At 40.1% G+C, this 72,089-nt stretch overlaps 1 protein-coding gene across 1 annotated transcript; it reads right to left on the bottom strand.

Moving 5' to 3' along the window:
- Positions 1 to 30,441: 30,441 nt before the first annotated feature.
- On the bottom strand, positions 30,442 to 57,482 carry LOC100770581 (zinc finger protein 431). Its single transcript, XM_027406841.2, has 4 exons — positions 57,349 to 57,482; positions 36,490 to 36,616; positions 36,229 to 36,292; positions 30,442 to 35,137 (listed from the first exon to the last, which is right to left on the bottom strand). The coding sequence occupies exons 1-4, from the start codon at positions 57,373 to 57,375 to the stop codon at positions 33,157 to 33,159; spliced, it is 2,199 nt and encodes a 732-aa protein (XP_027262642.2). The 5' UTR covers positions 57,376 to 57,482; the 3' UTR covers positions 30,442 to 33,156.
- Between the last annotated feature and the right edge of the window lie 14,607 nt (positions 57,483 to 72,089).

Genomic DNA, 72,089 nt, shown 5'->3' with positions numbered 1-72,089 from the left:
CTTCCCTCTGAGGAAGAGATTTTGTCTTATGCAAAATTGAGTTTATGGAGAATTGCAGGGACTTTGCTTACCTCAATCAAACGAAAGTGTCTCCTAAAACCTGTCCATTTGTTAAACATTGGCCTTTAATGGCGCCAAGCTTAATCAACAACCCAAAACTTGCTTTAATTGCAAACAACCTGGTCACTTCTTTAGAGAATGCTCCCTGAACTCCTGCAATTAAGCTTCAGGGCAGCTGCCTTCCCTCTACTGTATGTCTGCATTGCCAATGAGACAGACATTGGGCTACACAAAGCAGATCTAAAAAACTAAGGCTCGGGGCTAACCCTTACCACCCAGGACAGGAGGGAAACTTCTTATGGGGCCATCCCTGGGCCCCAAGATCTTAAAGACTGCTTTTCCACCATTCCCCTACACCCTGAGGCCTCATGTTGCCTTTATTGTTTCCCCAGGTTAATTTCCACAGTCCTAAGCCTCACTACCAATGGAAGGTTTTGCTTTCAGGGTATGGCCAAAAGCCCCACCTTGTGCTAAAAAGTTTGTTGCTCTTGCTGTTAATCCTATTAGAAAAAAGTGGCCTTTTGTTTACATTCTTTGGCTGCTGCCCAGCAGAAGCAGCTTTTCCCTGTGCTTGCAAGATTTAACTTCCAGCCTAACTCAAAAAGAGCTCCAAATAATACCTGATAAAATTCAAACTGCTAAACCATATATGTATCTGGGGTATAAACTACACCATCAACAGGTACTAAACCCACAGAATTAACCTATGCACCTCCCTCATTTTTAAGGGGGAATACAGAGAGACAATGAGCTAGTGATGGAGGGCCAGGAGGCTTATAGGATTTAGCCAAATTGCTCTCACAGGAGATTAAAAATAAATTACAGCCACCGCAGGTCAGGCCAGGGCCAAAATCAAAACACTTATGGCCTTAGAATCTACTCCCTTCTCTGTCTCACTGACACCCAGTTAAATGTATAAAATATACTACTAATACAACCAATTAAAAACTGTTTTAAGACCTTATATAAAAAGAAAAATAGCCTAGGAAATTTAGATCTATTCAAATTTTGGATGCTCATAATTCAAGAATTGGCTATAACTGCTATGTTACAAGAAATTTCAATTAGGGATTTTTCATTTCAACAGACTGGTCATAACCTGGGCAAAAGGAGAAGTGAAAAATGTGTGCTTGTTCTATACGTACAGTGTGGCCACACATGAATGCATGATATTGAAAGACTTAAAAATTAGCAAAGAAATATAGTCCAGATAAGGAAACTCTCCAAACTGAATGTAGGGCAGCCTAACCCAGAAACTAAGGCCACTAATATGACTTAGGACCTGGAATTTACCAGCTTACAAGGCCATAAGATAACTGGGTACCAAGAATTCCCAGATAGCCACACTCCCCAAGGAGCTCATGGAGGAAACAGATTGCCCCACTGGCCAATGTGTCAATAATTGACAGTTAAGGGTCCCTATGAAACAAAGAGATAGCTACCATTTGCTCAAGCAAGATAAGCATATCCTGAGGTCTGCAGGTTTTACAACTGGTGGGTCAGGAGGCCATCTGATTCCCAGCCCTCTCCTCAAGACAAAGGGCCTCCTAAGAACCCATGACTGTGGTCACATTCCTCCCTAAGTTTGTGGTTTTTGCCTTTAAAAACGCCTGTGTCTGGGGGACCAGGCTGCTCTCTAGCCTGCATGCTGAGACAGCCTGTTTGTACAAATGTCCACCTTTCGTTAAAGCCTCTTGCTGTTTGCATCAAGTTTCTGCTTCCTCATGGTGATTGGGGTGGTCGCAGTCCTGGGAAAAGATTCTGGAGGCCTGAGCTTCCAGGTGTTCTTACAATATATGATTGTGAATGCTTGAATGCTGAGAAAAGAAACTGCTTGAATTGCCTTGGATATGATTTACAAATGTGTATATATATATATATATATATATATATATATATTTGAATTACTTCGGATATAGTTAAAAAATCTACCTAAATTGCCTTAAGTATAAGTAAAAAGAGCATCCAATCATCCCCATTGTCTTAGGGGCAAAAGGGGTTCTATACGGACAATTCAATGAAATTTGACAGAGGAGAGGATACAAAAATCTTCCTAAATTTTTAATGTCAGCTAGTGAAAAGTTTAATAGGATGGATTAGAAAAGGCTGCTCAAAAACCTTTAAATAAATTTTCAAAAATTGTTTGGGACATATGCTAAATTCTAAAAAATTTAAGGCTTAAACGTAAAAATTATATTACTTATGTTAAACAACAAGTTGATTGGTTATTTCTAAATAATGATTCATTGGGTAATTGTTTTTTGAAAAGATTTTATGTATTTTTTATGTATACAACATTCTGCTTCCATGTATATCTGCACGCCAGAAGAGGGCACCAGATCTCATAACGGATGGTTGTGAACCACCATTGGTTGCTGGGAACTGAACTCAAGACCTTTGGAAGAGCAGTTGGTGCTCTTAACCTCCGAGCCATCTCTCTAGCCCCCTCATTGGGCAATTGTTGTTGCTAAATTTTCAGGGAACATTGACAATCAATTACAGCTCATAGGCTGTTACAGTTTATACTAACACATTTTCCCCCCAAAATAGCAAGAAACAATCTCACAAAATACTATGTCAATTTTTACTGACAGTTCTTCTAATATGAGAACAGCTAATATTAGAAATAGTAAAAAAATATACAGAACAGACTGTTCCAACCACAACTCAGCTCATCAAGTTATGAGCTATTACAATGGTCTTTCTATGTCTAATAAAATTATTCATTTAATTTTTATAATAATAATCATTTTTTTGTAGGTAATTATTTTTTATTTGAATTAGAAACAAGATTGCTTTACATGTCAATCCCAGTTCTCTCTCCCTCCCCTCCTCCCCTCCACCCTTCCCAACTAAAACCCTACCTATCATATATCCTTTCTGCTCCCCCTGGAGGGTGAGGCCTTCCATAGGGCATCATCAGAGTCTATTGTGTCCTTTGGGATAGGGCCTAGGCCCACACCCATGTGTCTTGGCTCAGGGAGTATTCCTCTATGTGGAATGGGCTCCCAAAGTCTACACCTATACTAGGGATAAGTACTGAACTACTACAGGAGGTCTTGAAACCCATGTTCCTGGGGTCTGGATCAGTCCCATGCTGGTATCCCAGCTATCAGTCTGGGGACCAAGAGCTCCCCGATGTTCAGGTCAGCTGTTTCTGAGGATTTCACCAGCCTGGTCTGGACCCCTTTGCTCATCACTCAACCTTCTCTGCAACTGGATTCCAGTTTAGTTCAGTGAGTAGTTGTGGGTGTCTGCTTCTACTTCCACCAGCTGCTGGATGAGGGCTATCCGGTGGCATATAAGTCAGTCATCAATCTCATTATCAGGGTAGGGCATTTAAGGTAGCCTCTCCTTTGTTGCTTAGATTGTTAGCTGGTGTCATCTTTATAGATCTCCAGACATTTCCCTAGTGCCTGATAATCATGTTTTTAAGGCTCTTTAGGTAATAGAGACAATTCTATACATAAAAACTATAATGATCAGGTTAAAAATGTAATTTAAACAAATTAAAAATACTATTCACCTAAAAAATTGCCACGTTTCGTGGGGCACATTAAGGAGCCCATTCAGGCCTTTCCCTACCTACTGGCTAAAGGGAATGAATCAACAGATCGTTTAATAAAATTGGGCTATTTGTCTTAGAGAGAACTCTACAGTCTCATAACTTTCATCATTAAAATAACAAAAGCTCTAAGAAAACAATTTGGTTTAACTAGAGAGACTGCTCATCAAAATTGCCAAACAAATTGCCCACAATGTTTACTTGTAACTAATTAAGGAATAAACCCTAGAGGTTCACTTCCTAATTATCCATGGCAAATGGATGTTACTCATATTACCAAATTTGACAAATTAATATATATACACATGACAATTGATACATATTTAAATTTTAAACATGTGACAAATTACTATTTTATAATGTTTTCCTTACATGGGAGTTCCAAAAATAATAAAAACAATGTATACACTAAACAGTAAAAAAGGCCCAGTTTGAAGTGGAGGAAATATTTGTGCTTTCTTACAGAAAACCAATAAAACAAGATGGCGACTGGACCGTTTGGAGATCTGCATAGAAAAGAGGAAAACTGGCATGCTGAGATAAAATAGCCACCCTTCTCCTCCTCCTGAAACCCCAGCCCCAAACTCACCCTTAGCCAGCTCCTGGGTTCTGGACTCTGTGTGGCACCCCCCCACTTTCAATTCCCTTAACCCATTCTCGTCTCTGCAACCTTACTCTGGCCCCCGTTGATTCCTCCTAACAATGCCTGGTGGACCCGCCTCGATGGCCTCACTCCCTGCCTTTCCACCCAGGCCTTTGAAGACGAGGGACTCTGCGTTCTTGTGCAGGTTGTTCCCCGTCTCCATTATTAGCAGCCTGACAAATTCTTTTTCTTCTGGGATCAATCCCAAGGGACCTCCGCCCTTTCCCATCCTCGCAGCCACAGGGAGCCTATATCAGCAGTTACAATTGCAGTCCTCTTCTGCTTGGGAGCTGTAGGAGCAGATACTGAGATCTCTTCTGACACCAAAATATAGTGGGGCGCAATTAATGCATACCGCAAAGGAGTCAGAGCAAGTTTGATGAACAGATGTTTAATAGGAGAGTACTCATGCGAAGGAGTCAGCACCCTGCAACCAGGCGAACCATGGAACAGAGAGGGCCACATGTGTACGACCCTCATATTTAAAGTCTTACTATGTCAGTATGACCACGCCCCAGTGTGTGTGGTCTGCATCACCTGCGCCTGCCCCTACGAGGGCATGGCTAACATTTCCCATACAGTCCTGGAACTGGCTCTTGTAGAACAGGCTGGTCTCAAACTCACAGAAATCCACCTGCCTCTGCCTCCCGAGTACTGGGATTAAAGTTGTGTGCCACCACCACTGGGTTTCTGCCTTAAAATTTTTTAGTTCTAAATTTTTTGAGTTGTTTGTACAACAAAATCATGGCTCAAATTTAATTAATTTACAGAGAGATTTACAATCATGTATGGTTTTTACCATCTCATCTATAGCCTATTTGTTGCCATTTTGTTTATGGAAGTAAATATCAGCGGCTTTTCCAATAATTATTGGTATTTTGGTTTGTGATTTCCATTTCCATGCCATGAATAGAATGGGAACAGTTGTTGTGTTAGTAGTTACCAGAAGCCTAATAAAGGATTATTTCTTCCTTCAATGAAGTCTGGTTCCATTCTATATAATACATCATCTTTTATTTGTCTAAATCCTAAGGATTTTAATGTAGCATTATCTAATTTATTATCTAACGGGCCTCCATTTAGTTTCATTATCACACTTTCTGTAGTATTCCAATTAGTTTTAGTTTGTACTTCCTTATAGTACTTTAGTTTGTACTTCCTTAACACCTTGATATAGCAATCTAGGCACTTTTTCTTTTCTGGTAGTGTTTGCTGTTAAATAGCATTAATATGTTCTTGTATTATGGGTGCAATATGGTTTCTGTAGGTAGGTATATCTTAATACTTGCCAGGGTGTGGCAATGGGCCAGTTAGTACAGTGGGGAATCTCCAATGTTCTACTCCTAATTGTAATATCTTTTTCCATTCTGATCATTTGCATTCTCCTACCTACTCTTGGGTTATTATTACTTTCTGGTACTGTTGTTAGATTACCATAAAATGGTAAATTAGGAAAGTCTGATATACATAGCCAGTTTGCTGTGTCATTTCCCGCTACTCGTTGATCTCCTAATTTCAGGTCCTTTATATAATTCCATAAATTTTGTGGACATCTATTACCCCAAGGTTTTGGTAGTGGGTACATTCCAGCTGTAATCAGGATTTTTTTTATATGTTCCCCCTTATTACATTTTGTACAGTTCATTGGGTTACATGGGTTTATAGTTGTGTTTTGTTTTGTGCTATCATACTTATCACCATAATTCTGTTCTTCATATCTCTGACTTGTGTGATTATACCATATACCTATATCCTGAATTTTCTGTGCTATGAGGGGTGCAAACTATTGTCTAAAAAAAGATGCATTTATGCCTAATTCACAATCAAATTCTGGTTCTTCCTCCAGATCTATGGTATTAATTACATACTTATTGTTACCCGTAAGTATGTTTGTTCTTATGTTTGAGCTTTTTTGCTCAATAAGTTGAGATGGCCATATTATCTGTAATATTTGTCCACAATTCCATTAGATGGCGTTTCAATGGATTCTGGTCATGAATGATGGTATTTTCTACACCATCGAATTGTAACATGTATTCCATATTAGGATGGTCAGATCTTAGTGTCTTCTGGAATTGATAGCATCCTGTATACCATTAATACTCTATACACTATGCATATTTTTGCCAAAAACTATAGGATTTGGCAATATATTCACTCCATCTTCGTTCAGAGGACCAATATAGAGGTAATTTTCCTTCTAATGATGCATATGGTGAATGTGGCATGGTGACCAGCTGTGCTGTCATGCTATTGCTGCCCTGTGTTTGACATGGACACAGTAATAGTAATAGCAATAGCAAAAGGCAATGTCAGGATATACATGCTTTATGAGTGCTGTGATAAATCGAAGTACAGGTATCAGACATACAGCTAAAAGTGCCTTCCTTCTTAACTTTTTCCTCATTTTGTACCTTTATGTAAGTTTGTGATTCAGCAGGTATAGCCAGCAGATTGTATAGTTAACTGGCTAACTGTAGGGGAAGCTGTAGGCATGCCTACTTAGGGGCTGGCTACAAGTCTGCCTGACCACGCCTTTGAGGGCGTGGTCAGGGTGACGTAGAGTAAGAGTTTGAGTTGGCTAAGTTTTGCTTTCAGTTTTTCACCCCCTTTCTGCTTGCGTACAGACTGCTGCTGCACCGGCTGGCTAAGTGGCTCTGTAAGTAAGTCTTTTCCCTATTAAATACCCTTATAGTTCTACTTGGCTCCGTATTGGTAATTTCCCACTATAACTGGTGTCAGGAGTGGGATGTTGGAAACCTACACCCCATTTGGGACAGCCTGTGGGTTCAACCCAGCCTGCAGCCTAGGCGGGGAAGGCTCCCTCTCTCCATAGGTGCTCCCGGCTCCCAGCCGACCTGCTGAGGCTGAGCTGCTCAGAACCGTCTGCCCGTCTTGGAGACTCACACAGACCTCCTATGGTTTTACCACCATGTGCTCAGGACCAGCTTGGACTGTGGCCTTCCTGTGCCCATAGGCCTGCAGCCCTTGAACTGAGTAGGCCTCGGGAGTAGGTCTCAGCTTTCAGCAGGGTCCATGCAGTGGCCTTAAAGCTGTGCCTCATTCAGTGGTTGCGCCGCAAGGCCGTATACTCTCTAAGATAAGTGCAGCTGCTTTTGTGACCTCTCTGCACAGCTGCCACCAACCACTGCCAAACGCGGCAGATTAACTGAACACCTGTGCTACCTGCTGGTCAAAGATAGTTACTGCATCTGGAGTAGAAATCAGGTAAAATTATGGCGGAATATTTATCATTTGCTAAAATTGGTAATATTTTTGCTTATTATCTGAATTCAATGTTTGAGGAAGATGCCCTATATACTGTAATGACAGTTAGCTTGCTGGTACAAATAATATTACTAGCCAGAGGTCCCAGGAATAGGGACAGAGATAACCTCACCACCTACTTGCAGGAAATAACAGCGTTATGCAATGAGGTTTTTGAGAACAGATTAGGTCAGATAACAATTGTGCAGCAAATGGAACAGAAATTGGATGATATTTATGATAAAATAAACACAGAGAGAACCTCCATGTCTGAGGCCTTAGGGGCTAGGCTGTCAGAAGACCGTGATGGGCTAAAGAATATCTGTAGCCAGCTAGAAACTCAGATAGGCAATGTTACCCAGCTACTAGATGCAAAGGTGCAAAATACCCAGGATAGGGTTGAAGAATTGGACAATGCCATTCAACAATTATTGAAGCATCCAAGGTAGCAGATCACAAATTTGAGTCTAGATTTGAATGTTTGGAAGATAATTTACAGTACAGGGCTGACAGATTACATAGGTCCATACGGTCGATTGCTGAGGACTCAAAATCAGCAAATCATGACCTCGAATCTAGACTCCAATACCTAGAAGGCAGTTTCCATGCCATCCAGATGCTGCCTAAGGATGATTGAATTAAAGTCCTAGAAAAACATGTAGATGAGCAGTTAGAGCAATTTACAGATTCACTAACATGCTTGGAATCTTTTATGATTAAGGAGATTGAAACTTTTCATAAAGATATCATTACTAGGCTTAAAGATCATTGGGATGCCTCAGAGGCAGAATCACTCCACTCCAAGGAACCTACTCCACCCAGGTATCATGAGTAGAAATCTATTCTTCTAAGGTTTTTACTCGTACACCATTAGTATACCCAGCTACCATGGTAGAAAAGCCAGCTTCTAAGAAACACCCTCATGGATGGATGGCTTATGAACAGGGAGAAGGCCTCTGGCGTATTAACTTTTGCATTTCTGAAAACATTTTAAAGGTAGAAGTTTGAGGCTGAATTGTAGGTACCATTTCTAATATTTGTAAGGCCCCTACTACATAGCGGCTGACAGAATATAAATTGAGTGGATAATGGGCAAATTTCTTTAATACCATTAAAGCGGCATAAAGCTCAACCAATTGTGCTGAGGTAAAGGGTGTACTAAAAACAACTTCACTACACTCAAATACATAGGCAGCTCATCCATTTTTTGAACCGTCTATGAAAACCGTATGGACATCTGGAATAGGTTCTAATTTTGTATTCCGGAGGAAAACAAAGGGGGTGCAGGAAAAGAATTGGAGCAACTTATTGCTTGGTAACTGGGTATCAAATTTCCCCATATAGGAGCAAGCAAGGATGGCCCAGTCAGGGTGATGATAGGCCAGCCAGTCTAAATTATTTCTATCATAGGGCTGTACAACTATTTCAGGTTCCTTTCCAAAATATTTGGTAGAAGGTTTTAGTCCCAATACTATCAATTGACAAACCAAAAGGGGATAAGTAGGGAGCACTTTTCTCTTAGCAACCAGGAGATGTATCCAGAGCAGGGGAACAGGGTCCTGCCAGAGCAAGGCTGTGGGAGAGAACTCTGTGGAGAACACTATTAGATATAAAGGCTGGGTGGGAGAGAAATATCCAATATGTTGGGACATAATAGCTGCTTCCACCTTCTCGAGGGCTTGTAATGCTTCTGGGGTAAGTATTGTAGGGGAGAGGGGGTCGGCGTCCCCCTTTAACACATCTTCAAGAGGGCGAATGTCTCCTTTAGTTAACTGTAAATAAGGTCGCAGCCACTGAATATCTCCCAAAAGTTTTTGGAAGACATTGAGGGTGCGCAATGAGCCCTTTTTTAGTTGGAGCTTTTGTGTATAAAGAAGTTCTGGGCAAAGCTCAAACCCCCAAAACAAAAAGGGGAATCTTGTTTGAATCTTATCAGGGGAAATACAAAACCCTCTCTCCTGTAAAGCCTGAGCCATAAACATGGCCACCCTATGTGTTTCCTCAATGGTTTTGGCAGCTATTAAAATATCATCCATATAATGAATTATATAGTCCCCAGGAAACCTGATTCTGAAAGGATCAATTGTCTGAGCAACATACTTTTGGCAAAGGGTGGGTGAATTAGCCATACCTTGAGGCAAAACTTTGCATTGAAATCTGGGATTGGGGCCAACCTGATTAACAATAGGGATAGAAAAGGCAAATCTCTTGCAATCATCTTTATGAAGGGGAATGGAAAAGAAACAGTCTTTAATATCTATAGTAATTTTGGCATATCCCTTAGGGATAGCCACAGGTGTGGGCATTCCTGGTTGTAGGGCTCCCATTGGCATCATGGTTTTATTGATCTCTCTAAGGTCTTGGAGGAACCTCCATTTTCCTGATTTCTTTTTAATTACAAATATGGGCGTGTTCCAGGGGGAGGTAGATGGCTCAAGATGCCCTTGATCTACCTGTTCCTGCACCAACAGGAGGGCTGCCTGGACTTTCTCCCCAGATAAGGACCACTGGTCTATCCACACTGGATCATCCGATTTCCAGGTAATCTTATCAGCGTGGAGTGCAGGAGGGGCAGTGGTCCTCATGAAAAAAGGTGATCAGGGCCTGCACCAAGTCCTTTTCTATCTAATTTCTGTTTGGTTGAGATGGGCTGTGTTTGTCCTTGTTACTCCTTCCCAGGCCCTTTCCCGGCAGGAACCCTGTCTTTAACATCATTCTGGTGACTGTATCATTGGGACTCATCATGATGACTCCCATCTGAGTCATTATATCTCGTCCCCAGAGATTGACTGGAAGACCCTCTACCACGAAGGGCTTTACTGTTCCCACATTGCCTTCCTGATCCTTCCACTGTAATAATTTGGAGCTCTGGAGAGTATTTTGAGTCTGTCCTATTCCCTGTAAATGAGTGGCAGTCACATCTGATGGCCAATTCTGGGGCCAGTGTGCTTTGGAGAGGACCGTGGAGTCAGCCCCCATATCCAATAAGCCAAGGAAAGGCTTCCCATTCCAGCCATAGCTGTAAGGTGGGTCTTTTTTCAGTTAATTGTTGTGTCCAATATACATCAGAAGAGCCAGGACGAGACTGTCCACGAGGCTGATCCTTAGATGGAAAATTTCCCATTAGGGGAAGAGGGAGGGCCTGTGCTATACGCTGACCCTGTAGGATGGCAACTGGGCCGTCTGGAGCAGAGGCCAAAATTTTTATTTCCCCTGGATAATCTCCATCTACTAGGGTGGGAAGTATGGAGAGCCCTCGTAACGAGCTTGATGCCCATCCAATGTTCATAAAAACATACCCATAGGGGGAGGGCCATAGACACCAGTCTCTAGGATAACTGTTCCTTCCTCAGTAGTTACAATCCTGGTGGTGGAGGAACAGAGGTCCAATCCTGCGCTGCCTAGGGTTGCTCTATACAATCCTGAGCAGGTTGAATCAGATTTCCTGACATTGTCTGGGCGTTGGCAAACGGGTTGTTGGATCCCATCTGTGCCTGGTAAGGTCACTGGGAAGGAGTGCCCCGCACTGGGGGCCCCTGCCCGTTTCCCTGGACTGCAGGCAGCTGTTGGCCCATGACATCAAATTTGGAGCGGCAATCCTTGGCCCAATGGTGTCCCCTCCTACTACGTGGGCAAAAGCCGGGAGCAGGGGGCTTGGTTTCAGTGGTTACTGGTTCAGAACTGTTTGGTTTTATGCCAGCCGGGCAATTACGGACAAAATGACCCAGCTCACCACATTTAAAACAGGTTTTTGAGGTATTTGACTTGGCAGCTACTGGGTGGAGCGCTGCGCCTATGGCTAGATTGATGGTTCTGGAGAGTTTGTATTCAAAGGGATCAACATCATTATAGATTCTAATCATGCCATGGAGGTCTGTGGTTTTTATTTTCCCTCTCAAGGCAGCCTTGCAGGCAGAGTTAGCATTTTCAAAGGCAAGCTGTTTAACTAGGACATCATCAATGCTATTCTCCCCGAGAATTCTTTCGGCAGCCTCCAAAAGTCTGGCCACAAATTGGGCATAGGGTTCATTTGCACCCTGAACGATCTTAGAAAGGGAGGCACTGGCGGGACCCGTGGGGGGATAGCCCGCCAGGCTGTTAGGGCAGCCTGGGTGGCCTGACGCAACAGCCCAGTGGGGAAGGTCTGGGTGCCCTCGGCAGCGTACTTTCCCCGACCTGCCAATTTATCTAAGGTCCAAGAGGCTGTAGCAGCATTTTGTTTGTTTACCGCTGCTTGTGTCTCTAGTTCCTCCAGGAGCTCTGCCTTCCAGGTTAGGAATTGGCTGCGTGACAACACTGACTGAGCAACCTTTACCCACTCAGTAGGGAGAAGGTATCCCCCTTGGCCCAAACTCTCCAAAATAGAGATGGTAAACGGGGCTGCAGGACCATAATTTTTTACTGCCGAATGTAATTCTTTTAAATGTTTTATCTTAAGGGTCTTGACTATGCGTGACCCTGAAGCCTCAGGCATGCTCTGTTCTGCTTCTTCAGTTTCCTCATCAGACCCAGGTGGGCTATCATCATCAGGTGTCTCAGTATCTGGGGCAGATGAGTCAGCCTGATCGGCAGGATCCTGTCTTTGGCCCCCTGACCTAGTTATGACAGGGAAGGAGAAAGAGGAAGTAGGTCGCCGCCCTTCCTTGAGGGTCTTCCTGAGGGGCGAGCTGCTGACGCCGGTCCTTTAAGCCAGCTCTCAATGTTGGAACTTGGTCAGAAAGTTCTTTTAACTCTTTTTGGAGAACTTGGTCAGAAAGGTCTTTTAAGTCTTTTTGGAGAACTTGATCAGAAAGGTCTTTTAAGTCTTTTTGGAGAGTGATTACACCCTTTAAATGTGAAATCTGGGTGGATAGGGAGCGTTTAGTGGCAAGGAAATTCTCCATCGAGGGAGGAGACAGTGCCTGAGCCCCAGGGTGAGTGGCAAGAGGAGGGACTGTGGGGATCTCAGGAGGGACATATGGGGGCGGCTGATACCAATTGAGTCTCCTGATCCTATTTCTTTTGGGAGCCTTTCGACAAGAGCCACAACGGGGGTCCTGCCTCTCTCTCTCATATCTGGCCATCTCCTCCTCTAATTCAGCTTCCTCCTCGGGGTCTAGCCAATCGTCCTCATTGTTTTTGTGGACAACAGGGTATAATGTTTTCATGGAAGGAGTTTTTCTCGGAGGGGATTTAATTAATGGCGGAGGAGACTTAATCAATGGGGGACTTAAATTTTTTTTCCTGAATATCCTCATCTATGAGAGAAGGTGTGCGTAACTCCGAGGGAGGGTCTTTAGCTTTTGTTTTTGTGCCGTCAGTCTGACTCTCTTTTGTCTCATAGTTCTCAGAAAAGTCATTCAAGCAATCTTCTGCTAGAGCAAGCAGGTGAGAAACCTTTCCTTCTGTCTCAGATTCCTTAAGAATGTCTCTAATAACTCCATCAAAACTAAAGAAGGAATCTGGGATCTCCTCTCCCTTTTTGAGGTGACCATTAATATCCTTTCCCACTTTATTCCAACTTAGTGGATGAATGCCAGGCCCATGAATCACCAGCCAAGGACATTTCTCCTCCACAAAACAAAAGAAATTAAAGAGGTCCTTTTTCTTAACTCTTATTCCTCTCTCCCTTAAACTACTCTTTACTTCTCTGATAAAGAGGGCCTCCTTAGAGGCTGTCTTGTCCATGACTATAATCGGACAACAGTACTTACCTCAAGACGGACCGGTGCATGAGCGATGCAGGGTGTCTCTACCTCGGGTAGACTAGTCTCTTCTTTTCTTGGTGCTGTCCGGTGACCACCTTACCTCGAGCCCCACGTTGGGCGCCACTTGACTCGTCCAGCAGGCCAGGTTATTTGTGGGTCTTGAGGGGGTATCACCTAGTAGTCAATGGGGGCGAGAGAGGAGGGAGACCAAGCGGGTAATGAAAGACAAAGTCAGTCTGAGTTGCGTCAAGGTCTCGTTTATTGAAAGGTAAAGCTTGCTTATATGCAGGGGATTTTTGCTCAGGGTGGGGAAAGGGAGCAGGAGGAATGGAAAATTTTCAAGCGGAAATAGAGGCAAGGTAAATCTTAGCCCATGGTCCCATGGTTATCGAACCAAAGCTATTTCTGAGAAAAGAGAGAACATTTTGCAACATGTATTGTGCAGCTTATCCGGAAGAACATCTTGTGGTCGCAGCGGATCTGGTCAGGACATCTAACAATGATTAACTCTTGACTCAGTATGAGGCCCCTTTTGGCCCTCGACACTTGTGAAGTGTGTGCCTTGATCAGACTGTATTATATTGGATGCTCCATATTTTGCTGCCCATGTCCATAAAGTTAGTATGGTAGTTACTTGATCTGGAGATGTGGAGGACCTGGCTAATCCCAGTCCTGTATGTATATCCACCATAGTGCATGCATATTGATTCTTATGTGTTGTTAGTGGTCTTATGAAATCTATTTGTACTCAGTGGTTGAAATGTAATCTGTGTCCTTTCTGTCCTTTGTAATTGTGTCTGAATCTAAGCTGCTGACTTGGGCAACTGTTACAATTTCTTATGCTGTCTTTTATATCCTTCCAGGTTACCTTTATAGTCCTTTCCTCAAACCACTGTTTCATTGCATGTGTCCATATATGCCCTAGGGCTTCATGTAGTTTCAGAATCTCCTCTTTGGTGATGGCCATCTTTTTGTAGGTTCTATTTTTGTCCACTCTTTTTTTCAATTTTATCTTATTATCTCCTGCCAGTACTGTTTTCCATTCTCCTTTTAATTTAAGTGCTGCTGTGGCTGATACAGGAGAATTCCAAGGACTTGTAGATTCTTCAATATGCTCAGCATTTATCTGTTCCTGAACCAGCTTTTCTAGAGCCTCTAGTTTCTCAGAAGTCATAGGCCATTGCCCAACCCAGACAGGTTCATCAGTTAGCCACTTTAAGGGTAAGGCTTTGGTTCCTCTGTTAGTTTGACCCTTGTTGTATTCTGCTTTTGTACAGCATGGATTGTTGGTGTCTGCTTTATATAGTGCCTTATAATATTTTTTCCATAAACATGAGTTTGATTATGGTTCATTTCTGATACTGAAGGAATGTTAATCTGGTATTCCATTGCTACAACAGATCACCATCCCATAGATTTATTGCTATATTAGCCACATATGGCCTCAGCCTTCCTCTTTGTCCTTCTGGTCCTATACATTCAACCCATGTCTTGCTTTGTTTTACCTGAGATAGGATTCCAATCACTAAGAATCGAACATCTACCTCCTGAAGAGGCCAACTTGGACGCCAAGATTCTTGAGTTATAATGGTGATATCTGCGCCTCTGTCCAGTAATTCTTCAAGTATAATGTTATTTATCTGTACTCTAGTTTTGGTCTTTGGTCATTTATAGAAGTCTGACAAAATATACATTTTTTTATTTCCTCCATGAATTTTTGATTCTTCCTACGAAGCTATTCTACAATCCAGAGCAGTATGATCTTTTACAATAGGCATGGATTTCCTATTTATTCTTGGGGAGGATTGTCCTCCACAGTGACTAGGAATGACTGGACCACATTCAACATGGGGTCCTTGGAGAGGCCCCCAAGGAGTTTTCCAGGAAACTTTATTTATCAAACATGTATTTTTTCCTTACCTAAAAATTTCTAGAACCATGATATTGAACATAATTAGCAAAGATATAGGTGATTAGACATACATCTCTAAGTCAGTTTCTGTTAAACTGAGTAGACCTTTATAGCCTTAGACGTTTATAAACCCTAAACAAATATACCTTATTCATCAAACATACATTGATCTAAAGTCCTATTTTCCATAAAACTTCTCTCATCTGTTATTTTCACTCTCAGGACAAAAATTATCATACAAATCCTAATCCAAAGTATTTTGGAGACCTGTTCTCCTCAAATCCTTAGTTTAAAAAGGAGATACAATGATAAGCAGAGGGCTATATACTACTAGGAAGTTTTGTGGGTGCTGCCTTAATTTGTTTATACCACATGGTCACCTTAATCAAGATGGTGGTGAAATCACATTGAATATACATATGCTGTCTTTAACCTTAATAAAGATGGCTGACAGCCATATGGTCGTTTCTATCCTCATGGGGCCATCAACCATGATCATGGCAAACCTTATGGTTGCTATTTATTCCAAAATGAGCTCATTAGGCAAAATATCCCTTTGAAATAATCTATGTATATATTTTTAACTATTGACCCTTTTGTTGCAAGTTCTAAGTTACCTTTGTTATAGCTTTTACAGATTTGTTACCATTCCAATAAGCTTACAGATATCAAGGCACAGAAAGCTTGCACAATAGTCTTGCACATATTGAGATAAAGTTTATACTTTAGCAAAAGTTTTAGAGCATTAAATGAAACCAAGAGTATGTGATGACTATCAGTAATCTCTGTTAGAAATAGTCTTCAATTTTTAGTTGTTATAAAGCATATAGTATCTTTTTCTGGGCTGTTTAGTTTTTCTCTACTTTCCCTCTCAATGTCAAGTAGCACGTCTGATTAGAAAACATTTTAAAAAGCATGCTTGTATCGAGAGAATTTGGTCCGTAACCCAACTCCTAAGATAGATTTTTAGTAAAGTAGAAGAGCATTAAACAACACTTAAATATTATCCATACCTAAAGGACACCTGAATCCCTGCAAAACTTGAATCTGATGAGCAAGGGGAAGGACTAGGGCAAGCATAGAACAAAGAAAGCTCAGGGACAAGAGATTCAAGACACAGGCCAGAAAGAGTAGTGAGCAGCAGGCTGCAGATCAGGGACCTGAGAGATAGAGCAGACATCTCCAAAGGGAGGATGAGGAGAAAAAAGTGGTTAGCCATGTATAGAGACAGTGTAAGTTACAGGAGGGAGCTAAGAGCCAAGGCAGCTAACTAGTGAGGGGGCAGATAGGAGCAGAGCCAGGGAGTGTGCAGCCACATCCCAGCTCTGATCCTGGACTGGGGAACTTTTATAGTGTGTCCAGCTTTTTCAACAAGTCCCAGGATTGTTGTCCCCAGCCAGACCAGAAACCTGAAATCTAGGTTTATCTTATCTCTGGGGATTCCAAATATAGATCCACAAGTAGTTGGTGAGATGTAGTCAATTCCTGGGGCTGAGGAATGTCATCTTGGTGGCCTCCCCTGATATTGTCAACTCTTACAATTGCCTAGGAGGAGCCCCACCTCAGGGATCAGGGGTCTTTTCCTCAGTGATCCCACTGGGGCCTCCAAATGTTATGGGTTACCTGAAGAGAAAAACTCCCGAGTTGCCTGAACAAGTCTAATGGAGTCTTTATTTACCACCAGTGGGAGTGATCCAAGCAGCCTTGATCTCTATTTTGTTTGAGTTTTAAAGGCAAAAATGCAATTGTGAAGTATACAGAGACGCAGCTCTGTACTTTAGCAAGAGTTGTTCACAGAAGCAGAGAGATAACAGTTAAATGGTCAGACGATTAACCTTTAGCTCAGGGTCACTTTGTATAGAATTTATGACTGCTTGAGAAGCCAGTTCACCACAGATATTTATGTCCAGTCTAAGTGACCAGAGCTGAATTGTTATACAAGGTAGTTTTAGCAACTACAGTATTCTTAGGAATGCTTTCACAAGATGGTGTAACTATAGTTCAGTAGACCCTATACTTTTTTTCAACAAGCTTCACTTTTTGACCCTTTGTATTATTGAGCCTTTCTCATATCTTAAAGAAAATTGAGATATACTTTCTACCATTTTTTTAGGAGCCAGTGTACTTAATTACACCTAATTCTGTCATATGTGTGTATGATGGTTGTTTTTGTATGTTTTTGGTTGTGACTTATGTTGTTTGTGTCAAAAAATTAAATTCCGTTTTGTTATGTGCTTAATAAAGTTTTGGTATGCCCAATTAAAATATACATGCATATTCACAAATTTAAATATTGTGATCATATATAAATACCTGACAAATACATTTTACTTCATTAATTTCAGGACTTTAAGGACCCTAACACCTATTACAATCTTATCTTTGGGTATATTAGATGTTTCATAAAACTTAAATGCTAATTATTTTTATAAAACAATATTTCATAGACTCATAAGATTTAATTAAGCTATAAAATTTATGTTATACACACAGATTTTTGTTAAGGGGTTTCTTACAAAACAGATTCCAAATATATATACTTCTATAAATTTTTATCTCATTATATAATGGATAACATTAAAGTCATATGATTCCAAATATTCTTAGTATAAAATTGTTACATGTAAGGTTTCTATATTTCTAAAGATCTTATGTTGTTTTCTTTTTTAAGATTTTATTTATTTATTATGTATACAACAATCTACTTCCATATATATCTGCACACCAGAATAGCGCACCAGATCTCATAACAGATGGTTGTGAGCCACCATGTGGTTGCTGGGAATTGAACTCAGGACCTCTGGAAGATCAGTCAGTGCTCTTAACCTCTGAGCCATCTCTCCAGCCCATGTTGTTTTCTTATAATTCCAAATGGCTTCAGAATAATTATTGTCCTTAAGATGAGGACTGTGGCTTTTGCACTGGCAGAACTAACATCCTGTGAGTAATAGATAAAAACTATTGGAACCTATTAATTTAGTAGACTACTAGCTTCCACCATTCCAAAAGTTGAGAATGTCATCAGATGGCACCTTGAGCCTGTAGAAAAGCTTCCCCTATCTTGCTGTAACTGAGTCTCTGATGAACCCATCAGTGTGATTTAATTTTGCCTTGATTTCAAAGCCTTTCTTCTGTAGAAGTGTAAACCTTCATGAAACTGCTTCTGTATTGGAATGCAGAATTTAAGCTAATCTATATCTTTATTCTCAGACCATGACCACTTAAAACATCTCTAGAATAAACTATCTCTTATCTCTTTAAGATGAGAGCTGTGGTTCTGTGTCAATAATACCAACCCTTGTTACGATGAATCTTTCCACCAAAAGCCGCTGAGCCCCACCGCCATATGTGAGCTTTACGCTAGCTGCCTGCCCGAGTTAGGCCCAAATAAATACACAGAAACTTGTATTAAGTTCAAAGCTGCTTGGCCAATGAATAGGATTCTCATCTGTTAGCTCAGTCCCAATTATCATACATCTATATATTTTATAAGACTTAGCGTATCAGATGCCTTATTGGCGTCCCTCCTTGCCAGTGGCTCACATCCTGCCGCTGGAGGAGGTGAACGGGAAAAAGGGACCCTTCCTGTTTCTCCTTTGCTTAAATATGAGTCTCCTTGCTATGTCGCTATGTCACTTCCTGCCTGGATCAGCACGTCTCTACTACATTTCCCAGAATCCTCTTTGACTCCTAGTCCCATCTACTTGCTGTCTCATTGGCCAAACAGTATTTTATTTAACAATCAATAAGATAAACATACACAGTACATTCCCCATCAAACACTCCATAGCCTTAATAACTGGGAAAACCACAAATTCCATGTGAATTTGTGTTACTGTGTTTTGTTTGGAATAACAGGTATTTTTTCTTACAATTATTTACTTAGCTTAGATCATGCACAAAGAAAGGCCAAAAAAGTCCTGCTGACTTCTTTGTCTGTTGTGTTTATTTTTTTAATAATAATTATTTTGAATTCTTGGAATTTTAATTCAACAAAAAATAGTTATAAAATCCACTATTATAATAAACTAATGAATCTTATGTCAAGGTTTAAATTTTGGATCTGAGGTTTAGGACATCCAATTTTACTTTTTTTTAAAAAAAAGATTTATTTATTTATTATGCATACAGCTTTTGCCTACATGCATTCCTGCACACCAGAAGAGGGCACCAGCTCTCAGGACAGATGGTTGTAAACCACCATGTGGTTGCTGGGAATTGAACTCAGGACCTCTGGAAGAACCACCAGTGCTCTTAACCGCTGAGCCATCTCTCCAGCCCGACATCTAATTTTAATGTCAAATATTTTGAGTTCTATTTGGATCTGAATTTCATGTCAAACAACATTAATTCTCGTGTTTTTTCTATCAAATTTAGCTCTTAACCTTTTGAGGACTCAGCGAGGATTTTAGCAATTTCATTACAACCCATCCTGTTTCTTGTAAACACAATCTGGAGTGGTGGTTGGGCCAGAGTTTCATTGTCAACTTGGTTTAATAGTAGTGTAATGTCAAAAGGAGGGCATTCATGGTAAATCGTGTAACCTCATAAGCACCTGAAGGGCATTAATTGACTTTTTGGGATTTACACTCCCAATGCTACAGCCAAGGAAATCAGTTCTTTTTTATTTCTATAATCTCCATTTGGTATCAGATAAGACCTCTTCCTGGATATACTGAAAACTCAGACTTTCACCTTCTGGCTACAAACAAGTACTTCACTGCCCCAGAGCTCTCTCTTCTGCAGCAAAATCAGGTATAGGCACTGTTAGAGCTCTCAAGAACACCAATACCAGGCAGCAGGCCAGCCACACAGGTGAGGAACTGAGAGGTAAGACAACAATGAGCATGTGAATAGACTCAAGATGTCAGTAAATAAGCTTCAGGCATTACTTGAGCACTAGATAATGTTCTAAAACAGTTAGTAGGCTCAGAATAGGAAAACTCTAGTCAGTGTTGGTGGTGGGGAAGAGTCACTACTTTTTCCTTTACAACACAGACTCTAAACTTAAAAGGAAGAACCGACCCACAGAACAAAAAGTAATTTCATTCCCTTCTACTCCAATATGAAGAAATTAAGCCAGAAGTTTGTACTTTTCTTATTTTCATCTGGTGTTTGCCCTTTTTCTTAGATTTGTTGCTTAACCTATCCTTATAAGAATTTATTAAATAGATAATGATAGCTCACAGCTAATAGTTTGTTCATTTTAGTTAAGGTATTCAGCCATGGAGGCTGTTGACACAAAAATCATAGATGTCATATTGAAGCAATTAAGAGATAATTTGCTCTGGATCCATTTTGAATGATCATGGCCTGGTAACAGACTTAGGTTACTCAAATTCCATGTTTCAAAGTGGAAACAGTTTCATGACGTTTTATAATTTTAAAGAAAAAAGAAAGCTTTTAAATCAAGGCAATTAAAATACATTGGAGGGTACATCAGAGATGTAGATTATAATAAGATGGGGGAAACTTTTTTGTAGGCCCAAGATGCTATTTTATGGTGTTCTTAGCTTTTGGTTTGGTGGTAGATAGTGTTTTCAAAGACTTCTATTAGTCATAAGATGCTAGTTCAGAATCAGAGATGGGTAATATATGGCTGTTCTAGAGGGCTAGGAGTAGCCTAAGATAAGGTAACTAGACTCTGGACCTGCAACATTCCAATCTCCCCACAGTTCTCCAATTCTAATTAGTCAGTTAGCCTTTGCAAGCAAGGCTTCTTTGGGGGAACTTTTGTCCAAAAGCCTATTTGTGTATCAGAGGAATTAATTACAGCAATTGTGCCCAAATTTTCCATGATGTGTTTCCAATCTAAAGAAAGTTTTAAAAAATCTTTTAGGAGATTTCCATCTTTAATCAAATGGCAGTAATCTCAAAATTTGGACTATTTAACAATTTACTGTTATATTAATTCTTTTTAATTCAGCCACAGTTGTTAAGGAAATTCTTTTTAAATAATGTGTGGACTTGTTTCCCTGGACCAAACTCTCAGGAAAATAGGATGGTTTCCTTTAGTCACTTTGCCATAAATTAGGATTAGGATTAGCTGAGAAGCCCTGGAGACAAGCTGACTTCTCCAAATTTTCCTGATGAATCTTATTTCTACCCCAATTTCTTTCTACAAGAGTTGCACTTGCAGAACATGAGCTATTGAGATCCAAAATCTTGTAACTACAGATGATTGTATTCATTTTTTTTGCCACAGTTTATATATTTTTTAAACTTCATAGAGTCTCTCAGATGACTGTGGCTGTCTTAGATTTTTACTCTCTCCAGTTTTACCCATCATGGGAACATGAATTCCATCATTCATGTCCTGTCTTAGGTTGAAAGAAGGCAAAGAGAACTTACTTGTATTTGGCTACCAGCCTCTGGTATCAGGTTAAAACAATGTGTAGAGTTTTACTTCAGAAAGTTCCAAGCCCACTTTCTACAATGAGTTCATAATTAACTTGCAAACTATAGACAAACAGATTTGTACCCAATAGGACACATGCTCCGATAACTGCAATACTATTAAGAAGTGAAGTAAATGGTGACTATGATGGAACAGCCTTTTTAAATTGTTCCAAAGTATCTTTGGCTGCTATTGCTGCATTAAAATCTAATTCAGCCTTTTATATATTTATAATTGCTTGATGTATTTTTGGTAAGTCTAAGGATTCATAAAAATCATGTCAAATTCATTTCAAGATGTGCCTTCCAATAGCAGTCTCATTATACAAAGAAGATGTAACACAAATCCATTAATAATTAGCATGACATTTGAAATAAACTCTGGTTTTTAGGTTGTTGAGCTCATCACCTAAAAATTGTATCACATCACACAAGGGCATTCAATTTATGCTCCATTTTTACATGTATATCTTCTGTGTCTCTAATGTTAAAGAGACATACATTCTTAGATAATTTATTAACAAACTCTGAAAACTGACTGGATTGAGAAAAAGTCACTGAAGCAACCACAGTAGTATTAAGCATAATAACAAGGGCTGTAATTCCTGCTATGATGAATCTAACAAGACATTTCTCTCTACTTAAAACTTTCTCAAGTTCTTCAAATACTTGTAACACTTTGTCATCAAACCATGGATCATGTACATATATTGGCAACATTACAAAAGAAGGTTGTTTAAACACTAACACATGAGTATGATCATCTACTAAAGAAATACAATTAGCCAATATGCAATTAGGGCATGATACATCAAACATGAACATTCATAGAAATATTTACCTCTCCCACTAAAAGAATATAGGGCACTTTTACAGAAGCTAAAACAGTTCCTTTTAGAGGACAAAAAGAACTGGATTGCCCTGCCATTGTTTCCATACTGGCCACAAGTTTCCTAACATAAGTTTGTGAAATATCATGCTGGAATTTCAAATTACAGCTGACAGATCCTCACCCCAAGATTCTGTTGTACACATAGGCTAAAAGTGATTATGATCATCCAGACCAGTCAAGAATGTATTGTGATGTCCCTGTGATGTTGTACTTTAATGGGATAATGCCAGTACACACCATTTTCATAACAAAGTTCCATGAGATTCTCAAAATTCTTTCATGCATTAAGGAAATCATTGAGGGGCTGAAGTATCATTTACCCAATTACCTTGAGGAAGCAATAACTTGCTATAATAACTATATTGTTTATCATGTCCCATTATTAGTTTTGGAAACACTCCAAGACATCCTTCTAAAGTAATATCTTTACAAAACATACAAAAACATTCCTTTACCAAAGCTGAAATAAGAAAATTTCAAGCAATCTGAACCTCTTGAGTGGCAGATCAATTTAAAAGTCATGTATTGTTGATTATGAACATTTTTTAGACTGTAGGATATAAAATTGGTTTTATTTTAGCCTTTTTGGATTATCATCAACAACTCCAGGATCAGTATATCTTTGTTTCATACATTGTACCAGTTGTTTTAGTAATCGTGGAGTCTCATTTTTTATCCTGTGACAAAAACAAACATGGTTTCTAGGCCTGTGTGGAATTACACAAAAAAGTTAGAGACACGGGTGTTGGAACTTTGATTGTAAAACAGCTAGCTTATGAGAATGCTGGTACTGCATGCCACTAAGGCCTCACAGGAAGTGGACTGACATAGGCGAGTTCATTAAGATTTTTTTTCAGATCTGGACCTAGCTTACACTCAGGAATTAGCAATTGTGGCTGCCTTACAGGAACTTCAGTTAATAATATGTTATTCCTACAGAGAAAGCAAGGCATAGGGAGGAAGAAATGCACAGAGCCTTCTAGAGGTTGCTTTGGACATGTCCAGGAAGGGCACCAGATCAGACAGAGTCCCAACATAAGAGAGAATAGGGGATCAGGCTTGTGCCCAAAATACAACCGCAAATTTTTCAGCGGCCCAGAGGGCATAGTAGAGCTAAGACCAAGGTCAGCCATGGCAGCGGCCGCGGTCTGCCAGCCCTCAGCCATCTGCTAGGTGCTGGCGTCTGTGGCAGGCTGAACAAAATGGCTGACAGGGTGGCAGACAGCCTGAAGCTCCTCGGGGTAACTTACAGCCTTGGGAGTGTAAGACCTTCAGAAAGTTCAGGCTTTCAACATCTTAGCCCAGGACGGTGGCCACCCCAATCACCAGGCTGAGTCAAAAGCTTGATGCAAACTGCATGAGGCTTTATTGTTGTTGTTTAATGAGCTAACCCCATGTTAGCTTAGGTATTTCATTCACCCGCCATGGCGGATGGCTAGCAAAGATGGTTCGAAGTGGCTGCATAGAGATCTTGTAGGGCAGTGTAAGGGGAGTGTCTAGGGGTACGCACAGGCTCAGGATTGGTGTGCCTCCAGGCTTGGAGGGCTTGCCCTGTGTTGATTGGTCAACTGGTTGTTATGGTCCATAGGCCCTCCTAGGGTGGTTGCTATGCTCTGAGAGCAATTGCTGTGCACTTGTCCGTAAAGCACACTGAGAGCCGTAAAGCATAGCACCACTAGCTAACTTCTGATTGGTTCCTTGCCACGAGGCAGGCACCTAACCTCTAGTGACCAAGGCAAGGTCAGACAAGCATGTGTCCGGCCGTTATGGCTGCCAAAATGGGGAGCTGGTCCCTTTTGGATATGCCACTATGGCTGATGCTAGTCAATGTATATAAATGCTATTGATACAGCCAGACAGAAACTGTTTTTGAGACTTATAGAGAAGAAAGGGCAACATATTTAAGCTTAGATTTGTTCAAATTTTGGATGCTCATATTTCAAAGATTGACTATAGCTACTATGTTAGGAGAAATTTCAATTAGGGATTTTTCCTTTTCAACAAACTGATCATAATCTAGTCAAAAGGAGAAATATGAGATGTATGCAAGTTATGAATGAACGGTGTGGCCACACCCGAATGTGTGATGTGAGTGTGAATTTATGAATTTGGATGAATGGAAATGCCTAAATTGCCTTGGATATGATTAGAGAGATATTTACATTGCCTTGGATATAGTTTAAAAAAATATCAAAATCACTTTAATATGGTCATAAAGAGCATCTAGTCAGTCAGTCAATGCCTTAACAGGAAAAATTATGTTTTGAACCCTAGGAGATAGTCAATAAAAAAGTTAGCAAAAGCCTATAGCGTTAGCTTAGAGACATGAGGAATCTATGGATGATTCTGTAAAATTTGGCAGATGAAAGGATACAGGTCTTCCTAAATTTGTATGGTTAAAAAAGAAAATCTAGAAAATAAAAGTTGATACATGATTTTAAAAAAGGGTTTGTGAAAAGCCTCAGAAGAGAGCCATCCTGTTAGATAGATTCACAGCTTGAATGTGTCTTTGTAAATGCAAATTAGGCCAGGTCAGCTATGCAAATGAGGTCTTATCAGCTTGTCAGCTTTGAAGGTTAGATTAGAAAAGGCTACTCAGAAACTTTAAATAAATCTTAAAAATGGTTTGGGACATATGCTTAATTTCTAAAGAAATTAAGGCTTAATAGCAATTGAAAAAGATAGTTTAAAATCTTTAAATGAGTTTTTTAGAAGTTGTTATAAAATATTCAATGGTTAAGTACCTTTTGGGGGGCATCTAATGATGATTTAAGTCCTTTAAATAAGATTCTATAAGGAGATAATGATCCAAATGTACCCAGACTGCTAACTAAGAAGGTAAACAAGTTCTATAATTAGAGGAGGCGATTCAGCATCATCAGATATATTGACTATACAAAACCATAGGAAGCTTATGTGCTCCACACAAAGCATAGGCCGACTTCTGTTCTGTGGCAGAAAGAACCATTACGATGGTTATGCCTACCTGTCTTGCCAGCCTAAGTATTAAACCCTTATTTTAAAACAATAGCCTACATGGTACAGAAATGCCATATGGATTCTAGGAAGTATTTTAGGAAAGAACCAAATATGATACATGTCCCTACGCCAAGCAAAAGTTTAATTGGTTGTTTCAGAACAATGATTCATGGGCGATTGCCTTTGCTCAGTTTTCAGGAAGAATCGATAATCAGTTTCTAGCTCATGGAGTATTGCAATTTACACTAATGCATCCTTTTGTATTTCCAAAATTGTAAAAAACAGTCCTGTAAAAATATGCCATGTTTTTACTGATGTTTCTAATAAGAGAGTTGCTAACATATGTTATTGATAAAAAGAAATAGGTAGAGCAGACAGCTCTGGCTTCAGCTCAGATAGTCAAATTTCAAGCTGTTACAATGGTGTTTCAGATCCTAATAAATAATTCATTTAATTTGTACACTGACAGTCACTATGTCTTTAAGGCTTATAAGGTAAATATAGTTCCATACATAGGATCCAATAATAGTCAGGTTAGAAAATTATTTGAGCAAATCCAAAATATTATTCACCTAAGAGAATTACCATGATTTATGGGTCACACTGGGAACCTATTAAATAGGCCTTTCCCTGATTACTAGCCAAATGGAATGAGTTAACTGATTAACAAAATTGGTTGATTTGCCTTAAATAGAGAAAGCTCGACAGTCTTGTAACTTTCTTCATCAAAATAGCAAAAGTCTAAGAAAGCAATTTGGGTTAACCAGAGAGACTGCTGGTCAAATCATCAAACAATATGGAATATGTCCACAATATGGCTAATTTAAGGGTGAATCCGCAAGGCCTGCTCCCCAACCATTTATGGCGAATGGATGTGACTCACATCACAGAGTTTGGCAAGTTAAAAATGTGCACGTGGCAATTGACACATACTCAGGTTTCTTAATGGCCACTTCACAAACAGGAAAAGCCACCAGACATGTTATAAGTCACTGTTTAAGATGTTTTGCTTACATGGGAATGCCAAAAGTTATAAAAACAAATAATGGATCTGGATATACTAGCAAAGATTTCCAGCAATTTTGTGCTCAATGGAAAATTGATTAAAAAACATGTATTCCTTATATATCCCCAAGGACAAGGAATAACAGAGCAGGCCCATAGTGCCCTAAAAACACAGCTTCTAAGATCAAAGGGGGAGCTGTGTCCCCAGTCTCCACATGGTTCATTAAAGAACACACTGTTTATCTTAAACTTTTAAAATGTGGATGCCAGTAAGCAATCTGTTGCAGACAGATTCCGGCATGACAGAACTCGAGTGAATTTCGCTCAGGTCAAATGGAGAGATGAATAGAGGGGACCAGACCCCATAATTATTTGGGGTCGAGGGCATGTCTGTGTTTTCTCGAAGGTGGAGAATGAGGTACGCTGGCTGCTGGAGCAGTTGATGAGATACATGGAGCAGACAGGAATTGGATCTGAGGCCTTAGGAGACCGTCTGAACCAGCTGGAATGAAATACCAAACCTGTGTTCCTGAACTTTGAGGGCATCCGACCTATGGCCGGAGGAAGAAAGGAGACACACCCATTTCCAGTTTTGAGGTGCTTTCCATAATCCCAGCTTCCCTACAGACGGACTACATTTACCTCTCTGAATCCATGAGTGCTCATCCAGGAGCAGACTAAGAACTTGACAAAAAACAGCTTGCTTTCTTTTGTCGACACACAAAACTGTTTTGCCAGTTTTCCCGTGAGAAAAAGGACCCATTTAGGACAGTCGGATACTGGCATAAACCAGAGTGGCAGAAGCTCCTGCAGAATGCTTAAACAAGACATGGACAAAAGACTTTTTAGTTAACTTTCAAAGACTGATATTACAAACCTGATGTTAGAACTTCAGACTTTGAGTAAGAAATAGAAAGGTTCAAGGGGCATTGAGTCCCAGGCAGGAATAAAGAAAAAAGGTTTAGAATTGTGAAATTGTTCACACCCTACAGATGGTGAGAATATCTTACCGTCTTTTGATGGTATTGTAACTCACCCTAATGTATGTTGGAATTGTTAATGTCTGTGATCTTCTATATGTGTTATGCAAATGTTATTAGAAACTAGAAGTCAGAGTTCATTCTAACAGGAATGTAACGTGTAATTTACAAGCCTTAGGATAGAAGTATGTTTTAGGGAGCAGACTTTAATAAGGTCCATATCAGAGGCACTAGAGGCATTGCCATGCAGATTTTAAAAGGCCATTTTAACCTTTATATGTCTCCACCCCAAAGGAGAACGTTTGCAGCCATGAGAGCTCAGGTGCTATTCTCCTGGAGGTTTCTTGCTGATTCAGGAATGCTTGAAGCTGGACCATGACCCATCCCCCACTAACCTTATTTGTTTTACAGAGACTGTTTCCAGCCAGAGATGGGTACGGTTTTCCTTGCCTTCAGGGAATCCTAAGACAGAACACGCATGACGAAATGCGTGATTCCATGACGGGCACCCCTGGTAGGTTGAAGGGAATGTCCTAAGACAGGCACAGTCATCTGTCCTGATGCAGAAGCACAGGTTTCTTTTTATTAATTTAAGAGAGAGGTATTGTGGGGGACCAAATAGTTCCATTATGAAATATTTTGAGGCCCAGCCTCCAGCTTCAGTAAACAGGAGCACAGGAAAGCTCCTGCCCACTATTGTATTGTTAATGCCAATAGGGCTACTATTGTTTACCATGGCCTCAGGGTAATATGCCTCCTAATTTGCATCTCTTTTCGCCTAAGCATCTGAACAGGTCTGCACCTGGGCAGGGGGCTAGATGTGTGAGTAACATGTGAGGATGGAGGGTTAGGAGCCAGCTAGCAGAGAGGAGAGAGGAAAGAAATGGTCTCCTGGCAGCTAGGGCAGGATGGTTAAGAAACAGTCGTAAAGATGGAAAATAAAGAAAAGACTCTAGTATTACAACATGGAACTGAGAGCTTAAGATAACAAGATACCTGTGTCTGGTCTTTATCGCCACTGGGTTGCTAGGAATTTCCAGGTCCACACTCCCCCACTCAGGTAGAACCTCATGGCTGTCGTGGCTTAAGACTCCCATGTGTCTTTTTAACATTTTTTGTTGTTGTTGTTTTAGAGTAGTGTATTATCTCAAATCTTTGAGATGGGTTTGATCAAGTGGCTGATATTGGGATTTTGGTATCATTAGCTTAATGGTATCTAGATAGGAATTACCATTTATTAAAGACACTAGTTTTTTATGACAAGAAAATTTTTATTAGTCTAATATTGATGGGGGGGGACAAGGGTGATGTATTTATTTTTGCAATTATTTTTTGTTGACCAGAAGATTGCACCAGATCTCCAGGACCTGGAAATACAGGTAGTTCTGGTCAATCTGATGTGGGTACTAGAAAACAAACTTTGGTACCCAAGAGAAGCAGTACTACTGAGCCAACTCTCTGGGTCCCAAATATATTATTATGATTCTGAAGATGAAGATGTCCTACTGTTCTTTCTGTCTCCTAACACTTGAAGGTGATGAAAGTCACCACTAGATGATTGTCAAATGATTCAATGGATTTTCGTACCTCTGTGAATGGACTTTCTATATTGTTTCTGATTTTCATTGTTTGTTAACACAGTTCTCTTGATGTGAGTTAAGATTACAAAAGGTTTTATTGAAACCAGGCATAGTCCAGCCACATTATATTAGGAAAAGTTCTCTAATTTGAGATACAATTCTTGTTTTTGGATATTTTTTGAGACACGATATGTCTACATAGTCATGGCTGCCCTGGAATTCATTATGGGGACCAAGCTGGCCTCAGACTCACAGAGATTGACCAGATACTCTCTCCTAAGTGCTGGGATTATAACTATGCACCTCTTAAGTCCAGCTGAGATGTTTTTAAATGACCTATCATTGATTGAGAGAATGAAAGGATAAAATAAGGTTTAAAAAGGGACCATCATTGTTTCGATGAATAGTAATATTTCTTGAAATTCTATAATTTAAAAGGAAAATCATTTCGCATGTTCTCAATAATTGGGTTATTTTCTTTGCCTTGTTAATTTCATTCACTAAAAAACAGGTTTGAATTGTTTCTGTGTATACACCTGCACCATGATGTGTGTGCAGCCCTGAGAGGACAACATAGGGCTGTTTATTATCTACTTCCCCTGTGTGAGTTCCAGTGATGAACCTTTGGGAGTCATTTGGCTGCAAGTGACCTCGATGGCACTTATTTAGGTTTAACAACTATGTATGTGCCGATGTAGAAATGTTCATATGCCACTGCCCAAGTAGAGAAATAAGAGAAAAAAATGCAGGAGTAATATGGGTCATCCAGAGACAGAACTCAGGTCATCATACTTAGCAGCAACAAACTTTACTGAATGAAGCAATTATCTCACATTCATTTGTGGTCCTGAGAAAGTGTTATAAACAAACATTTCGTTCCCAGAATAAAAACTTACTCTTCAAATTGTCCTATGTTCCTCTATCCTTGTATAAAATTATGTTTATAATCTGAAAATAGTTTACTGTTGTAATATTTATACTAATCTTATTTGAGCACCAGTGAGATGGCTCTGTGCTGTGCAAGGCTGGAAACCTGACCTTGATCACTATATAAAGAGGTCTAAAAATAGACACCACAAAGATGTATTCTGGTCTCCACATATCTGCAATGGCCTACAAATCAATAATCACATCATACACACACCCCATAAACCTTTGTTAAAAAAATAAACTTTAGTGCCATTGTATTATGTGGCATCTCTAGATAATTCCCTTAGAAGGCAGTACTTCAAGATGAAATGGCAAATGGGAACTAATGAGGAAGGGGGAATGCATGGAACATTATATATATATATATATATATATATATATATATATTATATATATATGTTCTCTCTCTCTCTCTCTCTCTCTCTATATATATATATATATATATATATATACATAGAACATGTTATGGTGTGAGATACATAGTTGGTTGCTGATTATCCTATTTTATCACATCTCTATCAGATAAATGAAAATACTGCTTTGAATACACATAAGGTATTTAATGTTTCTTCTATTCTCTTAAATTAAGCATCTTAACATTAACATTTTTAAATTGTGTTTACAAAACAGCACATATTGGGTACAGTATACCATCTACCCTTTGACTTGTACTCAGGAGGCAAACACACGAGGATCATTGAGTCCAAGTGTATCCCTAAATCATTACAGAAATCCAAGCCAGGCTGAATAACAAACAACAAAATCTCAAGGGAATTTCTGAAAATCCGAAAAACAAAACCAGGAACAACAACCCACCACCCTTTCACAGACACACTTACTTTATTTCCTTCAAGGCTACCATGAAAAAGAAATGGAACAAGATTTTTTTTTTCTTGAAGCTGAAGACAATTGTGAGGTCTGAAGTCTTTACCAAATCCTTTACATGAATAGGATTTTTCTCTTGTATGAGTTTGTCCCTATTTCCTCACTTCACAATGATATAAATAGGCTTTAAAATATTTACAGTGCTAGAGACATGGATGGACAGTTAAGATATATTCATTCCCAGGACCAAGGTCTGATTTTTAACAACTTCCTGTAATTCCTGCTACAAGATCCAAGGGTCTAACGTTCTCAGGAACCTGCATGTACATTTACATTCCCATATAAACACAAGCATCACATAATTAAAACAACTCTTTAAGCAAATTTTCACTCATGAAAGTTTTTCTTTTGCAAGCATTCATTCCTATAACAGGTATTGAGGCACATAACGGCTTACTTACAGAGTTTTTCTTCATCATGAATTGGTTCATGTAACAGAAAGTAAGCATGTAGGCTTGAAGTCAGAGAAATCAATCCTTCTAAGTTGGTGGTATCACTTGGGAAGATTTAGAAAATGTTGGGCTGCTGGAGGAAATATATCATTGGGAGCATAGGCTTTGAGAGTTTACATCCACACACTATTTACAGTTCCCATTCTCTGCTTTATACTACAGGTTAAGGATGTGAGTTCTTAGCCTCCTGCTTTAGCTGCCATGTTTGACACTTGTTGTCATGCCACTCTCATGGAGTCCTGTATCCCTCTGGAACCTAGGGTTAAATTAAACTCTTTTATAAGTTGACAGGCATTATATCACAACAACAGAAAAGGAACTAATACAAACCCATAAAGGTTTATATCTGAATTAGTTATTTCTTATAATTGAAGTATAAAATCTAAAAGGGTTACATTATCATGTAAATTCAGTATGTTACAGGCTAGGGTGTGTGTGTGTTAAACTTTACCTACAGCTGTGAAGGGAAAGTACCTACAGCTATTAAGAGAAAGGTACTATATTGGAAAGTCAGGTTATACCTGAAGCTGTGTAGGTAAGGTATCCTAGATACCTACAGCTCTAAAGAGAAAGGTCCCTTGACTGTCAGAAGTCAGGCTATATCTACACAGTGAAAAGAAGGTATCCTGGTTACCTACAGCTGTGAGGAGAAAGGAATCCTGACTATAGGGAAGTCAGGCTATACCAGATTGTGGAAGGAAGTTATCCTGGATACCTAGAGCTCTGAAGAAAAATGTATGCTGACTGTCAGAAATAAGGTTATACCCACAGCTGTTAAGGGAAGGTATCCTGGGCTTCAATCAACTCTACAAACAGTTTCCCAGCAGAGGTGTCCATTACTTCTCTGCACCGCTCCACTAGAGAGTTTCCCAACAAAGATGTCTGTTTCTTCTCAGCTCCGGCCCAAATTGGTACTCTTTTGCTTCAATTAACTAAGAGGGAAACCACTGCAGAAATGTAGCAGTGCTCTGACTCCAGCAAAAAGTTGTTACCTCTGTTTTACTCCCTAAGGGAGTTTCCCAGCAGAGGTGTCCTTGCTTCTCTTCTCCACTCTACTACAGAGTTTCTGCTCCAAGACGGTGAATGAAAGTCTTCATCCCAAACTCTGATTCAAGAGATTTAGTTGGAAAAGAGGAATCCAGGAAAGTGGCTGCGTCTGTCAAGGTGGAAAAGGCCCTCTGCCACTGAACAGACACAGGACTTTTATATAGTATTTCTTATGGGCAGTTTTTCCTTGGAGATTTTCAGAGTGGGATGGTAGGATTTAAATCACTGAGCTTAAAGAACCTGAGATTGGCCGTATTTCATTATCAGGGAATGGTTGGTTTTGTGCTCAGTTTGTCAAGGGTAGAATGTGTTTCTTTGGCTCTGGTTTCAAGGCCAAAGTGTGTTTTTTTTCAGTGGTCCTTTTGTTTGTTTGTTTGTTTTAGTCTTTTGGATCTGGTTTCAGAGCCAAAGTGTTTCTTTCACTGGCTCTGGATTCACGGCCAAAGTTTGTGTCTTTCACTTGCTCTGATTTCAGGGTCAGTGTGTTTCTTTGGCTGGCTCTTTTACCCTACATATAGAGATTCATAAATTCTTAAGTTCATTTTTTCCCATGAGTTCGCTCATGCAAACAATATAAAAAGAGTCATCCTAATGCTTGAATAGATCGCCCACACTGTCTAATTCTTTTCTACATAATAAACACTCTTGTTTAACTGAATGTAAGCGTATTGGCAAAAGATCTTACCAAATTCTTTATAATAAGGAGCCCTCCATATCTTTTTCAGGTACTCCAAGACTACTGTAATATGCAAAGGTATTAACAGATTGATTTCACACAAAAAGTTTTACTCATGTATAAAGTGCAAAACTTTGCCACGCTGGTTACATTTATATAGATTCTCTGCAGGATGGACATTCTCTCATGATTTTTGAAGACTACTGATTACATTCAAAGGGTTTCTCTCCAGTATGGGTTCTTTTATGCCTTTGAAGATGACTGTGACAAGCAAAGGCTTTAGAACACTGATTACATTCATAGGGTTTCTCTCCAGTATGTGTCCTTTCATGTATTTGAAGATGACTGGGGAATGAAAAAGCTTTACCACACTGATTACATTCATATGGTTTCTCTCCAGCATGTGTCATTTCATGCATTTGCAGATGACTGGACCGTGCAAAGTCTTTACCACACTGATTACATTCATAGGGTTTCTCTCCAGTATGAGTTCTTTTATGCATTTGAAGGGCACTGTGACGAGCAAAGGCTTTACCACACTGATTACATTCATGGGGTTTCTCTCCAGTATGCGTTCTTTTATGCATATAAAGAGTACTGTGACATGCAAAGGCTTTACCACATTGATCACATTCATAGGGTTTCTCTCCAGTGTGCGTTCTTTTATGCCTTTGAAGAGTACTGTGACGAGCAAAGGCTTTACCGCACTGATTACATTCATTGGGCTTCTCTCCAGTATGGGTTCTTTTATGCCTTTGGAGATCATTTCGATGAGCAAAGGCTTTAGAACACAGATTACATGCATAGGGTTTCTCTCCAGTATGTATCCTTTCATGCATTTGCAGGTGACTGGGGAATGAAAAGGCTTTACCACACTGATTACATTCATAGGGTTTCTCTCCAGTGTGGGTTCTTTTATGTTGTCGGAGACTATGGTGACGTGCAAAGGCTTTACCACACTGATTACATTCATAGGGTTTCTCTCCAGTATGTGTCCTTTCATGCATTTGCAGGTGACTGGGGAATGAAAAGGCTTTACCACACTTATTACATTCATAGGGTTTCTGTCCAGTATGCCTCCTTTCGTGTATTTGCAGATGACTAAGGAATGAAAATACTTTACCACACTGATTACATTCATAGGGTTTCTCTCCAGTATGTGTCATTTCATGCATTTGCAGATGACTGAGTCGTGCAAAATCTTTACCACACTGATTGCATTCATAGGGTTTCTCTCTAGTGTGGATTCTATTATGCATTTGAAGAGCACTTTGACGAGCAAAGGCTTTACCACACTGATTACATTTATAGGGTTTCTCTCCAGTATGGATTCTTTTATGCATTTGAAGAGCACTGTGACGAGCAAAGGCTTTCCCACACTGAATACATTCATGGGGTTTCTCTCCAGTATGGGTTCTTTTATGCATATAAAGACTACTGTGACTTGCAAAGACTTTACCACACTGATTACATTCATAGGGTTTCTCTCCAGTATGCGTTCTTTTATGACTTTGAAGAGCACTGTGACGAGCAAAGGCTTTACCACACTGATTACATTTATTGGGTTTTTCTCCAGTATGCGTTCTTTTATGCCTTTGAAGAGTACTGTGACGAGCAAAGGCTTTACCACACTGATTACATTCATTGGGCTTCTCTCCAGTATGGGTTCTTTTATGCCTTTGAAGATCATTTCGATGAGCAAAGGCTTTAGAACACAGATTACATGCATAGGGTTTCTCTCCAGTATGTGTCCTTTCATGTAATTGCAGGTGACTGGGGAATGAAAAGGCTTTACCACACTGATTACATTCGAAGGGTTTCTCTCCAGTGTGGGTTCTTTTATGTAGCCGGAGACTTTGGTGATGTGCAAAGGCTTTACCACACTGATTACATTCATATGGTTTCTCTCCAGTGTGGGTTCTTTTATGTAGTAGGAGACTTTGGTGATGTGCAAAGGCTTTACCACACTGATCACACTCAAAGGGTTTCTCTCCTGTATGTGTCATTTCATGCATTTGCAGGTTACTGCGGCGTGCAAAGACTTTACCACAATGATTACATTCATAGGGTTTCTCTCCAGTATGAGTTGTTTCATGCCTTTGAAGATGGGTGTCATGTGCAAAGGTTTTAACACATTGAGTATATACAGAAGTTTTCTCTCCAGTTTGACTTCTTTCATTCCTGCAAGGATGATTGACACATGTAAAAGTTTTACCACATTCAATGCATTGTTGAATCTTTAAATCTGTATGGATTAATTTTACAGTTTTGTCCAATTGTAAAGAAGAATGAGATCTTACAGTTCTATCACTGTATTTACACTCATGTTGTTTTGCGTTCTTGATGATGCCTGTGGTGGTAAGATCCTTTATTACATGCTCACATTTACAGAATCTTTTTTCTATATGAGATTTCTCACATATTTAAAGAGAACTGGAAAAACCCAGAGCTTTACCACCCTTATTGCATTTATAAGTTTTCCTATACTTTGAGTCATACTACATTTGCTAAGTGAACTAGGACAAACAGAAGTGTTTACACAGTCCTAGGACTCATAGGGCTTTCTGCAGTATGAGTTTGTTGATGTATTAACAATGAAGCTGGACAACCAATTACTTCTACAATTGAATCAAATTAAACAAGTATACTCAAAGTGGGGACTGAGCTATAACTTCTAATTACTCTGAGAGAGACATATTACATTTTTCCATATCCCTATGCTCATATGGCTTCTATCCAGACTGGCATATGATTTACCTATTAAAGGAAGAATTTCACATTGAATTCACATTTTGACTTTCTGTTCCTCATAGACTTGAATAGGGATTAAAGTTTCTCCATAACAATTGCCCCCTGACTCTTAATCCTAACTGCCCCCACACTAAGCTTAGCATAGTCACAAGTATATGAGTAATATTAGCTTTACTATGTACAATTTGCCCATTAGAAGGTTAAGAAGATCTACTCTTCAATGCATATATCTTTTGTAATATGAGTGGTATGAAATATATGGATTGAAAGTTCTACAGCATAGTTCTCATGCTGCTATACTTCAAATGGTATCTGTTAAGGCATTGTTTCCTTGTCTTCTTAAAAGAATGCCATGCAAATGCAATTCACCTACCTGAAATTGAGGTATATGATTGTGTGAGAATTAAATAATTATCAATTCACTTTAAGCTGTGCTTATTTATGCTATTGCTTTTTTATAAAACTTCTATATTACAATTTGTTCAGAGGCGCATTTGTGTCATCTTGCACATGAAAATTACCTTTCATATCTTCTAGAACTTTGATAATATTCTTCAGTATGATGATGGTCTTCCCAACTGTATCCTACAATGTAGTACCAGAAAATGTATGTTATATTATTGAAACTTATACAAAATTTAAGTTACCATGTTCAGTGAACCTTAGAACCATGCCTAATTTATTCACCTCATTCTTCTTTCTCAATCAAATTACAGAAGAGCATCAATAACCAAGGAATAGTTGTTCCCTTATTTAAAACATGAATGAAAAGTCAGTCTTACCTATAGTAGTGAGGTTCCTGTAGGTCTCCAGCATCACATCTTTATAGAGATTCTTCTGAGAAGGATCCATCAAAGTCCATTCTTCCCAAGTAAAGTTGATATGCACATCATCATAGGTCACTGCATTCTAAAATATTCCATACATGTGTACAACAGAAAACATGAAACTGTCAACATTGTAAATGTATACTTCTTTGACAGTTTAGTCATATAATTCCGTTGCTACCCACACTTATTCAATGACATAGACATTATAATGTAATCACCAAGTTGCTTTAGAAGGACACTGAATAGAAGGTTTACTTCTGTCATTTCTCTACCTTTCGAATCAAATATCACCTTGAAAGAGAAATGACTATTAACAAACATAAAGAGACAAGTAAATAGATCAACAGTACAGAGTACACATGAGATAAATTATATGAACAATTACTAACTACAAAAAAGAAAAATAAGATGTACAAGTTGGGTATATTGGCTCACACCTTTAAACCAAGCACTCAGAAGGCAGAGTCAAGTGCATTTACCTCTGAGTGGAGTATCAGCCTAGTCTATGCAATCAGATCCAGGACAGCCAAAAGAACATATTGTGATCCTGTTTTCTGTTCAAAAATTGGTCAAACAAACACAAAAGATACAAAGAACTCAGAAGTTATGTATTGAAGTTCCTACAAAAAATTATGTATTCACTCCATTTCTGTATTCATCTTCCAGGAACCAGACGTGCCCTAATTTAAACTGTAACATCAATAAGATTTTACTAAAAGGCACTGCGTATTTAACAAGCTACAAATGAACAGAAGAAAACATTACCAATATAAATATCAACCATAAATAATCAACACAGGGTAGGAGAGATGGCTCAGTAGGAAAGAGTTCTTGCTGGTCTTGCATATAGGTGGGATCAATTGCCAGTACTTACACTGGGATCACAATTATCTATTATTCCAAGTTCAGGATTTCTGAGACCATCTTTTGATCACCATGAGGACCAGGTACCCATGTAGTGCATATCCATGCATACAGGTAAAATACATTCATTAAACATTTTTCAAAACAAACACAACAGGCAAGAAGAAGCTCGGTCATGCACCTGCAATCCAATGACTCAAAAGGCTCAGGCAGTATTAATATCATGAATATAAACCATCCTGGGAAACAGAATGATATCCTCTACTAAATTTTAAAATTCAAAATATGGGTGAAGCTCAGTACAGCAACATATGTTTGACATGTACAAAAACCTACATTCCAGGCCCATCACCCAATAATAAAAAACAAAAATAGCCAGGAATGTTGGCCCACCTTTAATCCCAGGACTTGGGACTATGAGACAGGGGGCTCTCTAATTTTGAGGCCAGCCTGGTGTACAGAGCTACTTTCAGGACAGCCAGAGCTACACAGACAAACCTTGTCTTCAAAAACAAACAAAAAATTAAAACAGCGGGCTATCACACTGCCTTAGCACTGAATAGCAATTGTTTCTACTGTACCTTATGTGATTTAGAGACAGAGTGTATATGGGTGGTGAAGGCATGACAGCACAAGAAGGAAGCTGGCTGATTGGTTTCAAACACATCACAGTAGACACAAAGAACAGGAAATGGGTTGAAGCTATAGAGACTGATGTCACACCCCCAATAAGGAATTTCACCCAGAAAGGCTCCTCCTAAGAAAGGTTTCAGAAGCAATCCAAAGAAATTCACAAAAGAGAGACACATGTTTAAATGCATCATCCTGTCTAGGAGATTTTTCATTAAATCAACCATGAGGTTTGGGGGTGGGAGGGTGAGGCAGGGTTTCTCTGTGGCTTTGGAGGCTGTCCTGGAAATCGCTCTTGTAGACCAGGCTAGTCTTAAACTAACAGAGATCTTTCTGCCTCTGTGGTTTTCCCAATCATGATTTTGATGCCCCCCCACACACACACAACTTGCTCATATATTCCTCCTCCCTCTCTTCAACTGAACTCCAGGAATTCAGTCTAGTGCTTTGGCTGTAGATCACTGTATCTGCCTCCATCAGTTAATGGCTGTAGGTTCTATGATGACAATTATAGTGGTCCCTAATCTGGTTAAAGGGGAATGCCAGTTAAGGCAACATCTCCACTACTGCCAAGAGTCTTAGCTGGGGTCATCCTTGTGGATTCCTGGGAATTTCCCTAGTCACAGGTCTCCCTGACCCCACAATGCCTCCCTCTATCAAGGTATCCCTTTCATTACTCTCCACCTCCATCCTTTCCCCAACTCTACCATCTCAATCCATCATGTTCCCATCCACCATACTCTCCCTTCTCACCCCCTCCTAGTTTTCCCAGGACATCTTTAACTATCTCCCCTTCCTGGGGCCTTCAATGTATATCCCTCGTAGGGTCCCCCCTTTTTACCTAGCTTTTCTGGGATTGTAGACTGTAGTGTGGTAAGCCTTTGATTTACATCTAATTCCCACTTATGAGTGAATACATATCATGTTTGTTCTGGGTCTGGGTTATCTCACTTTAGGATTTTTTTTTCCTAGTTCCATCCATTTCCCTGAAAATTTCATGTCATTGTTTTTCTGCTTTTTTTTTTTCTTCTGAGTAATACTCCACTGTGTAAATGTACCACATTTTCCCTATCCATTCTTCAGAAAAGGGGCATCCAGATTGTTTACAGGTTCTGGGTATTACTGCTATGAATATAGCTGAGCAAATGTCCTTGTGGTATGAGTGTACATCCTTTGGGTAGATGCTCAAGAGTAGTACTGCTTGGTCTTGAGGTTGATTCTCAATTTTCTGAGAAAATGCTATACTGATTTCCAAAGTGCCTATACATGTTTGCACCCCCACCAGTTATGGAGGCGTGTCCCCCTTACTCCACATGCTCTCCACCATGAACTGCTATCAGTGTTTTTGATCTTAGCCATTCTGATAGGTATAAGGTGGTATCTCAAAGTTGTTTTGATTTGCATTTCACTGATGGATAAGATGTTAAGCAATTCCTTAAATGTCTTTCAACAATTTGAGTTTCTTCTGTTGAGAATTTTCTTTAGATCTGTACCCCATTTCATAATTGGATTGTTTGGTATTTTGTTGTCTAGTTCTTGAATTCCTTATATATTTTAGAGATCACCCCTCTGTCAGATGTGGGGTTGGTGAAGATCTTTTCCCATTCTGTAGGTGGTCATTTTGTCTTATAGACAGTGCACTTTGCCTTACAGAAGCTTCTCAGTTAAAGGCGGTCTTATTTATTAATTGTTGCTCTTAGTGTCAGGGCTACTGGTGTTATATTTAGAAAGTGGTCTCCTGTGCCCATGTGTTCAAGGCTACTTCTCACTTTCTCTTCTATCAGGTACAGTGTAACTGGATTTATGTTGAGGTCTTTGACCCATTTGGATTTAATTTTTGTGCATGGGGATAGATAGGGATCTATTTGCATTTTTCCTCATGTTAGTATTTAGCTATGACAGGACCATTTGTTGAAGAAGCTTTTTTTCCCATTGTACAATTTTTGCTTCTTTGTAAAAATCAGTGTTCACAGGTGTGTGGATTAATATCAGGGTCTTCAATTTGATTCCATTAATCTACATGTCTGTTTTTATGCCAATAACAAATTATTTTCATTACTATAGCTCTATATCAGAATTTGAAGTCAGGGATGGTAATGCCTCCAGAAGTTTCTTTATATTATAAAGGATTGTGTTAGCTATTTTAGGTTTTTTGTTTTTCCATATCAACTTCAATACTGTTCTTTCAAGGTCTGTGAAGAATTATGTTGGGATTTTTAGGTGATTGCATTGAATCTGTAGATTGCTTTTGATAGGATTGTCCTTTTATTATGTTGATCTTCCCTATCCAAAATCATGGCAGATCTTTCCATTTTCTGATGTATTAAATTTTTTTCTTCAAAGACTTTAAGTTTCTTATCATATAGGTCTTACACATTTAGTTAAAGTTACCCCAAGACAGTATGGTATTGGTGGCTATTATAAAGGGTGATGTTTCTCTGATTTCTTTCTCGGTCTGTTTATTATCTGTATATAGGAGAGATACTGATTTTTTTTTTTTTTTAGTTAATCTTGTATCCTGACATATTACTGAAGGTGTTTATCAGCTGTAGGAGCTCCCTAGTAGAAATTTTCAGGTCACTTATGTATGCTATTATATCATCTGCAAATACTGAAAGTTTGACTTCTTCCTTTACATTTTGTATCCCTTTGATCTCCTTTCCTTGTCTTATTGTTCTAGCAAGAACCTCAAGTACTATATTGAGTAGGCATGGACAGAGTGGACAGCCTTGTCTTCTTCCTAATTTTAGTGGTTATCACTTTGAGTTTCTCTTCAATTAGAATTGGTGACTGTTAGCTTGCTCTACATTCCATTTTTATGTTTTGGTATGTTCCTTGTGGCCAACCAATGATTGGTCTAACTTGAAGCCCAAGCTGTGAGAGGAAGCCCATGCCTAACACTGTCTGGATGGTCACGAGCTAAAACCTGGATGGCTCAGAGAACTAGGGTAGGACCAAATGCAACTGACTAAGAAAAAAAAAATCAATGGAAAGATTCATAACTATAATCTGTTATAATCATAGATTGGTACCTAGCGAAATTGTCATCAGAGGGGTTTCTTCCAGCAGCTTATGGGAGCACATGCAGAGATCCCTTCCTAAACATTAGCTTGAGCTCCAGGAATCCTGTGGAAGGAGGGGGTAAGGACTGTAGGATCCAGAGGGGTTGAGGAAACCAGGAGAATGTGGTGCACAGAATCAACTAAGCAGGGATAACAAGGGCTCAGAGAAACTGAAGGGACAATCATGGATCTGCATAGCTCTGTGCCAGGTGTTTTCTAATCAGACGTGCCATGAAGCCTTAAGCTCCACCATATTCATTGGCAGATTTGATGACAGAATTGGGTATTCGTAAAGGAGCAGAATTAGTGTGTTTTTTAAAGAGGGGGAGACAGTTTTTTCCACATTAAAAATAGAAAACACTATTACAATGGAGGGATTTAGGTCTCTGTATGATAATATGCTGGACAGTTTGAAAATGGAGTGATTAAATTAGAGAATAAGTAATTTAGATGGAACTTATGTAATGTCAATTATAAACATCAGTCTTTTATTTATAGATTTTTATTTAAATTAGAAACAATCTTATATTGTATATCAATCCCAGTACCTCTTCCTCCCATACCCCCCCACCGGCCCCCACCCATCCACTTCCCAAGGAGGATGAGGCCTTCCATGGGAAACCATCAAAGTCTGTCACGTCATTTGGGGAAGGGCGTAGGCCCTCCTCCTGTATCTAGGCTGAGAGAGTATCCTTCCATGGGGAATGGGCTCCCAAAGTCCATTTGCGCACTAGAGATAAATACTGTTCCACTGCCAGAGGCACCATAGACTGCTCAGGCCTCCCAACTGACACCCACATTCAGGGGCCTGGGTTGGTCCTATGCTGGTTCCCCAGCTGTCCATAAGCTCCCACTTGCTCAAGTCAGCTGTTTCTGTGGGTTTCCCCAGCATGGTCTTGACCCCTTTGCTCATCACTCCTCCCTGTCTACAACTGGATTCCAGGAGTTCAGCTCAGTGCTTAGTTGTGGATCTCTGCTTCTGCTTCCATCAGCTACTGGGTGAAGGCTCTAGGATGGCATTTACAGTAATCACCTTTTCCTGTTGGAGTCCCCTGACCCAAGGCCTCCAGACCTGTCCTGCCATCAAATCCCCCAGAGAGACCTAGAGGCAAGCCAAACCATCTAGCATCTGCCACCATTGGAGTCTTGGACCCACCTACACCCATCAGGAGAGAGCCTTGGACCTGTACCCACTAGGAGAGGGAGAGATTCCACCTGTACCCACTGGAAGAAGGAATGGGAAGGCGACACTATAAGAACATATTCAACAACAGAAAGACTAACATGACACAGCCAGAGTCTAGGGATGCTACACCAGCTAGACCTGAATGTCCCAAGTCAGATGAAGTAGAAGAGAATGACCTTAAAAGCAACTTTATGAAGATGATAGAGGACCTCAAAGAAGAAATGAGAAAATCCCTTAAAGAAATAGAAGAAAAAAACTAAAAAAATGGAAAAAAATGGAGGAAAAGGCAAACCAAAAAAAGGTAAGAAATCAACAAATCTCTTAAAGAAAGCAAGGAAAAATCAAGAAAAAAAAATCAAACAGATGAAGGAAATGATTCAAATGGTTCAAGACCTGAAAACTGAAATGAAGACAAAAAAAAAACAAAAAAAACAAAAAAAACCGAGGGAATGCTGGAAGCATTATCAGTTTTATCATTTTTGTTTTATCACTAAAAAAGGTGGTTAATCTCAGTCTAGAAAAACTGAATAAGACAGATCATGGAGCAATTCAGAGCCAGACAGAGGAATTTAATGGAGAACCAGTTTCAGCATTGCATTATAAGGTTAGAGAAGAATGGCCTAAGGTTTCCAAACAACCAACTTTAATTTATCCAGTCACCTGATGGGAAAATCTGCCAAATGACAGACATCCTCAAGGCTGTTTAAGAGTTGAACAGACACACCTGGGGAAATGTTAGCTATAAGGAGATTCAAGGAAGCAATGGTCTCAGATGGCATAAATTCACCTTTTGTGAAGCAGATGTTAAACTCATGGTCAGTTTGTAACAGAATTATCACTAGAGACTGGAGAGACTTGCTTACCGTGGTCTTGAAGCCTGATCCTCAAAACAATGGAGGGCCTGGTGGAAAGATGAGGCTAAGACCATTGAACAATAATGTAGGGCTGGGGGTTTGGAAATTTCCCAAGACTAACTTCTTGAACAGGAAGATTATGCTAATGTACAAAGGCAATCTCTATATGATGACCATGCTCTGGCTTTGTGCTGCACAGCTGATTTGAATGCTTGAAACAGAATTGGAGAGGTGGGAAAGAAAATTGAGTCATTTACTAAAGTTATACAGGGCCCAAAGGACACCTTCATGGATTTCTTACAAAGATTGACTTCAGCAGTAAATAGAAGGATACCAAATTCAGAAGCTAGACAAATAATAATTGAATCTCTGGCTTTTGAAAATGCCAACAAACAGTGCAAAAGGATAAGCACCCTTGGAGGAATGGGTACGAGATACAATCAATACAATCAATATTGAATCTCATGGTGATACATGGATAGGAGAGGTGATTTCAAGAGGTTTGAAGAAAATTTGAAATGTTCAGTGTTTCAATTGTGACAAACAAGGTCACTTAAAAAGGGATTGTAGGCAGGGCCTTCCTGGAAACAATGTTTTTTCTAAGCATAATTCAAACAGAATACCCCTTCCTTCTGGATTATGCAGAAGGTGTGCCAAAGGCAAGCATTAAACAAATGAATGCAGGTCAACAAGGGACAGTAACCTTTTGCCATCAGGAAACACTTTGAGGGTCCTCTTTCAAGCCCCCATGCCAAATTCAGTTCAGTCATTTCCTGTAACTGAGGAGGAAACTCTTTCCCAGAGCAATTAAAGAACCTAATGCCTATAAGAAACCATATTGCTCTGGATGAAAGAACAACTTTATAGAAAACAAAAAATTCAGGAGAAACCTTAAAGCAATTATTCTGGCAAACTTCTATAAATAAAAACCCAAATCAAAAACAGGAATAAATGACATTGTCATTGAATGTCTTGTAGACACAGGTGTGGATGTCACAATAATTGCACCAGAATCATGGCATCCAAACTGGCCTCTTCAGGAGGTAAAAGTTCAGCTTTTAGGGATTGGAATGCTATCATCTCAGGTTAAACAGCACAAGATGGGTTGAATGTATAGGACCAAAATGACAATGAGGAAAACTAAAGCCATATGTGGTAACATAGCTATGAATTTGCGGGAACATGATTTGTTACAACAATGAAACACTCAGATTAACATCCCCCCAATCTTAGAAACAGACCATAAATTAACATATGGTTATGGGGAAATATTACGCCAGTCACTGACCATTCAGGTTGTACAAGAACAGGCAAAACAGCTGCTGATCTCTCAAAGGCACCAACAGCCCTTTAAAATTGCTGATAGGCAAACCTGCATAGGTTAGGCAATGGCCTTTAACAACAGAGAAACTGCAGGCCTTAGAACAAATGGTACAGGAGCAGTTCATTGTTCAGCATATGAAGAATCAACCAGCCCATGGAATTCTCCTGTATTTGTTATTAAAAATAAATCTGGAAAAATGGAGAGTGGTAACAGTTCCAAGAGCTCTTAAGGTAACTCAGCCAATGGGTTCTCCACAGTCTGGAGCCCTTTGCCTTCTCTATTACCTAAACAATGGCCTCGTATAGTAACAATTTCAAAGATTGTTTCTTCACTATACCTTTACAAGAAAAAGACAGAAAAATTTGCCTCATGGTGCCTATTTATAATAATTCTCAGCCAGTTAAGAGAATTATCAATGGAAGGTTCTCCCACAGTAGATGTTAAATAGCCCCATCCTGTGCCAGTATTTTGTACATCAGCCATTAGAAATGATACATAAGCAATTTCCTCAATCTATAATTTGTACTCTGGATGTACAGAACAAAAATTGATCCTTTAACCCCGTTGAGATCTGCTGCATATGACATTTAAAATGTTTAAGTTTTTGCAGTGAACCATGACCATGCCTAGCAGTGACCTTTGATTTCTCCAAAAGGATGATGGGGCCCCATAATGACAATTCCACAGGACTATGATAACACCACTAACTTGTAAAACATAACCTAAAGATTGGCTTTGGACTATAAACTACTCAGGACAATTTCAAGGTGGCTAGCTAAGACTACTCTAGCCAGGACTTGAGAAAAGTCCTGCACTTTCCCATTATGCAGAGAGTGGATAACAAATGATACATCTACCTCTCCCAGGACTTGACAATTAACCCAAATTTTTCTTTTCAGGATTCCCTTAAGATGAAATTGTTGCTGGGCGGTGGTGGTGAATGCCTTTAATCCCAGCACTTGGGAGGCAGAAGCAGGCAGATCTCTGTGAGTTCGAGACGAGCCTGGTCTACAAAAGCTAGTTCCAGGACAGCCTCTAAAGCCACAGAGAAACCCTGTCTTGAAAAACAAACAAACAAACAAACAAACAAACACAAAAAGTTGACATTGTCCACAGACAGCAGGAAACAAATTTCAGAATTTGATGCCCACATACCTAAGAGGTGGGGTGGGTGGCTTTTAGTCATTCGATGTGTTATGGATATTTGTTATTGTTTAGGGGGTTGCTTACAAGTTGTTATTGGTAATGATCAGGAAAAAAAGTTGAAAAACGGAGAATGTTTTGAAAAAAGTGTGTGTGTGTGTGTATGTGTGTGTGTGTGTATGTATGTATGTATGTATGTATGTATGTATGGCATAAAGGGAGATTACTAATCTACTCTGAAAAGAAATAAGGGAAGATATAGAAATAGGATAGAAAGGTAAATTATTAAATCTATGTTTAAAACAAAACAAGCAACTACTAGCTTTAAATATTTTACATTGACTTGGATTTTTCTATGATACAAAGTAGATATTATTTTTGTTAAAACATATGGTACATACATTTCTAATCTTGCTTCAGGTATCATACCTATGCAACTTACTCAACAATGTAATGCAAATTTTTAGCCATTGAAAGTTATTATTACCAACAACTTAAGATAATAAGGAAATACAGACTAGTAATTAGTCACCTATTATACTCAAACTTGTCATATTATGTATGTTTTCAAGGACAGACAGATATATTTTAGATAGACAGGTCATCTTCAAATACTTCAGAGATCTACAGAATATAGCATTTAAGACGTTTTAATAACATAGGTTCTTCTTTTCCTTATGATAATGTGACATGTCTACTCCTGGCAGCACCAATCAACATTGGAGAGGATGACGGACATTGAAGAAACTCCACATGGAGTTTAATTTATTTGTGGCAAAAGAAAGCCACTGGGCAAGAAAGTGCCCTTGCCTCAATTGTTGTTCTCCACATTTGACAAGCAGGGCACAAAAGGACTGCTAAACTTTACCAAGACAAGGCAGGACAGCCCTTCAGAATATCCTGCATCACAAAAAAGTCTGTTAGGTATGCTAGGTCAAAGATGATGCCCCAACATTGTAGAGTAACCTTGGGTGACTGTCCAAGCAGCCAGATGTTCCTATCATTTCTTACATATTTTGAAAGTTACTTTCTTGTACTTCGTGTTTACTAAGGTAATATTATTTGCTTCTCCGGTCTCTGATGGAGTTGGAGACTCTATATTTATAGTTACAGTTTTCCTTGTTACCAGATTAAAAAAGAAACCCACTAAAGAGTTATAGAATGTACAAAGTTGAGAGACATCAAAAGGTAATTTGGGGATAGTAATATATGTTAGGATAGAAAGTGAATTAGATACAACCTTTTGAACTCACCAAGATAGAACAGATATGGAGTATGTTCTCTGAATTTGTCAATTGCTATGGACGAGACATTGTTAGTATATTTAATGCCTATATATATTGTATATAGTTATTGTAATTATTGTCTATAGGTTTTCTAATATTAATTGTAACAATTTTTTTAAAAACTTTTGGACAAAAAAGGGGGAAATGTGATATTTTGTTTGTGCTCTAACAAACGAAGCTTGCTTGGAGTCAGAGGGTGGAGCTAGCCACAAGTTAACCAGAGAGGTTTGGAGTTCTGTACAGACAGACAGGAAGTGATATGGTTGGTCAGAGAGAGGAAGTGATAAGGCGGGAGGAAACAGGCGCTCAGTCTCTTTTTGACTGGGAAGTTGGGGAGGTAAGGTGTGGCTGTGGCTTGCTCCTTTGTCTCTCTGATTTCTCAGCATTTACTCCTATATCTGACTCCTGACTTTTATTATTAAAACCTATTAGAAATTATACTACACAGGCCCTCTGCATACCTATGGTTGCTTAGCTTGGAATGTTAGTGGGCCTCCTAAGTGTAGAAATCGTGATGTCTTTGACTCTTTTGCCTGTCCTTGGGACCCTTTTCTTCCTATTGGGCTACCTTGGTCATCCTTCACATGAGGGTTTGTGCCTAGCCATAATTACATCTTGTTAGGTTGTGTTTGGTTGATATCCCTGGGATGCCTACGCTTTACTGAAGGGAAACAGAGTAGCAGTGGATCTGGGAGAATGGGAATTAGCAGGGACTGGAAGGAATGGAAGAAGGGGAGGCTGCAGTCCGGTTATATTGTATGAAAGAAGAATAAATACAAAGAAAAAAATGAAAATGTTATTTAGTTCAATGATCCTCATAATCTGTAACAGCCCAAACAGCACAAATGCCCAATGTCTCTTCTGACACTCAAAACAATCTCTTGACTGTCACAACTTGTAAAATTAAGAAAAAAATTAAGCACACGATATGTACCCATTCAGAAAGAGAAGAATATGGCTGTGTTCTAGCCCCCAACTCAGGCAGACATTCCTTGCTCGTGTGCATGCCACACCAGCCAGAAGAATAGGTAGGCAGGCCACAAGCCCATGAAACTTCCATATTCCTATATTCCCCCAGATACAATCCCCCACCAACCCTACAGCTGCCACCCCCAAAGTCATGTCCCCATTCCCAAATCAGATGGATATCCTCTGCTCAAGTGCAGACCATACCAGGCAGAAAACAAGTAAGCAAACTGAGGTAAAGACACCCTGATGGACCAGAGGTCATGCCAGCGATCAGAAACCCATTTAGCCTCCTTACTTGTGGACCTCCTCTACTCTTTCAATAACTCTCCAACATTATCCCCAATCCTACTTCCCTCTTGGGTGGAAACCCCTTGCTCAAACAAAGGATACACTATTGGCCAGAAGTCAATATATGCCATCTGCCTACAGACCTCCTCCACTCTCTTGGTACTCCCTTCATATTATCCCCAAGTTCCCTCCCTTCTTCCCCCTTTTCAGTCCCAAACTTGGGGAGATATTCCCTGCTGGAACAAAGGCCACATCTACTGCAAGATTTCCAGGCCCCAACTTGGGGTGAGAACTCCTGTTCAAGCATAGGCCACAGACCAGAAAACCAGAGAGCAAATAGAAACCAAGTAACAGAACATTCATCCGAGACAAACTGAGAAATCAGCACCTAGACCAACAATGACCTCAAACCCAGATGACTGGACACCAGCATCAACAACAGCAGAACAATGCATTGCTACCAGATTCCAGCTATCCTACTACAGCAGCAGTCTCTGAATATTCCAAGACACTTGAAGCACAATTAACTTAAGACCAACTTTATAAAGATGATAGAGGTCCTTAAAGAGGAAGTGAATGAATCCCTTAAAGAAGATAGGGAAAAGATGAATGAAATACTGGAGAAAATTAACAAATCCCTTAGAGAAAGCAAACAAACAGTTGATGGAAATAAATGAATATGTTCAAGACTTAGAAATGGATATAGAAGCAATGTAAAAGAATGCAAGTTGAAGGAATTCTGGAATTGAAAATCTAGGTAATTGAACAGGTAATTGAGAGGCAAGCTTCATCAAAAGAATATAAAGCATGGAAAGAGAACTTCAGGCTTTGAAGGTATGATAGAAGAAATGGATATATGAATCAGAAAATGTTAAATCTAAAAATTTCCTGAAGCATATCATCCAGGAAATCTGAAACACTATAAAGAGACCAAATCTAAGAATAATAAGAATAGAAGGAGAAGAATCTCAGCTCAAAGGCCCAGAAAAATGGTTTCAAAAAAATCAAAGTCAAAATTTTTCCTAATTTGAAGGACACAGGAGAACACAGCCTACAGTATCAACTAAGCAGGGCTCATAATGGTTCAGAGACTGAAACAGCAGTCACTGACCCTGCAGGGGTCTGCACTAGGTCCTCTGCATTTGGTTGCATAGCTTGGTGGTTTTTGGTTTTGTGTGACTCCTAACAGTGTATGTTGGGGGGCGTGTCTCTGACTCTTCTGGCTGCTCTTGGAACTGTTTTCTTCCTACTAGGTTGCCCTGTTGAGCTTTGATATGAGTTTGTGCCTAGTGTTACTGTAACTTGTTCTGCAGGGTTCTGTTGCTATCTGGGATATCTACTCTATTCTAAAGAGAAATAGAGGGGGACTGGATCTGGTAGAGAGAGGAGCAGTGAAGAGGACTAGGAGGCATGGAGGAAGGGGAGACTGCAGTTGGGATGTATTATATACATGGAGACAAGAATAATTTTTTTAAAAAGAAAGAAAGAAATGTGGGCAGTGAGGGAAGACTGAACCAAGGCAAGACTAAGACTTGGCAGGGCAAACAACAAATCCTGGAGCTCTGTCTCAGGCAGGTGGTGCTTCATTCTCAAAGGGCTTAAATAGCTCTATCACTGAAATTTTTCATACATGTCTCTTCTTTGCTATTTCCACTCCCTGTATGCAGCTCCCCATGACAGGTGTCTCATAGCTTAGGTAACTCAACATCCTATCATCTCAAATACAACACTGGCTTCATCTTCACAGCTCCATGCAATGAACTCTCACAGTATCCTCACTGGGCTTTTGACTCTGCCAAACATACATGGGTGCAACAGTTCTCAACTGACACCACAGAGGAAGAATCTATGATCTATAAATTTTGAACCTTTTTTGCTTCCCAATACATCCCCCAAATTTGGCTTCTAAGTTGTTATGCATGCTACCACACTTAGACCAGAGTTGCAGAACATTCTGTATGAAGTTTCTTCTACAGATTAGGAATCAAGCTGCCTATTCCTTCCATAAATTGAAGGATTAGATGGATACAGTATTACCCTTAGGGTATCTTCCTAGGTTTCAAATGCCAAGAAGGACCTTCTCTTTAATGGTGCTAACCTTCTTGAAATTTCCTGCCTCTGTTTCACCACAGGATGCCATTTGAAATTACCTTGTGCTGTTTTCCTCTATGAAACTGACTCTTCATTTCTTTCTGCATCACATTTCTTTTCCACTGTGGACCTCAATGAGTCGTCAGTGATAAACACCTAGCAAAATCAATACTTTGTCCAAGAAATCAGCAAATTGCTTTTTAATTCTGCCTTACTCAATTTCTCAGGGAATGGAGAAAATAAGAATGACTTGGGAACAAAATAGTATGTAAATGACCTCTAGCTAAACTTTTCATGGAGTCTATTTCTTACTGAAATCCTATGACCTCAAGTTCCACTGTCTGCATTTCTTTCAACACTCCCATATTCCTAGTCCTACAAGAACAGTCGATTAAGCTCTGTGAGCAGCTTTCTATGACTTTTGCCATCTAAAGTACTAATATCTTCTACATTCCTCCAAAAGACAACATTCTCATATTCTACCCAACAACAAAACCACTTTTTGATGTACCACATCTTGATCTAATTCACTTGTTTCTTGCTGTGACTAAATTTTCTAAGCATCTCAGTTTATTTGGCTGATATTGCCAGATCACAACCCACAATTGTGGGAGCTTAGGATAAAAACTCAAGCAAGAAACTGAAGGCAAAAACTACAGGGAAACTTTGTTTACTGGCTTTCTCTCTTGTTCACCAAGCTCTCTTCTCCATCTCAGGCCCACTTGCTTAGGCTATGGCATCCACATGGAAGATCTTTCCACATCAATCATCAATCAAGACAATTACTCACAAACATAGTAACTAGGGACTCTGATCTGGGCAAGCCTCAGTTGATGTTCCCTCAGATGACTCTAGCCTACATTATATTGAAAGCTGAAGCTAATTAAGACAGAGACAATAATATTTGAGAAAATTTTAAAAGCATAAAGGAATATATTAACCTTATCAATCACTTATGCAGAAAAAAAAACCTCAAGTTAGCATGGAAAACACAGATATATCAAGAAATGAGGAGAAGCAAGCCTGTAAGATCAAAAAGAGAAAATTAAAACTGTCTCTCCACAGACACTTCCCAACCAAAAAAAAGTCAGAGAACTTATAATATAGTAAATTTTATGAAAAAAGAAATGGTGAAGAGCAATCATTTTCCAGAGAAACAACAATAAATTTAAATGACAATAAAATGAACAACATAGATTGCACCACTGACCAGACAAGACAAAAAGATATACCTACAAATATATATCATGGTTCCTTAAAGAACAATGACAAGATTCTAATGAAAATTAAACCATAGGAAATCACTGGCTAGCACTCATCATGTATACTCCAGTTTTGTCCTTTGCTGATAATAGAAAATGGAGTGGGAAGAAAGAAGAGCTGTTCACCAAAACTGGAGGATTCACTTGAGGCTCTCTGATGTTTGACTCTGTAGAACATAGTTTTGATCACTAAAAGGATGGCATTCTTTCTTTTTAAGTACTTTATTTTAATGTATATATCTGTGCACTGCTTACACACCTGTGACTTCGCAGGCCAGAAGAGGGATTTGAATTCCCCAGGACTGAAATTACAGATGATTATAAACTAGCATGTGGGTACTGGGAATTGAACCTGGTCTTCTGGAAGAGCAGCCAATGCTCTTAACCACTGAGCCATCTCTCCAGCCCCAAAGGATCTCATTCTTTTATGATAAAGAAAAGGATGTCTGTTAGGATCACATAGATACCATTTTGTTTCCTGTGACTGTTGATTGCCTTAAGTCTGCATCAGAGTGAGCAAATGAAAACTTTTACAAACCAAATGCAAGAAAACAGATATTTTAAAGAATCAGTGTACATATAAAGCAACCTTTTTTTTTACTCTAATTGCTTTATAAGTCACGAGCACTTTTGAAAAAAAGTTTATTGCTATTTTTTTTTGCGTATGTTTGTACATGAGAAAGAATATCTTCCATATGTATACAGGTGGCATACAAGAAAAGAGAGTGTCAGATCTCCTGGATCTGGAATAGTAGGTAATTATGAGCCTCCCAACATGAGTGTAGGTATCTGAACTCAGATCATCCCCCAGAAGAATATGTGCTGAGCCACCTGCCAAGACCCATAATATCTTTTATCCAATAAACCAAGTCTTCCACAGACTAATAACAACAAGAACAATGAAACCTAAAGAAGTAAAGAAGTAAATACATGATCCCTGGGAACATGATGCATCAAAATTAAGATGTTGTATATGGTAAATTTGCACCATAAAATGAATACAATCCAATGACAATGTCCAACAATTTATAACAGGAAAGATGATTACAAACCTACATTCACAGTGGAAACACTCAGACTTTACAATGTGATTATGAAAAAACAGTATACAGATTAGCTTAATATGACTTCTATACTTATCACAAAGACACAACAGTCAAGAATGTGTACAATATTTGTGAAAGTATAAAGCAGATAGGGAGAAAAAGCCAAGAACAAAGGCAGGAAAATATACTCACCTTTAATCAAAAGAACAAAAGAAACTTAGCCAGAAAAGTGTGATCTTGACCAATGTTACCCAGCTACCTATGATTCTATGTGTATAGAAATTAAATAAACACAGACTTCACAACTTTCACAATATTAACTCAAAGTGACCCTGAAACTGTCGGCTCTGACCCTCCAGCTACTGATAATACTTCCAAAGACGGAAGCCCCATGATCTAGAGCTCCCTCTGCAAATGGAGGTCATCTCTTGCTATGGCTCTGCGGCCCCTTATGCCGCCCTTAGGGTTTCAGGTAAACGAAGCCCCACTGATGCCAATCCTAAAAAATAGAAGAATAATTTAAAACTGCTTCCTGCCACATGGATAACAGCAAAGATGTGGCATCTGATCTATCTACCTACCCAACACCATGCACACCTGAGAAACCTCTGCAGCTCAGAAACTCCTTTTGTTCCCTGGAACTAAACTGCACTGAATCATACCATTGTGGCTGGTGGAAGCAGAACATTAAAAGCATTCTAATTATGTATTGCTAAAAGAAAATCCACATCACCATCTTTCTACCAGTTTCTAAACTATATATAACTTATATGAGAAAAACTTGAAAATGGAATGCAATATTCAGAACTTCTAGAAACCAGACCTTCAATTTGCCAATCTGTCTTCCCACTGCACACCAAAAGCAAAACCTGGGTGTGCACACTGGACAGTGACATTACAAGCATCATATCCTCCCATGCCAAGGCTGCAGAGTCTCCCCCTCCCCAGGAAACCCATACACAGGGAGACTCAGAGGAGAAGGGCCATCGCCAGGTCACCACATGGAGGAACAGAAACATAGTCTAGCACATGGGCCATCCAAATCCCAGCACAAATGACAGTTCAGCAGACCTCCTCTGAACACCCTACACTTACCCTGGCATGGCTTGTAGTCTTCCTTACAACTACCTACAGCAGAAGCAGTAAAGAATCTTAGAAAGAATCCACAAGCTACCTGCTACTAGTACCCCTGATTGCTAAGCTTCCCCAGAATCCCTCATTGGCTAGGGCCACTCAGATGGGCCACAGAATATTAACATCTCCCCTACTGGGCCATCAGAGATCAAATGACTCAGACAGCACAGTCCTTCCAGCTCTGTCCTTCCAGACCAGCAGACAAGGCAGGGCCTAGCCTAGATAGCTTGCATTTTGGTAGACATTCTTCCACTCTCCTAGAGCACATCCTGTTCCTCATCCAAAGCACAGGGACCTTTATGTCCTCATTCCTTTACACACTTAATGTCCAGTGCAGTGAACCCATTGCCTCATAGTTGGGAAATCCTGAAAACATAGGCCACATTCACACAGTAACTGTTGTTAAAGAAAAACAGACCATGAATTAGAAAACAATAAGGGGTCATTGTAGGGCTTGGAGGCAGTAAAGAGAATGTGAATAAGATGTAGTTATAATTTCAAAAAGTATTGAAAAGTTGAAACAGTGCTCCAGAGACTAGGGATTTGTATTAGAGCACATCAGTCCTGTTAGGCAGGGCCACACCATTTTACCCAAATCTTCTATTTTGGTTGAACTACTTTAACTATAGCAATTTGGATTCAGACCTTTATCCACATTCTTGATTGCCCTGATCTGTGAACCCCAAGAAATCAGCAATAAGGACATTTATGGATCATCTAAAATTAGTTACATAATTCCACATTGATAATCTCAACTACTGTAAAGCAGGAAAGCTCTGGCCCTCCTTCTTGACCCTCCCTTTCTGCACTGTGACTCCACCAGTTTCACAGTTGGTCAATGAACTCAATTCTTGCCCAGGTCCCTCTTCATTTACAAGTTTCCATGAAAGCCAGAGAAATTGGAGGTCACTCCTTAACTGATCTATTTTTCCTTTTCACTGACCAGCCAAGGCCCAGCCTGGAAGGAGGTGCAGGACTGTCTTCCTAACAATGGGCAGCAGAGGCAGCATTAGGTATTCAAAGCAATTCTCAATTACATAGCATGAGGCAAGCCTAAGCTACAGGAAGCATTTCTCTACACAGAAATCAACATCACTTTAGAGAAAAGGAATGAAACTACTAATGACCTAGAAACATTGGAGAAGAGAAACAAATAGATATAGGAGCAATAGTACACTTAAAGAAAATACTGTAAAATGATACCAATACGTGATTTTTAAAATAATACAAGTAAGTTTTTTAGATTTAAAAAACTTAACTATATTGACTTTGAAAAAGAGTAGGCCCTTCCCTCATAGTAGGAATGTCATTAATAAGAGTTATATTGATCTTGCCCATGCCCATATATATATATATATATATATATATATATATATATATATATTGTTATATACTATAACCTGACACAGTTACAGCCAATGGCCTGTTTCTTAAACCTCTGAGCTGACATTACTGTGTCAAGCAGTATTGAACATATCTGCATAGATGAGCTACCTAGTTGCAAATACAATATTCATTGGCTAAGATAACCTTCCCACACTGTACACCCACACAATCTGGTCTATGCTCATTCCCATGACATGAATTAAAACATGTTGGAAATTTACAAAAGCATTCCTGCTACCACAATCAGGTCTTTTTACACAATGGTGACTCCAGCAGCCGACTGTCTACCCTGAATCCCCCTGCAGTGTACACAACAAACTATGCCTCCTATATTGGTCTGAAGGCAGAAGCCATGCTCCACATGTGAACCTGTTTCCTGGACTTCATTGGATAGTCGACTACATGATTCAAATGGACAATTTTAAAACTCTGAGGTGGTACAGTCATTTAAAAATTTTGAAGGTGTAATATAGAGGACAGCAAGGTCATTGTTCTGTATAGCAACAGATTGGAATCAAGGCCACCAGAGTCAACATAAGAGAACTTGTCTCAGAAACATTTTTTCAAACAGGATGGAAACACAGCTGTTCTAGAATTAATAGGCCTTCCCACTGAGAAATCACTTCACACACTTAGGAGATTAATAGAGAAAAAAATCTCTTTAATGATGGCATGCATCCATCTCTGGCTAATGCTCAAAGAGGAGCCAACTTAGACAGATTTGGCATTCCGAAAATGCCATCATCCTTAAGTGTCTTTTAGGTCCATGCTCCAGGTTACACTTTGAACAAATTAAATACAGACTGGCAACTTGCAAGTCTAGCCACTTAGGCAGATGGGAGAGTTACACAGCAAAGATATTCCCAGAATAAATTCTTAAGTATACCAGCAACCTGAAACAGCAGGTCATTCTTCATTGACAGGGTCCTGTGGTGAAGGTCACAGGGGATGAGAAAGTTAGGACAAGTAAAAGGTAGAAAAGATAAAAGCTGAGGTGGGGAGGTCTTGCACAAGCTGGGTCCCATGCATGCCAAGTGAGCAACTTGAGAAGAATAGCATCTTGTACACTACTTCCAGGGAAGGGAATGCAAGGAAATGGGAGACTTCTATGAAGTCAGCAGAAATTATGATACAATAGGATAAACTCAAAAGGAGGCTAATCAAACAATGTTACACAAAAGGAACACAGGGTATCTCAAGAACATTATTGACTAAGCCCACAGTGGCTTTGGGACTGATAACCCTAGCTCCATATGGTGAAAAGAGTTGGGATCTCAGGATCTAAAGCAACTTCTCCACAAAGGCCCTGGCCCCAGAGCATTGTCATGTCAGGCCCTTAGGAAAAGCTCTCAAGGCCTAGGCCCCTGTAACTAGCTCTGCCAAGAATGTTCCTCCTCTCTGCCTGAGGGCTCAAATGAAAGCCTTGAATAATCAGGCAAGTCCTTAACACAATAGTGTTTTACTTTTCAAATAGTTGTCACCTGGCAGAACTATACTTTTCTCAAAAAGAAAACTATAACTTTATGGCTCACCAGGCCCAAAGCTTGGTGGTGACTCTGTAGTTTCTGCCTCCTTGAGCAACTTGTTAGAGGCCTTTTCTTTGACATAGGTTTAGGCCTAGAGGCTGGTTATAAATCGGGGATGGAGGGGTGGCTCCTTTGTAATGGTTTGGAGCCAAATGTCTGGACAATCCTAATAACAAATGTGTATCCTAGCATCCTAATCTCTAACAGGCCTGGCTAGCATACACTTACCTTTGGAGTGTTTTAGAAGCAGTTCTCCCTCGGCTAAATTCTACTTTGTGAGACTCGCTATCTCCTAAGCATTAGTAAATACTTTGTATCACCAATTCCACTCATGGCATAGTAGTAGAGTGATACACAAAACATGAGATGCCTTTTACAACCTCCACAAACTTGACTATAAATGGAACTTACAGGTTAAATACAAAGTGCTGACTGTCTAGAAGAAACTGGAGAAACTGGGCTTCTCCAAGTTTGGAAACCTGCTTTCCATGGGTGCACCAAAAAGCATGTTGAAGTTGACTACAGAGATATTTCTACACACAGTTCCCGGCTCCCAGTGCTCTAAGCAGACTCAGCCCACACAGCTAAGTTATTCAGAGGCCTGCCCTTGGGTCAAGAAGTTTCAGGGACCACATGGGACCTCACGGGACAGGAAATCTGGCTGCAGGTTTCCAGCCAGATCTGCGTAGGACACACCCCACTGGCTTCCGCACCTCACCATCTGCTCTTTCCCACCCGGGAACAGCAGCCCCTGGCTCACCATGTTGTGCTTTCCCAGCTCGCCCATACTGCCTGCTCAGCTCTCTGTAGCAGCAATCGCAGCACAGCACACCGAAACGCTGGCGCCAGCTCCTCTTCAAAGACAGTCCTGAAGCGGGAGGCCGGAAGTGCCCGGCACCACTTCTAACTGGCAGGTCGTCTGGAGGGCCTGATTGGCTAGTGAGGCCTGAGTAACAAGAGCACCTCCCCTAGGGATACAGTATGCTTAAAGACACAGCACAATGATTCCTGAACCTGCCTTCCACTCCAAAGGCCTTTTCTAGATCTGAAAAAATATGCATTTCAATAGCACTCCCTAGCTCCGGTAGCAGACCCTGTTATCTTCCTGCGTTCCATAGAGACTTGCCTTTCTTCCTCCTGGACACGATGTGGCTAGCTAGCTTGCACAGCTCACTATACTATGTGGGGTGGAGTGATTTCCTGTTCCACAAGTGGAAGGGTGCCCAGAATATTAACAATTAAAAAGAGATTTAAAGACAAAAAAGGAGATGTTTGTTCTGTAGCTTCACGCTGAAATTCAGAGCAAACTCTTGGCAAATGAACAATCATAAAGAGTAATCTTTCTGGAAAGTTGAATACTGTTGTGCCCAAGTCATGAGGATCTCCAAAGACCACCAGGGAGACAGACTCACTGATGCAAATGCACAAGGTTTAGAGGGAGTGAATTCCTTGTCTACTGCCAGGATTTTTAAAGGAAAAAATGAGGGGAAAGATACAGGTCGGTTCCTGATGGGTTGACATTTGGGAGAATTTTTCAAAGTCTTATTTTAGCATGAAATACTTGTTTATTAGCTATTCTCATTAGCTGGCTGTAGAAGGGAGCATTCTGTGGTTTCTATGGCTTTGTCTTGTTACTTGCAGGTGGCCTATTGTACATAGATACCAATAGTTTTCAGGAACTAAGTATCCTGGAGACTAAATGGAAGGGTTTTTGGTCTCTCCTGGAGTTTCTTTGTGGCCAAACACAGTTTCCAGGAACTAAGTATCCAGGAGGCTAGAGGGTCTGGAGTTCCTTTGTGTTCAGTTTTGGCTCTAGGTTCCAGGAGGCTAGAGGGTCTGAAGTTTCTTTGTGTTCATTTTTGACCCCAGGCCTGTTGCATACAACACACTCTCCAGGAACTAAGCCTCCTGGAGGCTAGTGGGGAGGGGTTTGGTCCTTCAAATACTTAGAGAGTATTGGAGCTGGGAAGAATGTCTATGAACACTATTGCTAGCCAACACATCTTCCTCCATGGGCAGGTAAATGAAATAACACAGCTGCATTATTCAAGGTTCTCTACATGAACAGGACTGGTAGAATGAATCTCTCCATGTATGTGAAAAATAGATTCATTAGAATGTCTCACAAGCTGTGGTCCAGGTAGTCCAACAATGACTGCCTACCAAAGTAAATTTGAAGAACCCAGTAGTTGTTCAGTCCATGAGGCTAGATGTCTCAGCTGGTCTTCAGTATATATCAAAATTTCAAAGTGGTAGGATCTAATGATAGTAAAGGAATGAACTTGGTAGCCAGAACTAGAGCAAGCAGGCAAAGAGAGAGCTTCCTTCTTCAATGTCCTGTATACATGTCAGCTGCTACCAGAAGGTGGGATAAATATTAAAGGTGGGTCTTATTCTTTGTTTGATTGGTTTTTGAGTGTTTTCAAGATGGGTTTTATCTGTGTAGCCCGGGAACTTTTTCTGTAGAACAGGCTGACCTTAAACTCAGAAATCTGACTCTTCTGCCTCCTGAGCACTGGGGTTAGAGGTATGCACTGCCACCAAGCAGCTAAAGGTGGATCCTATCACCTCAAATGATCCACATTAAAGATGGGTGTTTAATTTAAGAAAACTTTCTCTCTCTTCCCTACCCCTCAGGTGTTGTGGCACATGCCTTTAATCCCAGCACTCATGAGGCAGAGGCAGGTGAATCTCTGTAATTTCAAGGCCCGCCTGGTCTACAGAGTGAGTTCCAGGACACAAAAGCTACAAGGGAAACCCTGTCTTGAAAAAAAAACAAGGGAAGAAAGAAAGAAAGAAAGAAAGAAAGAAAGAAAGAAAGGAAAAGAAAACTCTCTCACAGATGTGCCTAACTCTTCGGGTTTTAGTTAATTCCAAGGTAGTTAGTTTGACTACTAGGAATAGCCATTACAACAACCAAGACAGAAGAAGTGAGAAAGATTTCTTACCTGCAGGATGCAAGGAGAGCATAGGAGTTATTTAAAAAAAAAGGTTTTCCTAAACAAAGGAAGCATGTGGATTTTACTTAGGGAGTCTGGACATATTCACATCAAGTTCTGCCCATTCCTAAGCATGTTCAGTTAATAAATCCACTTCTGAACATGATCACAATGTAGAGGCAAAGACATTTAGAGACATTTGTATATTAAAGTCATACAAGAACATATACACATCATAAAACTGATGGAAAGATATGTCTCTGGCATGTTTATCTTATACCACAATATCTTATCTGAAAATCAAGTAAATGACACTTGAAAGTAGATTGCTTTAGAGCCTAGGCTATGTGTCAGTCTTAATGTTTAATTTAAAGGACAGATATACCAATACCACAATTCTCATAGATACAAAAGATAGAGAACACAAATACAGAAAACTTCAAGGAAAAGTCACCTTACAGCACTGTATACTCTGCTCTTAGATTAATGGTTCTGATTATCTCTATTAACCCCAGAACAAGGGTGCTTTTGCTTCCAGGCAAGACCAGAAGTAGTCCATTTTAACTAGCCCTGGTTTGCCATCTGTCCCAGGGCTGTGAAATCACTGTATAGAATTTCATTCTTTCCTTTTTCTAACTTCTTTTTTCAAATTAGTTATATGGTGTTTTGCATGTGTTCGTGCACAGTACCTACAGAAGCCAGAAGAAGGCAGGAGATGCCTGGGACTGGAGTTACAGCAAATGGTTAGCTACCATCTAGGTTCTGGGAATGGAACCTGGGTCCTTTGTAACAGCACCCAGTGCTTCTAATTGCTGAGACACCTGCTAGCTCCTCTTTTTAATTTAAAATTTATTTCCATAAATTGTTAATTGAAAGATATCTCATCACTTTCCCCCTTTACTCTTCATCCCATCCTTTCCCAAATCCCTTCCAAATTCTTCCTTGTTAAGAATAGGAGAATAAGCGAGCTGAAATATATGAATGCAACCTGCTGCATCCAGTTTATTGGGTGTATATATATGGATAATGGGCTGACTAGCTTGTGTGCCACCACTGCCTGGCCTCTGTAGCTATGGCTAGCTTTGCACTCTGATCTTCAGGCAAGCTTTATTTGTTGGATCATAAACAAAATGTTACCACAGGGCAGCACTGGTAACTTCTCACAGCCCAAGTTCACGTGAGGGTGAGATGCCCTCTGTGAAGATTTAGGGTGGCTGGATGCAGTCTCTGCCTAGAGTCCCAGTACTGCAGAGGCTGACAAAAGAGATGCAAGAATTTGAGGCCAGTCCCATTTAGGACCCAAGTCAAAAAAAAAAAAAAAAAAAAAAAAAAAACAGCAAAATAGGGTGGCAGATGGGTTTTTGGAGAGGGAGCTTTGGTTTTGTGTTTTCCAATTCCAGTGCACTTGGCCAAGATAACAAGCAATGGTGTTGTTTCCAAGGCTACCAAGCTTTCTAGCCTATGGCTCACCATAGGAAAGTGAAAGTTTTTGATCCCAAAGAGATTTTGTCTGGAATTTTAAGACAGTCTCTTATAGCCAGTGTTACTCTTCGGTTCACTATGTAACAGAAATTGCCCCAGAACACCTGATTGGCTCCCCTTCTGCCTCCTCCTTGGAGGGACTACAGGCATTTGCCATTAGCTCCACCCAGCTTCCCAAAGAATCTTTATGTGGTTAGTGGCTGCTGCTGTTTCTCATGTTATGCGGTTTATAAGTGGAATCCTTTGTTCATGTTAAGAAGTAAATCTGAGATGTATGCTGTGGCATGCTATAATCCCAATCAGTAAGGAAGGTGAAGCAGGAAAATTGGATGCTCAGGACTAGTCTGACTTGTTGAATTTGAGGCTAACATAATCAAGAAGGCCTTATCTTGAGAGAAAAAGCAAGAGAGAAGAGATAGGTGGAGGAGAGAGAGGGGGAGGAGAAGGAGGGAGGGAAGGAGGGCACAGAAACTGAGAATGTTTTTAAAGGTTTTTTTTCATTGTTTTGAATTGTATGTGTTTCCCTGATAACTATGTTTATAAGTGCAACTCCTGAGAGAAGCCAGAAGAGGGCGTGGAAGATGGAGAAGCTGGAGTCAGAGGGCTTTGAGTCTGGACACAGAACTCCAGTTGTTAAGGGGAAATGATCCCATAACCACCAAACCATTGAATAAACAATGAAAAAAACCCAAGCAGAGAACCTTTGAAAATACTTTTATTCACTTAAAGGAAGGCACACCAACAAATACCAGATAAAATACAGGACCCTACAGCAAGATTTTGTCTTTGTTTTTGTGACAGGGTCTCATAATCCATGCTAGCCTCAAATTCATCTTTCTGCCTCAGCCTTCTAATTGAGATGGTTACTGCTATGTATCACCATGTAGGGTTGATCATGTTTTTATTAAAAAAGAAAAAAACATAGTTGAGCAACCACTTCAATCCTGTTGCCTTGCTTTTCTGACACAATTTTTGATATGCATGGAATTTAGCAGGAGAGACAGAGACAGAGACAGAGAGATAGACAGAGACAGAGACAGAGAACCCTTAAAATACAAAATCAGAAACAATAATATACATATATGATCTTGATTTTTATCTTCCACAATCTCTCTGTTTTATGAATAAATCTATTTTCTGGTTTTGTCCACATATTTTCACTTCCATTTAAAAAACTCCACAGATTTTACCTCAAAGCAAATGTTTATTTAGTCAGAAAAAGGTTTTGTGAACATCATGATAGAGAACTAATAAAATCGAACTAATAAAACCCATTGTAATTATTACATCTATATTACATGCCACTTAAGGAAACAAATACGATGGGGGTGTTGTGTTTTCGGTTTTGTTTTGCATCTCCATATGATTCAAGGGGTGTCAGGGACAAAGTGTTGATGGCATGGCAACCTGTGTTTCTCACACTTCAAAGTATTTAAATGACTTAAAAAATACTCCTGTGGATTTTTTTAAAATGTGTTTCTCTGAATTACATCTAATAACTTTTCTTCCTAAAATTTTGATTACGACTTTTTTGTTTTTGTTTTTACATGGATTTTTTCCATTTTTAATTTAAATTAGAAACAAGCTTATTTTACATGTCAAACCCAGTTCCCTCTCCCTCCACTCCTCCCCTGTGCCCCACTAACTCCCTATCCCACACCCTTTTTTTTCTGCTTCCCAGGGAGGGTGAGGCCTTCCATGGGGGATCTTCAGAGTCTGTCATAATTTGGAGCAGGGCCTTGGCCCTCCCCATGTGTCTAGGCTGAAAGAGAATCCCTCTATGTGGAGTGGGCTCCCAAAGTCCATTCGTATGCTAGGGATAAGTACTGATCTACAACAGAGGCCCCAATTACTACTCTTGTATGTGTTTCCCTTTGCAAATTGAAATGAATTGGTTTGACAATATGTCAGAACACATCAGAAAATATTTAATTTTAAACATGCTCTTGTATTTATCTTAACTTGTTGCTATAAATACCTGTAGAATATGGCATTTTAAAATGTTTTGTTAGCTTAGGGCTTTTCATGACAATGAGACACATCTCATCTTGGCAGTACTTCAGAGATGACGGGCAATGGAGTTTGCTTTCATTGTGGTAAGGTTAACCACTGGCCAAAGAAATTGCTCTTGCCTTTAACTATTGACAATGTGTTGTGCAGACTGGACATGCAGGTCACACAGGAAAAATACTGTTGAACTTTACCAAAAAAGGCAGGACAGTCCTTCAAAATTCCTGCTTCACAGAACAGTCTGCCAACCATTGTTGAGGACACAGGGGAAAGCAACTGATGAGCTTTGCCAATACAAGGCAAAAAAAAAGTCCCTTAACTTTCCTGCTTCACAAAAAAATCTGCCTTATACTCTAGGCCTGTAGGCAAAGATGGATGCCCCAAAATTGCAGGGGAAGTTTGAGTGACTTTTCAGGCAGTCAGATGTCTCTGTCGTGTCTAGAGTTTTAGAAGTTGCTGGCAATGTACTTCCTATTTACTCACATAATATTATATTCTTCTGGGGGGTCTTTGGAGATAAAGACTAGATAGTTATAGTTGCAGTTTCCTTAGTTATGATAGAAAGTTAGGAGTAAAACTTTGGAATCCCTAATCTAGGATAGACAATGCATAATTTTCTCTGAATATGCTAATACAAATGTACAGACTATTGTAAATTAGTTCTTAGGGTTTTTTTTGTTTTGGGGGGTTGGGGGGATTTTGTTTGTTTGTTTGTTTGTTTTTTCAAGACAGGGTTTCTCTGTGGCTTTGGAGGCTGTCCTGGAACTAGCTCTTGTAGACAAGGATGATCTCAAACTTAACCTGCTTCTGCCTCCTGAGTGCTGGGGTTTAAAGGCATGTGTCACCACCTCCCAGCAATTAGTTTTTACTTAAAACTCTTTTGTTGTATATAGTTTTAATATGTTAAAATTAAAGCCTTTCTTTTTATTTAGACAAAAAGGGGTAAATGTGGAATACTATTTTAAGGTATGTTACACTTGTTAGTGGTTTGGAACATATGTTTAATGACATAAATATGTGTTGGTTTTATTTATGCTGCATTTGTTTAGTTCTGTGAAGCTGTGATTCTTTGCCTATCTAAAACACCAGATGGTCTAACCAGATGGTCTAATAAAGAACTAAGTGGCCAACATCAAGGCAGGAGAAAGGATAGGCAGGGCTGGCAGGCAGAGAGAATAAAAAGGAAAAGAAATCTGGGAAAAGAGAAGGAGCAAGAGAGAACAAGGAGAGGAGGACATCTGGGACCAGCTACCCAGCCAGCCACGGAGTAAGAGGAAAGTAAGATAAAAACTGTAATGGAGAAAGGCAAAAGCCAAGAGGCAAAAGGTATAAGGGGTAACTAGCCTTAAGAAAAGCTGTCTAGAAATAAGCCAAGCTAAGGCCAGGCATTCATAAGTAAGAATAAAGCCCCATATGAGTGATTTATTTGGGAGCTTGGTGACAGCACCGCCCCCCAAAGAACTAAGACCTAAAGAGAAAACAAAACAAAACAAAAAAACCCCAACATTTTGGTGTTCCAATATGGGGCTAGTGTAAAAGAAAAACCAATGCCAACACTTCTTTTCTTCTCTCCCATCTCTTTTCCACATACTTGCTCATCACAGTGGAGCCCTCCTAGACACTGTGATGGTGTGGGTGCAGAGAAACTGGCCCAGAAACCACAAGGTGGTGTGGGCACAGGAGAGCTGGCCATGGTGGTGTGGGAGTGCTAACCCCAATGACATGGGAGCTGGCACGGGTGAAGGAGAGCAGGCAGAACCATAGACACAGGATCTCCAAGACTTGGGGCAACAGCAGGATAGCAGAGAGGAGTCTCAGTGAGGGTCCAGTATTGATGCTGCAACAGAAACCAAGGGCCTTGAATTAGATCAACAACTCATGGTATTGGATATTTGCAAGCAAAGCTGTTTAGGCAAAAGGGTATAACTGGGTGAAACACCACAGCTGCAATGCCACTACAATGAAAGAATATGTGATGGAGAGGTGGGGAAGAAGGAGGGGTGAAATGGCACATACAAGTCAGAAATGAAAGTAAGACAGGGGGGTGAGAAGGGTGTGGTTAAGAGAGGAGCAGGCTGATGCCCAGAGAAGTTGGTGAGATGCTTTTTTGATGGGGAAATGTCCTTCTGTGTATGTTTATCTTATTGATTGTTGAATAAAGCATTGTTTGGCCAATGAGGTAGCAAGTTAGGTGGGACTAGGAGTCGAGGAGGATTCTGGGAAATGTAGTAAAAAGAAGTCTTGTGATATAGGCAGAAAGTAACATAGCAGGCAGAGTCATATATAAGCAGGGACAAACAGGAAGTTCCTCTCTTGCTCTTCCTCTCCTCTTCCTCCCCTCCTCTCTGTGGAGCTGCCATGTAACCACCAGGAAGACAGGACACATTCCTCTGGCATCCACCATAAGATAAGTCTTATGATTGTGGTTGATAATTAAAACTGAGCTAGCAGATGAGAAATCCCAGTCATTGGCCAAGCAGCATTTGTAACTAATATAAGCCTCTGTGTGTTACTTAGGACCTTAACATGGTGGTGGATGGAACTCGGGTGGCCTGGCAGAAAGCACCCACATGGTGGCAGGGCTCAGATGGATGGAGTAAAGACTTATCATTACACTTTTTTCTTTTTTAATTTTTATTTTATTTATGGGGGGGAGGTTGTATGGGTGGAGAGCAAACAAGAAAGACTGGGAAATGAATGGAATTGGGGTACATGATGTGAAATACCCAAAGAATCAATTTTTTTAAAATGTTAAAAGAACATGAAATTCTTTGTATTTCCTAAGTTTCAAAGAGAAAGAGAAAGATCAATACTACTTTCTAAATTTTCAAGACTTTGTAGAGATTCAGTTTTTAATGAATATTTTCATATTCTTTTGTCCTCTCTGAAACACACAGTTAGCCACCTCCTCCTGTTGTATTCAGACAAGCAGGTGCTGGTCTGGTAGCTATTTTTCTGCAATGACTGAATTAGAAACACTAAATGTGCTGCCCAGGGTTCTGAGCTATAACCAGATCTCTGGGAGATTCTTAGATCTGGTAAGACTAAAAACCACTGATCAAGAACACTAAAACCCAAGCTCACAAAATACCTCAACAGCTGTTGTGGAAATTTTAATGACTCCATGTCCCAGGTGATACAGGGCCAGAGTAAACATAACTTTGTCTAAGTTCAAACTTCCATTTCAAAAGACAGTGTGCACAAACACCCCCTCCCCCAACTAAAAAAGCAGTTCAACACAATTGCTCTCCAGGAATATAATATGGTTTCAAAATCTGCAATTGTGGACAAGATATATCAGAGATTGCTGATGAGTTTGGAGAGCTGCACACACAAGACCTCCTGAACTGAGTTTTACAAACTTGGATGAGGAAAGATAGATATTTTAGGAAAACTCAAACACAATTTTATAATCTTACTTAGTTTGGAAAAGCAAGGCCATAATTATAACAAGGAAGCAAGGACACCTTACTGAAATTACACAGATTATAAAAATTAATGAAAACATAACTCAGATGGCAATTCTGTTAAGTTACTCTTAAGTTCTAGCTAGAGCAATAAGACAGAAAAAGGAGATCAAGGGGATACAAATTGGAAAGGAAGAAGTCAAACTTTCACTATTTGCAGATGATATGATTGTTTACATAAGTGACCCGAAAAACTCTACCAGGGAACTCCTACAGCTGATAAACACCTTCAGCAAATTGGTAGGATACAAGATTAATCACCCTTTACAATAGCAAATAACAACATAAAATATCTTGGGGGTAATGCTAAGCAAAATATGTGAAAGACATGTATAGTAAGAACTTTGAGTCTTTAAAGAAAGAAATTAAAGAATATACCAGAAAATGGAAAGATCTCCCATGCTCTTGGATAGGTAGGATCAAAATAGTAAAAACGGCAATCTTGCCAAAAGCAATCTATAGATTCAATGCAATTCTCATCAAAATCCCAACACAATTCTTCACAGACCTTGAAAGAACAGTACTCAACTTCATATGGAAAAGCAAAAGACCCAGAATAGCCAAAACAACCCTGTACAATAAAGGAACTTCCAGAGGTATCACCATCCCTGACTTTAAGCTCTATTATAGAGTCCTGAAAACAGCTTGGTATTGGCACAAAATTAGACAGGTTGACCAATGGAATCAAATTGAAAACCCTGATATTAACCCACACACCCACAAACACCTGATTTTTGACAAAGAAGCTAAAGTTATACAATGGAAAAAAGAAAGCATCTTTAACAAATGGTGTTGGCATAACTGGATTCGGACTTGTAGAAGATTGCAGATCGATCCATATCTATCACCATACATAAAACTTAAGTCCAAATGGATCAAAGACCTCAACATATATTCAGCCACACTGAACCTCCTAGAAGAGAAGGTAGGTGGTACCCTCTAACAAATTGGTACAGGAGACCACTTCCTGAACATAATACCAGCAGCAAAAACATTGAGATTGACAATTAATAAATGGAACCTCCTGAAACTGAGAAGCTTCTGCAAGGCAAAGGACATAGTCAGCAAGAAAAAATGCCAGCTCATAGAATGGGAAACGATATTCACCAACCCCACATCTAACAGAGGGCTGATCACCAAAATATACAATGAACTCAAGAAGCTAGCCACCAAAACAACAATCAATGCAATTAAAAAGTGGAGTGCAGAACTAAATAGAGAATTCTCAACAGAGGAATCAAAAATGGCTGAAAGACATTTAAGAAAGTGCTCAACATACTTAGCCATAAGGGAAATGCAACTCAGAACAACTCTGAGATACCATTTTACTCCTGTCAGAATGGCTAAAATCAATAACACCAATTACTGTCTATGCTGGAGAGGATGCAGAGAAAGAGAAATACTCCTCCATTGCTGGTGGGAGTGCAAACTTGTAAGACCACTGTGGAAATCAGTATGGCAGTTTCTCAAGAAAATGGGAATCAGTCTACCATAAGATCTAGCAATTCCACTCTTGGGCATATACCCAAGGAATGCACATTCATAAATAAGAACATCTGTTCAACTGTGCTCATAGCAGCATTATTTGTAATAGCCAGAACCTGAAAGCAGCCTAGATGCCCCTCAACTGAAGAATGGATAGAGAAAATGTGGTACATTTACACAATGGAGTACTACTCAGCAGAAAAAAGCAACGGAATCTTGAAATTTGCAGGCAAATGGATGGAATTAGAAGAAACCATTCTGAGTGAGGTAACTCAGTCACAAAAAGACAAACATGGTATGTACTCACTCATATATGAATTTTAGACATAGAGCAAAGGATTACCAGTCTACAATCCACACTACCAGAGGATCTAGGAAACAAGGAGGACCCCAAGAGAAGATTGCATAGTCCCCTGAAGGAGGAGAGGGGGACAAGAACCCCTGAGCAAAGTGGCAGCATGGAGGGGAGAGGAAGGAGGTGGGAAGGGAAGAAGGAGAAGGGGAGGAGAACAAGAGTACTGAGACAGGGGAGGAATAGAGGAGAGCAAGAAAGGAGGAGACGCCTTGATAGAGGGAGACAGTGTAAGACCCCCGGAAGCTCAGGCCTCCAGAATCTTTTCCCAGGACTGCGGCCACCCCCACCACCAGGGAGGAGGCAGAAACTTGATGCAAACATCAAGAGGCTTTAATGAAGGGTAGACGTTTGTACAAACGGGTTCTCTCAGCATGCAGGCTAGAGAGCAGCCCCGTCCTCCAGGCACAGGTGTTTTTAAAGGCAAAAACCATAAGCTTAGGGAGGGCCTCGACTCTGTCCGTTGAATACGTGACCAGAGTCATGGGTTCCTAGGAAGCCCTTTGTCTTGAGGGGAGGCCTGGGAATCAGATAGCCTCCTGACCCCACCAGTTGTAAAACCTGCAGACCTCAGGATGTGCTAACTAATAGTAGCTATCTCTTTGTTTCACAGGGACCCTTAATTGTTAATGATTGACACAATGGCCAGTGGGGCAATCTGTTTCCTTCATGAGCCCCTCGGGGAGGGTGGCCATCTGGGAATTCTTGGTACCCAGTTATGGCCTTGTAAGGGAGTAATTGCTGGTGGCTGGTAAATTCCAGGCACTAAGTCATAGTAGTAGCCTTGGTCAGTTTCTGGGCTATATTTCTTTACTAATTTTTAAGTCTTTCAGTAGTACAGGTTTGGAGAGAGATCTGGCACAGGGGAAATGTTAGGGGATCCACAGGGATGACCCCAACTAAGAATCCAAGCAGTGGTGGAGAAAATGTCTTTGATGCCCTTCCCCTATAATGAGATCGATGTCTACCTTGGTTACCATTCCTAGAGCCTTCATCCAGTAGCTGTTCCCAGCAGAAACAGGCACCCACAGCTAAGCACTGAACCTGGAATTCAGTGGTGGAGAGGGAGGAGGGATGAGCAAAGAGCCAAGATGGTGCTGGAGAAACCCACAGAAGCAATTGACCTGACCTACTGAAAGCATGGAGGCCCTAGTCATAATGCTGGGGAAACAGCATTGGACCGAGCCAAGCCCTCTGAATGTGGGTGTCAGCTAGGAGGCCAAGACAGTCTATGGGACCTCTAACAGTGGAGTTGTCTTTATCCCTAGAGCACAAATGGACTTTGGGAGCCCATTCCCTAGGGAGGGATACTATTGCAGCCCAGATACAGCAAGGAGGGCCTAGGCCCTCCCCCAAATGATATGATGGACTTAGAAGATCCCCCACGAGAGCCTCACTATCCCTGGTAAGGAGTTGGGGGATGGGTTGGGGGAACATGGGAAGATGGGAGGGCAAGGGAATGGGGGGATGGATATGTAAACATGAGTGCTTCTAAAATAATAATAATAATAATAATAATAATAATAATAATAATAATAATGCCAAAAAGTTACTCTTACATTTTTCCTATTATGAACATTAGTTATAAGTATGTTTGTCATTTTACCAACAGTCTGGAGCCCTTACCAGGTTTTGACCTGGGAGGCATGAGTTGGTTTTGAGTATAAAAGTTTTACTTCACACTTATGTCAAAGCAACACACAAGCATAAGCAAACAATCCTAAGAACCACAGACAATAGGTTCACAGCAAGGGATACCTCTCCTGCAGCTGCCTGCAGGTTCAGGCTCTGGACTTCTGCTCCTCTGGATTCAGGCCAGCGAGTCTCCTGAGGGTACACTCTAAAATTCCTAGTTTTGAGCTGGTCCTTAAATAATTTGCTAAATCGTGCTAATCACACTTGGCCACACTTCACACATTTTCACTCTTATCTACAACAGCTGGGCTGCATAGTGGGCCTATGCTCCCTTTCCTTTAATCTTTCTTCAGCCAGGCCTTTGCCTGCCCAGTTGTAGCCTCTGTCCTAATCTCCCTCCAGCCAGGCCTTTGCCTGCCTGGTTACAAGTCTCCTTACACCAACCTCAAGGAAAACTACTACCAAAGAAGCAGAATTTTGGAAGGAAGAAAACTGTGAGAAACATGTAAGGTCTCTGGTTTGTCCTAATTTCTGTTGTAGAATATGAGGTTTTGATGAAACCAAACCGTATGAGGATATGGATGAAAATTATGACTTAAGGTACACTGGAAGGAGACAAGAGACTTTCAGACATAAGACTTGCATCATATGAAACAAAAGTTATCTAGTTTATTTAACAATGTTTTACTTTCCTTTAGATGGAGGATATTTCTATGGAGCCCACACCGGTTTGAAGTCACTTTCTGACTGCCACAGGTTCTGAGATTCTTTTTCTCATGTTGTGCTTTGTAACACACTTTTCATGAGTTCAGGTGAGGGAATCTGAGGATTAAATAAAGACAAGGCAGTGGGTCATTCTTGCAAGGAGAATGCTGTTTATTTCAAAGGGGAGTAGGCTTATATAACAACAGCAGCATGTTACAATAAATCTTTCTGCCAAAAGCTGCCTGAGCCCCACCTCCACATGTGAGCTTTACGCCAGCCACCTGCTGAGTTAGGGCCCAAATGAATACACAGATGTAAGGGGCTGTGGGCCCAAAACTATGCGGCTTAAAGCCCACCTTTGTCAGACTTTTAATGACCTTTAAGTTTGCGGCTTAAAGCCAGCTCTGTGAGCCTTCTATAACCTGTAATTAGATACGGTTTGGCCAAGCGGAACTGCTAACTGCTTCTGTTCCGAGAAAGGGTCTGGAGCTTTTCTGTTCGCTGTTCCAAGAAAGACCACTAGGTGTTCCGGCTGACAAGAAGAATGTTCCAGTCCCAGCAAATACCTGATGTTCCTTCTATTATTCCCCCCAATTCTATTGTTGCAGGGCTATTTAAGCCCACTCTAAGCCCCAGTAAATCGAGACCTTGACATTGCACAGACGGACTCTTGTCCTTTCTTGCGCCGCTTGGTCTCCTTTTCTCTCTCACCCCCATCGACCCCCCTAGGTGATACCTCCTCGAGACCCACAAATAACCTGGCCTGCAGGACGGGTCACACAGAAACTTGTATTAGGTTCAAAGCTGCTTGGCCAATGACTGGGACTTCTCATCTGCTAGCTCAGTCTTAATTATCATAAATCTATATATTTTATAAGACTTATCTTATCGGACACCTTATTGGCGTCCCTCCTTGCTGGTGGATCACATCCTGCCGCTGGAGGAGGCGAACGGGAAAAGGGGCCCTTCCTGTTTCTCCCTCGCTTAAATATGAGTCTCCTTGCTATGTCACTTCCTGCCTGGATCACCACTTCTCTACTACATTTCCCAGAATCCTCTTTGACTCCTAGTCCCGTCTAACTTGCTATCTCATTGGCCACACAGTATTTTATTTAACAATCAACAAGATAAACATACACAGTACATTCCCCATCAGCAGCCACAGTGGAAATTTACTCAGGTCAAGGTTCACACCCTCAGGCGCCTCCCCCATAGGCTGATAATTTGCATTCTTTTATACAGGCCTAGTCGGAAGGAGGGAACGAGGAAGTAAACACCTAGTCATGAAACAGACAGTGGGCCCTAAGGGCACTGTGGGTGACCCTTAGTTACAAGAACAGCAGACCCCAAAGGGGTCCCCAACAGGTCACCACTTTTATATAAAAACAAAAATGAGCATCTGGCTTAGGTTGTCCGGGACAGTGCT

The sequence above is a fragment of the Cricetulus griseus genome, chromosome 3 (genome assembly GCF_003668045.3).
Source record: "Cricetulus griseus strain 17A/GY chromosome 3, alternate assembly CriGri-PICRH-1.0, whole genome shotgun sequence".
NCBI lineage: Eukaryota > Metazoa > Chordata > Mammalia > Rodentia > Cricetidae > Cricetulus > Cricetulus griseus.
This window is presented reverse-complemented; position numbering and strand designations above follow the sequence as displayed.

Excerpts from the sequence above, each read along its gene's own strand:
- LOC100770581 (XM_027406841.2), bottom strand. The coding sequence starts at position 57,375 with ATGGGCGAGCTGGGAAAGCACAACATG. Across the intron at positions 36,293-36,489 it reads CAGGAACCTCACTACTATAG|GATACAGTTGGGAAGACCAT; the intron begins GTAAGACTGACT and ends ACTACATTGTAG. Across the intron at positions 35,138-36,228 it reads AGTTCTAGAAGATATGAAAG|GAATGAAAGAAGTCAAACTG; the intron begins GTAATTTTCATG and ends TCATCCTTGCAG.